The sequence below is a fragment of the Bos grunniens genome, chromosome 15, assembly GCF_055505025.1.
Source record: "Bos grunniens cultivar Pamir isolate PY7600 chromosome 15, Bosgru_T2T1.0, whole genome shotgun sequence".
NCBI classification, from domain to species: Eukaryota; Metazoa; Chordata; class Mammalia; order Artiodactyla; family Bovidae; genus Bos; species Bos grunniens.
In genome coordinates this window covers 49,793,421-49,855,376 of record NC_141179.1, presented here as the reverse complement: position 1 = coordinate 49,855,376, position 61,956 = coordinate 49,793,421, and the positions used below count along the sequence as shown (strand labels likewise).

Here is a 61,956-nt window from a genome sequence, read left to right as displayed (position 1 = left end):
AAGAATACTGGAGTGGGTTGCCATTCCCTTTTCTAGGGGATCTTCCCAACCCAGGGATCAAACCTGGATCTCCTGCATTGAAGGCAGATTCTTTACCATCTGAGCTACAAGGGAAGCCCCGTTTATGAATATAAAGTACCTCTAATAATATATCTTAAGAAATATATAGAAGATAACAATTTGTAAACTCAAAAGTTGGCCTGTATATTTACATACTCATTTGTATATTTTTGTATTTGCATGCAATGCAAAATCTAAGATTCAATGGTTTAAATATATTTGTTAGCTAAAAATATGATAAAACTTTTCATTTTTAGGAGTAGAAGCATTATGATAGATGTATTCAGCAAGCAGAAACTAAAAATATATTTTGAATTTGAAGGTTTTATAGAATGGCTATAGTTAATTGAAGTTGCTCAGTCATGTCTGACTCTTTGCGACCCTGTGGACTGTAGCCTATTGGGCTCCTCTGTCCATGGGATTCTCCAGGCAAGAATACTGGAGTGGGTTGCCATTTCCTTCTCCAGGGATCTTCCGGACCCAGGGATCGAACCCTGGTCTCCCGCATTGCAGGCAGATGCTTTAACCACTGAGCCACCAGGGAAGCCCAATATACTTATATGGTATACAGCAAATGATAATGTTCACATTGTCTTCCAATATTTATTTCTATTAATTTTATTTTATTTATTTAATGTAGGAAATATTATCTAAATTTGATGTTCATATATCTTGCTTTATTTTTACTTGATATCTGAAAGTGCTGAAGGAGAAGAGTATTTAGAAGTAGAGTCAAGAAATAGGATAAGAGGGATGGGAACAGATATAACTGAATTAAAACTAGGGAACAGAAATAAGTCATGGAAAGTCTTAGATGTCCTTCACAGGTTTGACATTTGAAATGGTAATTTCAAGTTAATAATACCTTTTTTGTCATGTGAAATGTGGGCTTATGACAGGTGAAATCTCTTTCTCCAAGATTTTTTTTTAATCCAATAAAACTAGTCATTCTTTATCCAATGATTGAATCATTTCTTTTCACTTATGCACTCAATAATTATTAAGTGCGTAATTTAAATAAAGTTAGTGTTGCTTCTCACAGGTAGCAAGCTGCATGAGACACAGTTCCTAGTGTAGATAGAATAAGATTTGTGAAAACTTATTATGTATTATTAAGATCAACATACATAAAGTTATAAAGCATCCTTAAAGGATTTTTTCTTCTTCATTTATTTGTCTTTGAACAAGTGTTGACATGTGAATTAAGAAATTTCAACTAGAATTTCAAGTTTCTTATACAACTCTATGCATAGCCATGCACTAGATCCTTTGAATAATATGAAAAGACAGTTTATATGCCAAAAGAATTGTAGAAAAAGTAAGATTTATATTTTATGATTCTTACGGTCACAAACATAAGTAGCTACACTTCAGTCAGTTAGATTTTTTAGGTTTGAATACTATATCCTAAATTATTGTTAGATACACTTAATCCAGTGGATTATAATTACTGGCTTCATAAAACATCTCAGGGATTTCAAAAACTACTAAGTTTTAGCTTTCTGTAAGATTAAAATTATTTCAGAAAATTAAGTAAAAAATGATGGTTGCCCATTTCTATACCTCGAGAAATTCAATTTCCTGAGAAAATACAGAGCATGTGTATAAAATTTTAAAAGATGCTTCTGATGCACCATGAAGATAGATAAAATGCTGTGAGTTCTAATATAATTTATATCAAGATATGATCATTACTATCTTTAATAAAAGTAACTTCAGCAGACTTACACACTTATAACAAGAAAGGTAATGTAAGATTCCCAGACAAAGGCAGTATGTCAAGAAGCACAGAAATATGGGTTTATAATGATCAAGGAAAACTTTATGGACAGGAAACCATGAATCAGGGTTAGGATTAGAAAAGAGAGACAATAGATTTAAATGGTATCTAACACATTATATTCCAACATATTCATGCCTAGAGGAGATTTAGGAAACACGTGTTAAGTCAGTCTGTATAATCCCAGTGGACACCAACTCTCTAATTTAGGACATCTGCAGGATGTAGTGTCAATTTTGTTTGTGTCCTTTTCGGTAATATTTTATTGGCAATTCTGGTGCCAACAGAGCATGTAGAAAAATCACTATATATTTACAAACTTAATATTTATGCCATCATTGTCTTGAGGACCAACCTACATCACAGAATAACTGACTTTTAGGGGGAAAAGAAGGCAGAGACTCCTTGGCAGATCTGCTTTGTCTTCACACTATAGATGACTGGGTTGAGTACAGGTGGAACTAGCAGGTAGATATGAGCCATGAAGATGTGGATGAGAGGGGATGAGTGTTTGGCAAAACAATGGGCAATAGAGAGCCCAGTCATAGGCACATAAAGAATAAGTATAGTACAGATGTGGGATGCACATGTGTTGAGGACTTTAAATCTCCCCTCCTGAGATGAAATTTTTAATACTGAGTGAAGGATGAAAACATAAGACACAAAAATACCCAGAGAGTCCATTCCCCACAGCAAAGTGATCAGAACTAACCCATAAATAACATTAAATGTGGTGTCAGCAAAAGCAAGGCGGATCACGTCCTAGTGCAGACAGTAAGAATGAGAAAGGATGTGAGAATGGCAGAAGGGAAAGAAGGCCAGCCGGGTGAGAAGTGGAATCACAGGAAGGGCACTTCTAAGCAGGGCTGCAATTCCAGTTTTAGTGATAAGTGTAGGAGTGAGAATGGTGGCATATCTTAGTGGGTGGCAGATGGCCACATATCAGTCAAGGGCCATGGCCAAGAGCACAGATGATTCAGTGAAGGAGAAAGTGTGAATGAAAAACGTTTGGACTACACAAGTGTTGAACTGGATCTCCCTGGATATGGACCACAGCACCCTGAAGAGCGATATCATTGTGGGCAAGGACATGCCCATGTCAGTGAGAGAAAGCATGGCCAAGAAGTAGTACATGGGCTCATGGAGCCTGGGGTCTGTCCGGACAATATGTAGGATAGTGCAGTTGCCCATGATTCCAACAAGGTAGAGGAGACAGAATGGGATGGAAATCCAGTGGTGAAATTCCTCATATCCAGGGATACCTGTGAGATAGAAGGTGGAGGCCAGGATATTGCTGGAGTTTGCAGTTGCCATAGGGCTTACTGTTAAACCACAATCCAGATTCACAATCACACTTCAGAGGGGGAACAAATGAGAAGATCAGCACCTGTGTCACAAAAGCAAAACAAAACTTCAGTCTGTCCTATAATCACTCCTAGATTCACCCTCACAGTTTTGCTTTGTTTTTCTTCATTTCATTGCTCAATGTCGTCAGTTAAGAAAAACATCCACTTTTATAACCATAACAACTTTCCCTTCTCCTCAGATGCAGAACTATTAACATGCTGTTTGAACATGCACAAACTCCTTCTAAAAACACTACTCCCCAGAGCAGCACACACAAAACCACTGTAGATTACATTATTAATTAATACTTTTCTTTAGAACAGTCTTGACCAGAGTTACTGGCCTTATATTAGTCTGCTTTGAAAAAAAGAAAAAAGACTCCTGCAATGACTTACATGAATGTCTTTGAGCTTGATAGCTTTTTCAGCAATACTAGAATATCATGCAAGGCATCTCAACAGTATTCATGCAAGATTTGGTCAGGATGTTTTTTATTCTTACTAAACTTATCTCCGACTATATAACTGATACCACAGTGATGGCATCCACATATGTGTGCTAAGTTGTTTCAGGCATGTCCTACTTTTTGTGACCCTATGGACTGGGACCTGCCAGTCTCATCTGTCCAGGTGATATTCCAGGCAAGAATACTTTAGTGGGTTGTCATATCCTCCTCCAGAAGATCTTCTTGACTTAGAGATTGAACCCACGACTCTTAGGTCTCCTAATTTGGCAGGCAGGTTCTGTAACACTAGCGCCACCTTGGTGATTGATAACAAGGGAATGGTAGCCACATAGAATCAACTCTGATATCAATATGTTCCTGGATTAGCATCTCCTTGAGACAAATATAGCTTAAGATGATTTAGTAGAATGTGTAGAATTTAAAATTTATAATTATATAATATATAATTTTTATATGTGATGTTAAGCAAACTATAATTGATTTTGAATCTGATTTAAAAGATTCAGAACATTCTTCCTATTATGTTTCAGAACTAATTAATCATTTAGAGACTGATCCTTTCTACCAAAACTACAAAACAAAAGATATAGGGGTTTTTGAGAGAGTAGAAATTTATCCTTCAAAGCAAAAACAAGAAAGAAAGCAACAACAAAAAAAGTAAAATGCACAAAAAACGTCTACTGGCATCTGACCTCCACACTAAAGCTCTTCTGCTCAGATGAGAAAATATATCTTCCCCCTCTAGATTCCAGGATTTCTTCTGTGGTCAAGAAAGACATTATTAAGAAAGGTGAGCCATTTCTTAAACTCCACTTGCTCATCAACTGCCCAGCCTCCATGCTCACCAAAATATTGGTTTAGGAATTTAAACTCTATGGGACAAATTACCTTCCACTGTAAACTAATAAATCAGCATCTTTTGTCTTGGAAAGTCTTTGACATTTTGTGACATGAAATCCCCTAAGTCTCCTCTGCTGCTGCTGCTGATGCTAAGTTGCTTCAGTCGTGTCCGACTCTGTGCGACCCCATAGACGGCAGCCCACCAGGCTCCCCCGTCCCTGGGATTCTCCAGGCAAGAACACTGGAGTGGGTTGCCATTTCCTTCTCCAATGCATGAAAATGAAAAGTGAAAGTCAAGTCGCTCAGTCGTGTCCGACTCTTTGCGACCCCATGGACTGTGGCCCACCAGGCTCCTCCATCCATGGGATTTTCCAGGCAAGAGTACTGGAGTGGGGTCTCCTCTAGTTCCATGTAATATCCTTGATTACAGAAGATATTTCCCCCCAATTTTTTAATAATTTTCTAAAAAATACAAGATCCATAATCAAGACATCAAATAAGTAAATTCTAGAAACAAATTCAGTCTTCCTGACTATTCATATTACACTTAGTTCTATTGACATACTATATGAACTGATACTTCTTATGGCCCTGCTATTTAACTTCTCAAATTCCTGTCTATCTCCTCACCTTTCTGTCCAAAATTTCACTGATTATTACTTTCAATGCTCAGAGTGCCCAATATTATTCTTTCTTTTTGATGATTCTTTTCTAATTTCTAATCTATAATCAAAATTTAAAAATCTGGTTCTTTTTATCTTACTGCTTAGTCAATTCAAACCATTTTTCCAATTTTATAAATGTTCTCTCCCATGGCCAAGAAGAAGTAAACATGAAGTTTCATTGAAAACTGTAAGATACCTGAACTAAAGGTCATTTTTCATCATATCACTGACCTTCTTCTGAAGTTGAAGGAGACTAATATCTAACATCTCTCTTATGTAGAATATATTTCTCTGGCTCTGCAATCACATTAACTTGTTATATTCTGGTTTCAGAGCTTACTCACTTTGCTGCTACTGCTAAGTTGCTTCAGTCGTGTCCAACTCTGTGTGACCCCATAGACGGCAGCCCACCAGGCTCCCCCGTCCCTGGGATTCTCCAGGCAAGAACACTGGAGTGGGTTGCCATTTCCTTCTCCAATGCATGAAAGTGAAAAGTGAAAGTGAAGTCGTTCAGTCGTGTCTGACTCCCAGCGACCCCATGTACTGCAGCCTACCAGGCTCCTCTGTCCGTGGGATTTTCCAGGCAAGATTACTGGAGTGGGGTGCCATTGCCTTACTCACTTTAATTTAGACCAAATGACTTCTTTTTCTCTCTCTCTTCTGTAGAGGAGTTGTCTCCTCTATAAACTGAAGATAATTATAATTTGATGGAATGTGCTAAGGTGAAGGAGATAATGTGTGTAAACTTGTTGGCATAGAGCCTTTTCTATGATGCTGATAGTGATGAAAACGAGAACAATGATGATGACAACAATAATAATAACACCAACGACTGTTCTGATGAGAGGAGGAAGACAAGAGGAGACTATGGCGTATCCTCTTCTCTAGAGGAAACACCATGAATGGCTATGTTAAAAGTGACCTAGATGGCCTGAGAAGTAGAAAGTGAACTATATCAGTTTTATTTCCTTTTTATCAACTAAATATTTAGTATAGCCAGAGATATGAATTGCTCCTTAATATTTTTCTACCCAGAAATTCCTCTGATCAATATGATGACACTACATATATACTTTCCATTTTATTCAGTGCCAATTTTGGGGGATAAAAACATCCAAAATAGAATGAGAAATCTCACCAAGAGTTAAAATGAGATCTTTGGGACGTCAGTGAAATAGGAATCTGAGCAATCACATTAGCATTCTGATGTTACTGCAACATATATATTCGTTATTCTCCATATTCACTAGTATCTAGTCCATCTATTTTTTTCACAGCCGGCATGTTGCAGCACCTGTTTGATTACACAATCCAATATCTACTGGTCCTGATGCTCTAGTTTCAAATTCTTTCACATTGCCTTTTGATATTTTCTACATCCCCAGAGTAGGAGGGTGGAGTCTGGAATTAGTTAATAAATTCAACAATATGAATGTCTTAAGGTTTAGAACATAATTAATATCATGTTAAAAATCACTGATACATGGGACTAGAAGGGACCTGAAATCTTATCTGCTGTAATCCCACTCTTATTCTGGATTCCTCTTCTGTTATGTCTGATAATATTCCTTTATGCTGTGTAAACAGTCATGTGCACGGACAGACAGGGGACTACTTGCCATGAAAGTCTAGGGTATATTAGGCAAGTTCTATCTGAAAAACCCATGTCTGGCTTGAATCCTCTGTCTATGGGTATGGACAATAAAGATTTGGAGAAAGTATGCACTCTAATCACCTGAGAACCTCTTCCTTCTCAATCCATTCCCCTGGTCCTTCTTCTCACACTTTGGGTGTCTGCCCTGATCTCTTCAATCTCTCAAGCCCCCTCTGTATTTCCCTATTACCTCCCAGTTTTACTTCTCCCAATCCTCACCGAATGATAGAATAGTTGCTCTTGTCATGAGTGACTGCTCTAATTCTCAAGGAAAGAAGGATGAGTTCATAAGTGTTCCTCCAGTCCTTAGAGATGTGAGTCCCCATGAGAAATGCAGGGCCATGCCTGTAACCCTGTCTGCACCACTATTTTACTTTAGGGCCTTTCCCCAAATTCTCTGTTTTCCATTTCCTATAATGCAGTTTGGGAATGCAAAGGCAGGAGGTTATAGAAAGTTCCAAATATTTATCACCTCAATGTCTGGAACAAATGTGGTAGTGTGACATGTAATGAAATACTATCTTGCATCCAGAATATGGCAAGGTAATAAAGATGCTGGGCTTCCCAAGTGGCTCAGTGATAAGGAATCTGCCTGCTAATGCAGGAGGCACAGGAAATGTAGGTTTGTTGCTGGGTCAGGGAGATCCCCTAGTTAGGAAATGGCAACCCACTTGTCATTCTTGCCTAGAAAATTCCATGGACAGAGGAAACTGGTGGGCTACAGCCTATTTAGTTACAAAGAATTGAGAGAATCAATTTCTAGGTAGGTTGATAAGAAGTCCAGGGTCCCTGAGGAGGAGAAAGGGGTCTGGGGCTTTCAAAGAGGAGACAGGGGTCTGGAGTTCTCAAGTAGAAAAAAAGGACAAACATTTTTTCATTGTTTAGTTTTAGTCAATAGAACAATGTAGCTTGCTCGAGGACATGTTTTTCCTTCTTAAGACCCTTCTGATTAAGTCTGTCATTTAAAAAATGTATACTGTGGGATTGGGTCTGGTAAGATCTTTCCTAATTCAGTTATGTTAAAGTGCAAATTGTGGAATTGGGTCTGGTAAGACCTTTACAACCTTGAGACATTCTTTTGATTTACTGTAATAATCAATTGAAAAAGTATATAACTCCCTTGTTAAGACTATCAAGGGGGGCACTCTATGTCCCCTTTCTGATATCTATGTCAGAAGCTTTCTCTGTCCCCTTTTATAATTTAATAAAACTCTGCTACACAAAAGCTCTTGAATGATCAAACCTAGTCCCTGGTCCCGAAGCTAAATCTTCTTTGGAGATCAGGAACCCTTCACCATGAGCTATCAGAGTCAGATAAGCCTGAGTGACTGACAGGCATGCTTGCACTCAATAAAGAATGTTAGCTATGGAGTAGCCAATCAGAGGGACTTATTAAGGACTTAAACTGTTGAGGAACATAGAGTCTACAACCTAAGGGCTGGGAATGACTCAAGTTCAGTTCTGTTACTGTGCTTACTCACTTGTGTCCAACTCTTTGTGACTGTAGCCCACCAGGCTCCTCTGCCACGGGGATTTTCCAGGCAAGAATACCGGACTGGGTTGCCATGCCCTCCTCCAGGGAATCTTCCCAACCGAGGGATCAAATCCAGGTATCCTGCATTGCAGGTGGATTCTTTACTGTCTGAGTCACGAGGGAAGCATGCCACATGGCTAGCCTATCCAACCCCCGCAAAGCAGGACACTTCATTGAAATATTCTGCAAATGTCATGACAGCCAAAGGTAATCTTAATGTCTACAACTTAGGTAGGAAAAGGAGCCAGGCTGCCATAGGACCTCAACAGCAGGAAAGGATGAATTTTTTTAGATTTGTTGACCCTATCTGGTCTCAGCTACAATGATTGTTGGACAAGGAGTTTAACTGCTCTATATTGGGTCAGATTGCTAATTTGAATCAATGTATTTTATTCCTTCTTCTGATTTAATGAGGGTGAAATTATGTCAGGACAAATTCCAAAGAAAAGGAAATTTGTGGTAATGATCAGGATTATGTTCACTGGATTCATCTGGCACTTTTATGTAAGCACATGCATTTTCCTAACTCAACTTTTCTTATGCCATTCTTGCAAATTGCATTCTATGGTTCATGGGACAAGATTTATCATTTATAAACTTATTTGTCATAATTCTTATAATGTACTTTCTTATCTCCACTATAAAACATTTACCTCTTCTTCATTTATAAAAGAGCTAAAATATTTCTCTGGCATTAGACAGTAAAAAAGTACATGATGAATATAATAGAAACCTATATATGGTCAAGTTGTTGAATTAAATGAATTGGGTGTCTTAAAAATATCTGTACTATTATTCTCTTTATAAATGCACATGGCTTTTTCTAGACTTTCTGGGTAATGAGGTGGTTATCCACACTGAACTTTTTTAAAGGATAATGCTTTTATGGTTTAAGTTATTCAAATGACTGAATGACTAAGTGTGCTAATGATGTATTTTGGAACAATGCATGTATAAAAGAAAACACTAAACACTTAAATGGTGAAGGGTGTTATTCTCTATTCTGATTTTGTGCTTTTTTAATTTTTTTGTGTTTTGCCACAAAGGGCTTTCTGCAAATAAAGATGATCAATGCATAATCCAAAGAATAACATTTGACATCATGAAAATAATTGTATTGCATTTTTCCTAGTGATAGGAGACTGGAAAAAATGAATTATTATTTGGTCTTCTGGATATCTTACAGATTTTTCAGATAGGCAGACAATACTTTTAGAGGACAAGCAAATACTCATGGCTTAATGAAGCAAAACAATATGCGTAAGAGTGTCTCAGCTTATAAGTCTATATAAAATTGGGTTAGATGCTTATACCATATTATCATAATTCTAGGCAAGAGTAGGAGGGCTTTCACTTTAAGAGAGATAGCTATTTGCTGGAAGGCTGGACTGGACAAAATAATGCTTCCCTTTTCAGTTCATAATATAACTGTGTCATCTATTCATTCGTTCAGTCTTTCATTCATTTGTATAGTCAAAACTCATCTCTGATTCAACAATTCTACTCCTGGGCAAACATCTGGAGAAAACATGGTTAGAAAGGATACATGAACCCCAATCTTCAGTGCAGCACTATTAACAATTGCCACAACATGAAAGCAACATAAATGTCCATAGGCAGATGAATGGATAAAGATGTTGTACATACATAAAATGGAATATTATTCAGCCATTAAAATAACAAAATAATGCCTTTTGCAGCAACTTAGATGGACCTGGAGATTATCATTCTAAATGAGGTAAATCAGACAAAGGCAAATATATGATACTGCTTACATGCAGAATAAAAAAAATACAAATGAACTTATTTACAAAACAGAAACAGACACACAGACTTAGAGAACAAACTCATTGTTACAAATTGGGGGAGAGTGGGAGTTTGGGATTGACATGTACACATGGCTATTTTTAAAATATATAACACAGTATAATACAGGGACCTCTGGTCAATATTCAATAGAAATCTAATAGAAAAAGAATTTAAAAAAGAATAGATACATGTGTCTGTATAACTGAATTACTTTGCTGCAACATTATTAATCAAATATACTCCAATAAAAATACAAATTAAAAAAATGAAAATAATAAAATACTTAGGAATAAATTTACTTAAACAAAAGACATATATAGGAAAAACTATAAAACACTGATGAAAGAAATCAAAGATGACACAAATAGATGAAGAAATATACCATGTTTATGGATTGGAAGAATCAATATAGTGAAAATGAGTATACTACCCAAAGCAATCTATAGATTCAATGCAATCCCTATCAAGCTACTAAAGGTGTTTTTCACAGAACTAGAACAAATAATTTCACAATTTGTTTGGAAACATAAAATACCTCAAATAGCCAAAGCAATTTTGAGAAAGAAGAATGGAACTGGAGGAATCAACCTTCCTGACTTCAGACTATATACTAAAAAGCTACAGTCATTAAGACAATATGGTACTGGCACAAAGAGACAAATATAGATCAGTGGAACAAAATAGAAAGACCAGAGATAAATCCACACAGCTATGGACAAAGAAGGCAAAAATATACAATAGAGAAACAATAATCTCTTTAACAAGTGGTGCTAGGAAAACTGGTCAACCACCTGTAAAAGAATCATACACAAAAATAAACTCAAAATGGATTAAAGATCTAAATGTAAGACCAGAAACTATAAAACTCCTAGAGGAAAACATAGGCAGAACACTCTCTAACATAAGTCACAGAAAGATCCTTTATGATCCACCTCCCAGAATATTGGAAATAAAAGCAAAAATAAACAAATGGGACCTAATTAAAATTAAAATCTTATGCATAACAAAGGGAAATATAAGCAAAGTGAAAAGGCAGCCTTCAGAATGGGAGAAAATAATAGCAAATTAAGCAACTGACAAAGAATTAATTTCCAAAATATATAAGCAACTCATGCAGCTCAAAACAAGAAAAATAAATGACTCAATCAAAAAATGGGCCAAAAATCTAAACAGACTTTTCTCCAAAGGAGACATACAGATGGCTAAGAAACACATGAAAAGATGTTCAACATCACTCATTATCAGAGAAATGCAAATCAAAACCACTATGAGGGACTGTCTCACCCTGGTCAGAATGACAGCCATCAGAATGTCTACAAGCAATAAATGCTGGAGAGGGTGTGGAGAAAAGGGAACCCACTTACACTGTTGGTGGAAATGCAAACTAATACAGCCAATTATGGAGAACAGTGTGGATATTCCTTAAAGAACTGGAAATAGAACTGCCGTATGACCCAGCAATCCTACTGCTGGGCATACACACCAAGGAAACCAGAACTGAAAGAGACACATGCACCCCAATGTTCAACACAGCACTGTTTACAATAGCTAAGACATGGAAGCAACCAAATGTCTATCCACAGATGAATGGATAAGGAAGCTGTGGTACATATACACAATGGAATAGTACTCAGCTATAAAAATGAACAAATTTGAGTCAGTTCTAATGTGGACCCTATTATAGAGTGTCGTGTCCGACTCTTTGTGACTCCATGGATTGTATAGTCCATGGAATTCTCCAGGCCAGAACACTGGAGTGGGTAACACTTTTCCCTTCTCCAGGGGGTCTCCCCAACCCAGGGATCGAACCCACGTCTCCCACATTGCAGGTGGATTCTTTACCAGCTGAACCATAAGGGAAGCCCATACAGAGTGAAGTAAGCCAGAAAGAGAAACACCAATACAGTATATTAACACATATATATGGAATTTAGAAAGACAGTAATGGAGACCCTATATGCAAGACAGCAAAAGAGACACAGATGTAAAGACAGGCTTTTGGACTGTGTGGGAGAAGGTAAGGGTGGGACGACATGAGAGAATAGCATTGAAACATTTATATCAACCATGAGTAAAATAGATGACCAGTGTAAGTTCAATGCATGAAGCAGGTCACTCAAAGCTGGTGCTCCTCTGTGACAACCCAAGGGATAGGGTGGGAGGGAGTGGGAGGGGGATTCAGGATGTGCGGACACATGTAAACCCATGGCTGATTCATGTCAATGTATGGCAAAAACCACAATATTATAAAGTAATTGTCCTCCAGTTAAAATAAATTAATTAATTTAAAAATAAAAAATAAAATAACACCTCTACACCAACTACATTCTTCTAGGAAGAATTATCTTAATTTTGAGAATAGGTATTTCTAAATTTTTTTGTAAAATATATTTCGTGAAAATCATGTAACTAGTGATACACGGTAAGAGTTAGAATGTGCTCAGTCACTCATTCATACCTGACTCTTTGCAACCCCATGAACTGTAGCCCACCATGCTCTTCTGTCCATGGGATTTTCCAGGCAAGAATATCGGAGTGGGTTGCCATTTCCTTCTCCAAGAGTTAGTATAGAGGGTGATATTTTGTAAATTAAAAACTTAGATTATCTATGTAGATGTTCATTTAAAATAATTTTACTGGCATGCAAAATTTAAGATGCAATGGTTTGAATATATGTTAAGGAAAAGCTTTAAAATGTTTCATTTTTTGGAGTAGAAGCATTAGGAAAGATATGATCGGCATATCTTTTTTAAAAATGTAAAATTAAAAATAAATTAAAAATATTAAAATATTATAAATACATTTTGTATTTGAAGGTACCATATGAAGGATGAATATAAATATTTAAATGTTGCTTGTACATCTGAAATTAATGTTCACATTTCTCATTTTTTATTTTTCATATTAATTTTATTTTACTTATTTACTATAGGGAATATTATCTAAGTCTGATGTTCACATATCTTTATTTTTATTTGTTGATGTTTCAGACAAGGTGAATGTGCTAAAGGAGAGGGGTAATTAGAATTAAGAAATAGAATAAACAGGGATAGGAACAGACATAACTGAATTAAAACCAGGGAAAAGATATAAGCTAATGGAAATTCTAGGTGTATTCAATATGCCTGACATCTGAAATCATAATTTAAAGTAAGATATGTTTTATTATAGGAAATATGGGTTCATGAGATGTCAAATTTTTCACTCCAAGTTTTTTAAAAATCCAATCCAAATGAGTCAGTCTTTATTCAATAATTGATTCACTTCTATATAACTTATGCATTAAATAATTATTAAGTGACTCTTTTACACTAAACATAATGTTGATTTTCACAGGTAGCAAAGTCCTTGAGACACAGTTCCTACAGTAACAGAATACGATTTGTGAAAATATACTACCCATCATTAAGATCAATATAAAAACTGGGAGTTACAAAGCATTCTTAAAGTTTTATTTTCTGCTTCATTCCTTTCTTCTCTTTCAGTAAGGACAGACATTTGAACTAAGGCATTTCAATTAAACTTGCAAGTTTGTTAATACTACTCTGTGCACAGCTATGCATTCAATAATTTCAGAGAAATGTGAAGACAGTTTATACATTGAAAAGAGTTCTAGATAAAAATTGAGATCGGTATTACCTGTTTCCTACTACTATAAACTTATAAGTATCTACACCTCAGTGAGTTAGATTTTTTTATGTTTAAATACTATATCCTAAATTATTATTAGATACATCTAATCCAGTAGATTATATAATCACTGGCTTCACATGACATTACCTCAGGGACATAAAAAATCACTGAGTTTGGCTTTCTGAAAGAGTAAGAGTAATTCTAAAAATTAAATAAAACTATGAAAGTTGCCCCTTTCTATTCCTGATGAAAATAAGTGTCCTCAGAAAGAACAGAACATGTGAGTAAAATTTTAAAAGATGATGCTGATGGACCATAAAAGTTCAAAAATTTCCTTTTTGAAACCTAATATGCTCTTACATCAAGGTAAGGTTTTTTTCCATTTTAAGAAAGTTAGCATAAGTAGATTTACAAGCACATTTACATAATGAGAAAGGTAATATAACATTCCCTGACAAATATACTGTATCAAGACACAAAGACGTATGGGTTTAGAATAAACAAGGAAAACTTCATGGGCAATCAGCAATGAATCAGGATAGGATTACAAATGAGAAACCACAGATGGAAGTGATTTCCAACACACTCTGCTCCAACACGTTCATACTTGGAATTTAGGAAGTTTGTGTTAAGTCAGTCTATTATAAATCCAGTAGACACCAACTCTCTCCTTTAGGATTTTTCACAATGTACTGTCAGAACTATTTCAGCTTTTTTTTTTTAATTAATCTTTTATTGGTAACTCTGGTGCCAACATAGAGAGCAGACAAATCACTATATATTTACAAACTTAATATTCATGTCATCACTGTGTTGAGGACAAACCTACATCAGAGAAGAACTGAGTTTTAGGGGGAAAAGCAGGTGGAGAATTCCTTGGCGGATCTGCTTTGTCCTCACACTATAGATAATTGGGTTGAGCACAGGTGGAACTAGCAGGCAGATATGAGCCATGAAGATGTGGATGAGAGGGGATGAGTGTTTGGCAAAACGATGGACAATAGAGAGCCCCATCATAGGCACATAAAGAATAAGTACAGCACAGATATGGGATGCACATGTGTTGAGGGCCTTAAATCTCCCCTCCTGAGATGAAATTTTTAATACTGAGTGAAGGATGAAAACATAAGACACAAAAATACCCAGAGAGTCCATTCCCCACAGCAAAGTGATCAGAACTAACCCATAAATAACATTAAATGTGGTGTCAGCAAAAGCAAGGCGGATCACGTCCTAGTGCAGACAGTAAGAATGAGAAAGGATGTGAGAATGGCAGAAGGGAAAGAAGGCCAGCCGGGCCACATTTGGAATCACAGGAAGGGCACTTCTAAGCAGGGCTGCAATTCCAATTTTAGTGATAAGTGTAGGAGTGAGAATGGTGGCATATCTTAGTGGGTGGCAGATGGCCACATACCGGTCAAGGGCCATGGCCAAGAGCACAGATGATTCAGTGAAGGAGAAAGTGTGAATGAAAAACATTTGGACTACACAAGTGTTGAACTGGATCTCCCTGGATATGGACCACAGCACCCTGAAGAGCGATATCATTGTGGGCAAGGACATGCCCATGTCAGTGAGAGAAAGCATGGCCAAGAAGTAGTACATGGGCTCATGGAGCCTGGGGTCTGTCCGGACAATATGTAGGATAGTGCAGTTACCCATGATTCCAACAAGGTAGAGGAGACAGAATGGGATGGAAATCCAGTGGTGAAATTCCTCATATCCAGGGATACCTGTGAGATAGAAGGTGGAGGCCAGGATATTGCTGGAGTTTGCAGTTTCCATAGGGCTTACTGTTAAACCACAATCCAGATTCACAATCACACTCCAGAGGGGCAACAAATGAGAAGATCAGCACCTGTGTCACAAAAACAAAACAAAACTTCAGTCTGTCCTATAATCACTCCTAGATTTACCCTCACAATTTTGCTTTGTCATTCTTAATTTCTTTGCTGAGTGTTGTCCGTTAAGTAAAACATCCAGTTTTATAACCACAAGGATCTTCCCTTCTTCCTCTCAAATGCAAATGTATTATCATGTTCTATGAATATGGGTAGTCTCCTTCTAAAGACACTACCCAGAACAGTACACACAAAACCCATTCTAGACTACATCTTTAATTTCATACTTTTCTTCAGGAAGATCCTCAACCAGAGTCACTGGCCATACGTTAGAACTTTTTCTTAAAAAAAAAATAACTTGGGCAGTGACTTACATGAAATGGATTTTCTGTCTTAGCTTGATAGATTTTTCAGTAATACTAGAACACCATGCAAAGCATATTACAGAATTCAGGTAAGTATTGATCAGCATGGTTTTTGCTCTTACTAACCTATCTCTGGCTATATAAGTGATGCCACAGGGTTAGTACCCAGTGAAAATCAACTCTAATATCAATTTAGTATCAGGCTAGTATCTGCAAGAGCTAAACATAAGTTAGGATAGACAGAAGAATGCATGATTTTTAAAAAGTATAAATATATAATTTTTATGTAATATAAGCAAAGAAGAATTGACTGACTCTGCATTTAAAGAGTCCAAACCTTCTTCCTACTATGTTTACGAACTGATTTATTATTTAGAGAGAGGCTCTATCTGCAAAAAAAAAAAAAAAAAAAAAGGCAAAATAATAGGTATATAGGGATTGGGGAAAGATTGAGTAGAAACTCATGATTCATAGCAAAATCAAGAGAAAACAAAATAACAAAAAGAGTGAATGACAAAAAAAAAGCCTACTGTGCCTAATCTTGACACTAAATATTATATGCTTGGATGAATGAGTTAATATATTTTCACCTATTAGATTCCAGTACTTCTTCTGTAGTCAATAACAATGCCTCTGAAGTAAGAAGATGAGCCATCACTTGCCCTTCTCTTGACAAGCATCCATGCTTACCAAAATTCTAATCCATGGGACAGATTGCCTCTAACAGTAAATTAATAAATTGTCATCATGCTATCTTGGAAAGTCTACTTTGGCTTTTGGGAGATCAAATCCTCTCAGTCTCCTCTTGCTGTTGTTATTTTAGTTGCTAAGTCAGGTCCGACTCTTTTGTGACCTCATGGACTGTAGCATACCAGGCTCTGTCCATGGGATATTCCAGGCAAGAATACTGGAGTGGGTTGCTGTGTTCCACTTCAGGGGAATTTCCTGACCTAGGGATCGAACCCACGTCTCCTGCATTGGTAGGAGGATGCTTTACCACTGAGTCACCTAGAAAGACTGCAGTCTCCTCCAGTTACATGTAAAGAAACACTGACTGCAAAAGATTATTGCCTTGGATGTTTAATAACTTTCCAGGAAATGAAAGATTCATAAGCAAGACACGAAATATGTATACTACAGAAACAATTTCAGGCTTTTTAACTCTTATTACAATTAAGTTCTACACACACACATAGTATGAACTGATACCTCTTACAGCCCTGCAGTTTAAGTCCCCAAATTCCTATCTACTTCATCTTCCTGTCTACACCTGCACTAATTATTACCTTTAATGCCCAGATTTTCCAATATTATCCCTTCTTTTGTTGATTATTTTCCAATTTCTACACCATAATCCAAATTTAGAAATCTGGTTTTCATTTCATTGCTCACTCGATTCAGAAACTTTTAATGATTTCACAAGGTTTCTTTGAATCATCAAAAAGGAGTAAACATGAAGTTTCTTTGAAAACTGGGAAGATACCTGATCTAGAGTACATCTTTTGTCGTCTTACTGACTCTTCACTGAGATTTTAAGGAGACAGTTATTCAACATCTTCCTTATTTAGAATTTGTTTCTCTCCTTCTGCAGTCACTTTAACCTAAGCTGTATTCTGGTTTCAATGTTGTGCTCCGTTTAATTTTGACCAAATCACCTTTTCTTCTCTCTGTACCAAAACTGCCTCCTCTCTGAACTGAAGAAAGTAATAATTTGAAAGGATGTGCTAAGGTAAAAGATATATTGTGTGTAAAATACTTAGCAAAGAGCCTTCTGGATGATGATGATAATGACAACAATGATGATGACAACAGTAATACCAACAAGAATTGTTTAAAGCATAATGGGATTAGGAATATATGGGGAGACTATGAAGTATCCTCCTTTAGAGGAAACCATCATGAACAACCATCTCACAAGTTACTTAGGTGGCCTGAGAAGTAGAAAGTGAATTGTATCAGTTTCATTTCCTTTTCATCCAGTAAATTTCAGTATAGCCAGAGATATGAATTGCTTCTTAATCATTTTTTTTTCTATCCAGAAACTCCTCTGATCATTATGACACCACATATTTACTTCTCATTTTATTCAGTGCCAGATTTGAAAAAAGCAACAACAAAAACTGAGTCCAGGATAGAATGAGAAGTCTCATCAAGAGTAAGCATGAGATCTTTGGAACTTTAGTGAATTAGGAATTGAGATATTAGCATTCTGAAATTACCACAACATAAATATCCATTATATTCCATATTCACTATAATCTGGTCTGTTATTTCACAAAACCCTTCAGGTAGCACCTGTTCATTTTGATAATCCAATTCCTATTGTTCCTGATCTTACAATTTTAAATGCATTCACATTGCCTTGTGCTTTCTTCCACATCTCCAGAGGAGGATGGATTTTGTGGAGTTAGTTTATAAACTCAGAAATCTGAAAGTCTTCATTTGAATTTAGACCATAATTAATTTCATTAAAAATAACTGGTAATTAGGATTATAAGGAACCTCAAAGGTTATCTGGTGTAATCCCACTCATATTCTGGAATTCCTCTTTGTTATGTCTGATAATAGTCCTTCACCCTGTGTAAGCAATCATGTCCACCAACAGAAAGCAGACCACATGTCATGCATGCTAGGGTATATTAGGCAAGTCCTATCTGAAAACTCTGAGTCTGGCTTGAATGTTTTGCACAGGGTATGAATAATAAGGATATTTGGAGAAAGGATATCCTCTAATAAACTAAGAATCTTTTCCTTCTTGAACCATTCCCTTGGTGTTTCTTCTCACACTTTGGGTGTCTGCCCTTCTCTCTCTTGTCTCTCAAGCCCCACTTTGTGTTTTTCTATTACTTCCCACTCTTACTTACCAGTCCTTACCTACTTGGTAGAATAGTTCCTCTTTGCATGAGAGATTGTTTTAATTCTCAAAGCAAGATGCATGAGTTAATAAGTCTTCCTCTAATCCTTAGAGATATGAGTCTCCCTGAGAAATGCAAGACTGTGCTATAACCCTGTCACTGTCACTATCTTAGTTTATAGCCCTTCCCCCAATCCTCCCTTTACCATTCCAGATATTGCAGTTTGGAAATTCAAAGGCAAGAAGGCTACAGAGAGTCTCAAGTATTTATCACTTCAATGTCTAGAACAAAGCAGGTAGTACAACATGAGATGAAATACTAACTTGTATCCAGAATACGGTAGAGTAGTAAAAGGTTGTTAGCTATGGTGTAGCCAATGAGAACAACTTATTCAGGACATAGAGGTGGGAATGGCTCTAAGCTGGTACTGTTACCACATACTAGATAAAAATGAAATTTACTTATGTGATTTGCTTCCTTCAAAACTATTGTAATAAAGAGTATATGGGAAATCTCTGTAGCTTTCACTCAAATTTGCTGTAACCTTAAAATCACAATGAAAAAAGAAACCCATTTTAAAGATCATAAACAATAATGCTAAGTGTGATTCTCTGTGCCATAGCTTTTACTGATGAAAGGGATTGTATAAATTTGATTTGATTATGTATAGATGGTTTCATTCAATGAATGAAGGGCCATATGTCTGTCAACAATTTTGATTTCTAAGCGTCTACTGGTGATTAAGCTATGTAGCAGAGTTGGCATGTGGACTACTGAATGATAAGAAATCTCCTCTCAGGGTGAATAAAACTGTCTTAAAAATATTGATTTCTAACTGTTTAGTACAGGAATTTCTTTTAAAAATGTGTTTTATTGTTAATCTTTTTTGACTCTGGTTTTGAACCTTGTAATACCAATTTATTTATTTTTTTTTTATTTTATTTTTAAACTTTACAATATTGTATTAGTTTTGCCAAATATCGAAATGAATCCGCCACAGGTATACTGTGTTCCCCATCCTGAACCCTCCTCCCTCCTCCCTCCCCATACCCTCCCTCTGGGTTGTCCCAGTGCACCAGCCCCAAGCATCCAGTATCTTGCATCGAACCTGGACTGGCGACTCGTTTCATACATGATATTATACATGTTTCAGTGCTATTCTCTCAAATCTCCCCACCCTTTCCCTCTCCCATAGAGTCCATAAGACTGATCTATACATCAGTCTCTTTTGCTGTCTTGTACACAGGGTTATTGTTCCCATCTTTCTAAATTCAATATATATGCATTAGTATACTGTAGTGGTGTTTTTCTTTCTGGCTTACTTCACTCTGTATAATAGGTTCCAGTTTCATCCATCTCATTAGAACTGATTCAAATGTATCCTTTTTAATGGCTGAGTAATACTCCATTGTGTATATGTACCACAGCTTTCTTATCCATTCATCTGCTGATGGGCATCTAGGTTGCTTCCATGTCCTGGCTATTATAAACAGTGCTGCGATGAACATTGGGGTACATGTGTCTCTTTCCCTTCTGGTTTCCTCAGTGTGTATGCCCAGCAGTGGGATTGTTGGATCATAAGGCAGATACTAATTTAAATCTTAACAAATCTATCATCTCACTCAAGTAAGATATTGGTGATTACACATGTCATAGCTTGCTAATCTTCCTGTACTCTTATATTTAAGATACTAATTGACAATTAGCTCTTTCAGGAGTTAAAAAATATAAGTAATTACTACAACAGAAGTAATAGTTCTCATAAATAATATTTACTCAGTTATTAAAATAAATTCACCATCCAATAACAGTCCACGAAAATAAGAGGCTATTTCTATCCCACCACTAGAAAAATCTTCACACTTCCATCTTCCAATATCTTGTTGTGAAATTACCACAGAAATGATTTGAACTTACTTCCTTCACTGACATGGGATGCCTCAGAAATATCCTTACACTTAGCTTTTTGTAATATTAACTTAAATCATTGGAGAAGGAAATGGCAACCCACTACAGTATTATTGTCCAGAAAATCCCATGGACAGAGGAGCCTGGGTGGGCTAAAGTTCATGGAGTCGCAAACAGTCAGACACAACTGAACAACTGAGCACAATTTAAATCACTTTGACATCATCCAAATTGGATATGTTCAAAGATCTCAGATTTAGAGGATTGTTATTAGTCAGTGAAACCATACTCCTTTATATATGGTCTGTATATTTCTCATGTAAAAAACATAGGAACAAAAATTTAAAAAAAAGCAATTTTATCTCTCACTGCTAAATTTTTTGACAACCAAGATCATAAGCTCAATTTTGAATGACTCACTCTAATGGCAAGAAAATGATTTACAAATATTCACATTTACAGCTACAAGATAAAGCACTACAGAGACCACAAAGCCTGAACTATACGTGCGTAGTTGAGAGCAGATACAAATATGAAAGGCAGACTGCTTGCCAAAGGGCATCCTTAGGCTGTTTTCCAGATTTGCTCTGCTCTGTCTTGACCACAGTGAGCTGAATCAACAGGTCCCTTTGCTCTCTGACTTCTGGTTTGACTTGATCGCTAACGGAAATGCAGGAAGCAAGATACAGTTGGAACGTTTACCCCTTTGACTCCCCAACAACCCTCACCGTGGCTTCCTCATGGTGGCTGCATCTTTCTACAGAAAGGGAAAGCTCATGCTGGGTGTCCTTCTCCACATGCTGTCCTTCCCATGTTCTGGTAAAAAGTTTTGTTCCCTTGCCACTTCAGGACTAACGTTGGCATCAAATTCCCTTCTGTAGTACTATCTATGTTAATGATATATTTATAAAATATATATAAAAATATTTCTCGGTTTTACCAAATATTGTCCACATATTTTCAACGACCCCTAATGCCTGTATCAAAGTCTTCATATTATCCAGTTTGAGAACAATTTTGTTTTTTCCTGACAGAACCTTAATTAAGACAAAGGAGAGGTATCTACCTCATATACATATGTGTACCTCTGTCACTTTCTATCTCTGTCTTTGTGTTTATCACCATCACTATCATTATTGGCCGACTTAATACATGTTGAAGTTCTAATATGTGTAATTTTTTTCCCATTTTTTACAGGAAGCCTGATGTTCATTTTTTGGTAAATCAAATGAAAAAGTCTTTTTTCTCCTAGAATGGGGGATTCATCTCAGAAATGTCAGTTGCTCAAGTGTAAGAGAAAAAGCATCAGGTAAATCTTTGCATATTTAGTTTTTCAACACAGTTGACACAGTTCAGTGGATCCCTTTGCTATAAAATCTACATTCATATCTGATTTAATTTTAACATAATTTTCACAGATTTTTTTTTTTTTCTGTTTTCAATTCACTTGGAACTGCAGAGTTTGTTCTCTATTTTTATTTTTATTCTATTCCCTGAGCTGGTTTACTTTCTAAACGAATTGTTAAACCTATGATTCCTAATAGTTTTAATTTTTTTAATTATCTTATGTATTCTTTTCAGAGTATCTAGAAATAATCCTGAAAAAATGTGTTTATTATGTTTTTCAGCTTCCCTTTACTTAACCAAGGGATGTCTTTGAGGATGATTTAAAATAGTATTTGTACAAAACAAATGTATTCTCTTTGAGTCCTCTTTCTAACTACCTTACATCCATTTCTATTCTCCCACTAGAATATGTACTTTAATCTTGGGTGTTGAAAACTTGTTTCCTCTTGTATCCTAGGGAATTGTGTAAGACAGCAAGATCCTCAGACGATTACAGTTTATGGTGATGGGGGGAAGGGTTCTCTCTTGCTCTATTTTTGTTTAAAGTTCTGTACATGAGATATTACACCTAATAGGAGTGTACACTGATCAAGGGATTTTGATATTTTCACTACATTTCATGAATACAGATTCCCTCTATTGTGAAGTTTGGATTTCTCTTCTAGTTTTCTCCATTGAAGAACAACAACAACAAAAAAAACTAACTTTATTCATCACCCAGATTTTTTTCTGACAATCATTTCAATAGAAGTAAAGGAAATAAAGAAATGCAATAGTTTCATTTATGCCATCTCTAAATTTAAACATCCACTTGCTTACAATTTGACTCAAAATATGGAGTGTGAAGTCTACTTTGACATAATAGAAAGAAAATGTAATGAATTATCAACATAAATTCTGCTGTGTATTACGTCTTTTACCATTGAGTTGTTCAGGGAATTTCTCTATTTTAGTTATTACATAGAAAATTGTACTTCCCTTCAAACTTGAGTGGAAAATATCTCTGTAAAATATTTGAATGAAGTTATTCCCTCTTGCTACTTATCCTGAGAAAAGGGTTTTGAGATGATTTAAAGCTAGGAAATAATGATAGAAACTGAAATGTTTTTCTTGAAGGGACATGTGGAATTTGTGAACTATCATGGAATTATTATATACCAAATGTGTCCAAGAATTTCTAACAGGTTAATCTTTAGGATGAAGGTGATGGATGCAAAAGTTGAAATATCAAAGAATCTAAGTGTGAGCAAGCCCTATCCTTTTGGATAATAATATCCCTAGGAAGCCTTGGCGAATCTGCTTTGTCTTGATGCTATAAATAATTGGGTTGAGAACTGGTGGAACTAACAGGTAAATATCTGCCATGGTAATATGAATAATGGGAGAGAAATGTTTTGCAAAACGATGCACTAAGGACAACCCTATCATTGGCACATACAGAATGAGCACAGCACAAATATGGGAGATACATGTACTGAGGGCTTTGAGTTTCCCTCCCCGGGATGCAATGTGCAACACAGAGCAGAGGATGAAAGCATAAGATAAAAAGATTCCTAGAGAATCTATACCCCAATAAAATGCAACAACAAACAAGCCATACAAAACATTGAATGAGATGTCAGAACAGGCCAGTTGGATGACATCTTGATGTAAGCAGAAGGAGTGGGAGAGAACATGGGAGTGACAGAAAGAAAATGTGGGGATACGAACAAGAACAACAGGGAGGACAGTGGAGCATCTGATTACGATGAAGACCCCTATGTAGACAATGCGTTGTGGGGTAAGTTTGCTGGAATACCTCAAAGGATCGCAGATGGCAACATAGCGGTCAAAAGCCATGGCTAGGAGCACAGCTGATTCCATTAGAGAAAAAGTGTGAATAAAATACATCTGGGCTATACAAGTATTCATCTCAATCTCCCTAGCATCAAACCAGAAGGTTCTCAGTACTGTGGGCAGGGTGGAGATGCACATTCCCATGTCCGTGAGGGACAGCATGGCCAGGAAGTAGTACATGGGCTCATGGAGACTCTTGTCAGTGTGGATGATGTGAAGAACTGTACAGTTGCCCACTATTCCAATCAGATAGAACACACAAAAGGGGATGGAAATAAAGTGTTGAACATCCTTGCAGCCAGGAATCCCAGAAAGGTAGAATGAAGGTGCCTGTCCAATACTGGAATTAGTGCCTGTCATTACATTGTTCCAAGAAGCCATTTTTCTACAATTAGAATATGAACTCCTAAAAGGAAGAAAAACATACAACATTGAGAAGATAGCAGGTCATGTTTTTACATTAGGTTTTTTTTCTTAATGCTTGCTTTGTATGGGCATTATTCATACAGATTTGGAAATTACTTTGAAACATGTTAATATATTACTGTTTAATCCTTAAAATGATTTGTGGTTATTATACTATTATCTGTCAATCTTTTAGGCTGCTGATTCTGGATTTTGAATGTTTCACAGAATGCCCTTTCCTCTCCTAAGTGTATAATATAGTCTCTTCCATTTTTCACTATTATTTTCATAGGTTAGTTTATTTTTATTCACTTTCAGTTGTATCATTTACCTTTATTTTTGATTGTGATGTAAAGTAAGAATATTTTCCCAGACCCTGACCTCTGTATGTTAAGCATTCATTTAGCATTCATTTCACTCTGACAATGACACTTGGTGGAGGCATTTTAGAATGAATGTCAGAAAAAGCTTAGGCAAAAAATGAATAAAGTTTGTTTTATCCAATGGAAAAAATCACACAAGACTAATCAAGTCATATAGGATATAAAATTGATATTTCAAAAAAAAAAAAAACAAAACCACTGCATATGCAGCAAGTATGGTTATCAATTAGAGAGGTACATAAATCAGCCTTCAAACTGATTTAAATGTGAACCAGAAGTCCCCAAGTATCAAGGGTAAATAAGTGCCTACCTAATTGACACAGTCTCAGGGATTTGGAGTTCAGTTTCTCTTTCATATTCTCCACCGAGGCTTATTTATGTGTACCTACCCTGCAATAAGGCAAGAGTTTTAAGTAAATTTTTATCATTTGTTCCATGGTTGTAATTGATTTGTGAACTATGTCAGTTTTGTTAATCCTGGAGACTCCCTTCAATTGTCAGTGGAGTCCCAACTAGTTTGCTCCTGTTGCCATCTGTGAACACAGTCTTCAGACATCTCTGACAGCAAGGAAAACATCAGCCATCACAGCCTCATGATCCCTAAGATATTAGAATGAAGTTAACCCACCCTCAGGCTGTGATCCCATGGTCCACTATAATGGCAATAATCTAGTGTCCTGCTTTTTTTTTTTTTTTCCTGCTCCTTTGCTCATTTTCCCTCATGATTCAATCTTTCTTTCATAAGAGTAAGTTGGCTATTAATGGAGATCTCCTCATAGAAAAGGTAAAACAGATGTTATTATCCAATTCCTTAAAAGTATTCATTAGTCACAATCACATCCTAATAAATAAGAGTACTTTTAGACTCATAATTATTTATATATTTATTATCATATTTGAACCTTGGAATATGAGATCAACAGAGACTTGGTTATATATGAGTAACCTGAGGTTCAGAAATACCATTGATCAAACTAAAGACCAATTTTGTTTAGAATCCAAATCCCTGATTCTAAAACGTTACTAAAATATTTTAACTCTAAGTTCAGAAAGTAGCCCCAGTTCTGTCCTATAATGACCTTCCATAGCACACTAGGAAGTGTGTATTCTTGCCACCTTTTAAAAGGCCCTTCCTCCTTAGACTGCAGGATATTTTTACCAGGTTTCCCTGAGTAATCCTGGGAATTACTTATGTTTTTCTGCAATTGCTTCCAAGTTTTACTTGAAAATGTGCAGTCTTCTCACTTTCCTTTAGAGTTTTAACAAAACAGTGGCTTAGAAGAAAACTGCGAGAGAAAAGCCTTAAAACAAAGAACTTTTACTGGACAGAGAATGGCAAAACAGAAATCAGATTGATTACATTCTTTGCAGCCAAAGATGGAGAAGCTCTATAGTCAGCACAAGACTGGGAGCTGACTGTGGCTCAGATCATGAACTCCTTATTGCCAAATTCAGACTTAAATTGAAGAAAGTAGGGAAAACCACTAGATCATTCAGGTATGATCTAAATAAAATATCCTACAGTTATACAGTGGAAGTGAGAAAGAGATTCAAAGGATTAGATCTGAAGAACTATGATGGAGGTTTGTGACACTTGTACATGGAGGCAGTAATCAAGACCATCCCCAAGAAAAATAAATGCAAAAAGGCTAAATGGTTGTCTGAGGAGGCCTTACAAATAGCTGAGAAAAGAAGATATGCTAAAAGCAAAGGAGAAAAGGAAAGACATAAGCATCTGAATGCAAAGTTCCAAAGAATAGCAAGGAGGGATAAAAAAAGCCTTCCTCAATGATCAATGCAAAGAAATAGAGGAAAACAATAGAATGGGAAAGACTAGAGATCTCTTCAAGAAAATGAGAGATACCAAGAGAATATTTCACGCAAAGATGGACAAAATAAAGGACAGAAAGGGTATGGACCTAACAGAAGCAGAAGATATTAAGAAGAGGTGGCAAGAATACACAGAAGAACTATACAAAAAAGATCCTCATGACCCAGATAACCACGATGGTGTGATCACTCACCTAAAGCCAGACATCCTAGAATGTGAAGTCAGGTGGGCCTTAGGAAGCATCACTACAAACAAAGCTAGTGGAGGTGATGGAATTCCAGTTGAGCTATTTCAAGTCCTGAAAGATGATGCTTTGAAAGTGCCGCACTCAATATGCCAGCAAATTTGGAAAACTCAGCAGTGGCCACAGGACTGGAAAAGGTCAGTTTTCATTCCAATCCCAAAGAAAGTCAATGCCAAAGAATGCTCAAATTACCGCACTATTGCACTCATCTCACACGCTAGCAAAATAATGCTCAAAATTCTCCAAGCCAGGCTTCAACAGTATATGAACCATGAACTTCCAGATGTTCAAGGTGGTTATAAAAGGCAGAGGAACCAGAGATCAAATTGCCAACATTCGTTGGATCATCAAGAAAGCAAGAGAGTTCCAGAAAAACATCTACTTCTGCTTTGTTGACTATGCCAAAGCCTTTGACTGTGTGTACCACAACAAACTGTGGAAAATTCTTAAAGAGATAGGAATACCAGACCACCTTACCTGCATCCTGAGAAATCTGTATGCAGGTCAAGAAGCAACAGTTAGAACTGAACATGGAACAACAGACTCGTTCCAAATCGGGAAAGGAGTATGTCAAGGCTGGATACTGTCACCCTTCTTATTTAACTTATATTCAGAGTACATCATGCGAAATGCCAGGCTGGGTGAAGCACAAGCTGGAATCAAGATTGCCAGGAGAAATATCAATAACCTCAGATAGGAAGATGACACCATCCCTATGGCATAAATTTAAGAACTAAAGAGCCTCTTGATGAAAGTGAAAGAGAAGACTGAAAAGTTGGCTTAAAACTCAAAATTCAGAAAACTAAGATCATGGCATCCAGTCCCATCACTTCATGGCAAATAGATGGGGAAACAGTGGAAACAGTATCAGACTTTATTTCTGGGGGCTCCAAAATCACTGTAGATGGTGACTGCAGCCATGAAATTAAAAGACACTTGCTCCTTGGAAGAAAAACTATGACCAACCTAGATTGCATACTTAAAAACAGAGGCATTAATTTGCCAACAAAAATGTCTGTCTAGTCAAAGCTATGGTTTTTCCAGTAGTCATGTATGGCTGTGAGAGTTGGACTATAAAGAATGCTGAGTGCCAAAGAATTGATGCTTTTGAACTGTGGTATTGGAGAAGACTCTTGAGAGTCCTTTGAACTGCAAGGAGGTTTAACCAGTCTATCCTAAAGGAAACAGTCATGAATATTCATTGGATGGGACTGAAGCCAAAGTTGAAACTCCAATACTTTGGCCACCTGATGTAAAGAACAGACTCACTGGATCAGACGCTGTGCTGGGAAAGCCTGAAGGTGGCAGGAGAAGTTGACAGCAGAGGATGAGATGGTTGGATGGCATCTTCAACTCAATGGACATGAGTTTGAGCAAGCTCTGGGAGTTCTTGTTGGACAGGGAAGCCTGGCGTGCTGCAGTCCATGGGGTCGCAAGAGTCAGACAAGAATGAGTGACTGAAATGTACTGAACTGAACTGCAACAAGAATGCTACCTTATGAAGTTGTGGTCTACAAAATATACACTCTCATTACTCTAGCATCCTGCCCAAAATCCTCTCCAAATGCAACAGTTCCAGTCAAATTAATCAATAATCCCTAGTCACCAAATCCAAAAAATGTTCCTGTTCTCATTATAACTCTCAGCAGTATGCAAAACTGTTGACCATGTTCTCCTCTGAAAATATTTTAAATCTATATTATTTTTGAAAACATGCTTGCTTTATTTCCTCTTACCCTACAAAAAGTCCTGGGTGTTCTTCGGAAGGAATGATGGTAAAGCTGAAACTCCAGTACTTTGGCCACCTCATGTGAAGAGTTTACTCTTGGAAAAGACTCTGATGCTGGGAGGGATTGGGGGCAGGAGGAGAAGGGGACGACAGAGGATGAGACGGCTGAATGGGCATCACTGACTGGATGGATGTTAGTCTGAGTGAACTCTGGGAGTTGGTGATGGACAGGGAGGCCTGGTGTGCTGCGCTTCATGGGGTCACTGAGTCGGACATGACTGAGCGACTGAACTGACCTGAACTGAACTGAACCCTACTAATTGATCTATTTTATTTCTTTAAAACTTCATTGGTTCCTACTCCAGTGCCAGATTTCTAAATACTAAAAGTACCCCAGGTGTTTCTTCTGTTTTTATTTCTAATATATAGCTACACTTTTTCCTAAAATATTCTATTCAGTAATTGCTTTTAAAAACTACCCACTGGTAACTTCACCACACATCTCTATCCTTAACTCTCTACTGATCTTCAGAGTGATATCAAATAGTCTATCAGATGTCTCTGTTTTATGTCTAAAAGACACAAGAAAGATCACATGGCCAAGAAGGAACTCTTGGCAATAGCCTTAATATTTCCATCGTAGTAAATGTAACTCATGCTACACAATTGATCAAATGTAAAAACTAGGCTTTGTCCTTGGTTATTAAAATTCATGTCCTCTCTCCTCTCATTTCAAGGTCCAGAGTACTTTAACCTATTCACTTCTGTTGCTTACCTCAGCATTCCTCTTCTATTTTATTGGTCACTTAGCTAATCTCATTTCTTTCATTCTTATGTCATTCCCTCAAATCAATTTTCCTTAGAGCCATAATTCTTAAAGACACAGGCAAGTCAGTTCATTTCTGTATTTAAAATGTGTTCATTGCTGTGTACTTATCTCTGAAGAAAAGGGAAGCCATTGTCATTATTTATAAGATCCTTCTTCCTTGTGTATAGAAAAAGGGAGGTGGATTATACATGTGATTTTGGCCAGGTTCTCCTTTCAGCTCATTATGTGCTCTCATGCTCAAATCCCCTAGATTGCCTCTTACACCGTTTACTAGTTATGACCTCATTTCCACTCTCATTTTCAAATTACATGCTTTCCTTCTTTCTTTTTGTATAAAATAACCCAAAGCCCTTTCTCAGAACTGTATTCAAATGCGCTTTTCTGCTTATCTAAAATACCCAAACACATTTCATCTCACATTACTGCATCACGTTAAACAATTTTTTTCCTACAAAATTCATTACTTTTTCACCTCACTCAAATTCCCTGTCTCCAACTACCCATTACCAACCTCTTTCCCTGAGCCACAGTTATCCGCTTCTTTCCATCAGCAAAGTGATAGCTGTTTTGCCTTCCACCTTTGCCCTTCTGCCCCATAACAGACTTACTCCTGTCTGTTGGCCACTTCTGTTTATTCTTCATTTAAACAACTTTCACTGCTTTGGTTTTTTGCCCATATTTAAAGTGCTCAAGTTGAAGATAGTATTTTCTAAGGGGTATAGAACGTTTCCAGCTTATACATCTGTGATGAAAGAAGCTTTTCATTTTTCCTGGTTATATGGGGTCCCTGAAAGCCTGAGGGAATCAGAGCCACTAATGGTACATTAAAGAGTAAGGGCCTGTGAGCCTAAGGGATGGATGTTGTTCAGGATGAGACAGCGGGAATTTCCACAGGAACAGAGAAAGCCTAAGGGAGGCACAAATGGACAAATGCAAGGAAACTCTGACTCTACCTCTGATGGCTGCTGAATTTAGATACACAATGGGAGGTTGAAGGGTTCCAGCTGAAAACTCCTTAGTGGAATAAAATAACTAAGAATAGTAAGGCTACACAATAAAATAAAGGGACTACAGAACTAAAATAGATATTACAGCTGGGCAGCTTCTAACACTCGGCCTATTTGGGGTCTTCCCTAGATGGACGGGTGAATCACAAATAGATATGTTCTTAGAGGGACTAAAATAGGTGTCAGTAACCTCAAAATCTGATTTTGTTAAAGAGATATGAGATTATTAGTGCCAAAAACCATCTGCCAGAAGTGCATACAAATCCTGTAAACTTGTGTAATATTGCATGTCATTATCCTAAGCTTTAATTATTTCTAGTTTAATTTTACAGAAAATATTTGGCTGTAGCATAACCAAGCAGAAAAGGAAACACAGATGTGTAACATAAGACTAATATTAAAAAATAATAATACTAGAATAAACATAGAGGATTCAAAAATATAATTTTTAGATAGGCTTTAAAATAACTGTGAAAAAACATATTCAAGAAAATAGAAAGTAAGATTTAAATATTCAGGGGGAAACTGGAATATTGCTTAAATTTAAAATGAAAATTGTATAATTGAAGAAAGATAATTATAATTGAAGACAAAATGTTCTTTTTTATATGCATTAGGTATCATTACTTAACTCTTAACTTCTTAAACATTTTAGTGGTATAAATATATGTTTACAATTAATTTTCTGTCGAATGGATACTAAAATAAACATATATTTGAATCTTTTTGAAACAAAACAAATATACATAAATTAATTAGTTATAATTATATATATATATATAATTAGCTGTTGGAGAAGGCAATAGCAACCCACTCCAGTACTCTCGCCTGGAAAATCCCATGGACGGAGGAACCTGGTAGGCTGCAGTCCATGGGGTCACAGATTCAGACACGACTGAGCGACTTCACTTACACTTTTCACTTTCATGCATTGGAGAAGGAAATGGCAACCCACTCCAGTGTTCTTGCCTGGAGAATCCCATGGATGGAGGAGCCTGGTGGGTTACAGTCCATGGGGTCGCTAAGAGTCGGACACGACTGAACAACTTCACTTTCATTTTTCACTCTCATGCATTGGAGAAGGAAATGGCAACCCACTCCAGTGTTCTTGCCTGGAGAATCCCAGGGACAGAGGGGGTTAGTGGGCTGCTGTCTATGGGGTCGCACAGAGTTGGACTGCTGCTAAGTCACTTCAGTCTTGTCCGACTCTGTGCGACCCCATAGACAGCAGCCCACCAGGTTCCCCCGTCCCTGGGTTCTCTATATACTATAATTATTAATCAATACATATATGGACTATAGTCCACCAGGCTCCTCTGTCCATGGGATTCGCCAGGCAAGAATACTGGAGAGGGTTGCCATGCCCTCCTCCAGGGCATTGTCCCCACTCAGGGATCGAACCCAGATCTCCTAAGTCTCCTACTTTGGCAGGCAAGTTCTTTACCACTAGCACCACCTGGGAAGCCCATAACTAGTTACAATTATACAATATATTGTATAATTACTTACATATATATATAAGTAATATACATATTTATATAATATACAAGTAACATTATATATTACATATAATATACTGCTGAGTCACTTCAGTCATGTCCGACTCTGTGTGACCCCATAGACATCAGCCCACCAGGCTCTCCTGCCCCTGGGATTCTCCAGGAAAGAACACTGAAGTGGGTTGCCATTTCCTTCTCCAAAGCATGAAAATGAAAAAATAAAAGTGAAGTCGCTCAGTCCTGTCTGACTCTTAGTGACCCCATGGACTGCAGCCTACCAGACTCCTCCATCCATGGGATTTTCCAGGCAAGAGTACTGGAGTGAAAAAAAAAAAAAAAAAGAGTACTGGACTGGGGTACCATTGCCTTCTCTGACATATAATATACTATATATACTATATATATTATACTATATATATATCAATTATTAATACATAATCACTGCAGATGGTGACTGCAGCCATGAAATTAAAAGACGCTTACTCCTTGGAAGAAAAGTTATGACCAACCTATATAGCATATTCAAAAGCAGAGACATTATTTTGCCAACAAAGGTCCGTCTAGTCAAGGCTATGGTTTTTCCAGTAGTCATGTATGGATGTGAGAGTTGGACTGTGAAGAAAGCTGAGCACCAAAGAATTGATGCTTTTGAACTGTGGTGTTGGAGAAGACTCTTGAGAGTCCCTTGGACTGCAAGGAGATCCAACCAGTCCATTCTGAAGGAGATCAGCCCTGGGATTTCTTTGGAAGGAACGATGCTAAAGCTGAAACTCCAGTACTTTGGCCATCTCATGCGAAGAGTTGACTCATTGGAAGAGACTCTGATGCTGGGAGGGATTGGGGGCAGGAGGAGAAGGGGACAACAGAGGATGAGATGGCTGGAAGGCATCACTGACTGGATGGACGTGAATCTGAGTGAACTCCGGGAGTTGGTGATGGACAGAGAGGCCTGGCGTGCTGCGATTCATGGGGTCGCAGAGTCGAACATGACTGAGCAGCTGAACTGAACTGAACTGATACATATATATTTGAAATCTATACTTGAGACAAAACAGAAACACACTTTTAAAAAATAATAAAAGCAACCCCTTTAGCAGGGAGAATAGTGGCTTATAATAGTGGATAATAGAATATATCCACATCCAAGTCCTAGGAACTTAATATTACTTCACATGGTAAAGGGGTATTTAAGTTATTGATGTCTAATGATCACCTGATCTTAAAATATGGAGAATGCTCTAGCTTATCTAGGCAGGTCCCATGTAATCATAAGGGTCCTTAAAAGTGGAAGTGGGAAGCAGCAGAGAAATCAGTGTTTTAGTGATACATGGTGATAAAAACTTAATTATCCATTGTCAGCCTTGAAGATGCAAGGAGACTCTGAGCCAAGGATTAGGAGCATTCTCTAAAAGCTGGAAAGTCAATAAAATTGATTCTATCCTAAAACCTCTGGGAAAGAATGAAACCTTTAGTGCAGTGACACATGTGTTGAATTTCTAACATACAGAATTAAATTAAAAGTTTATGTTGTTTTAAGCCATTAAATCTGTGGTAACTTACTATGGCGGCCATAGGAAACTTAATTCTGATAGGATTCTAAAGAGTATTTGGGAAGAAAAAAGACAATTAGTAGAACTGATCTAGTCACTATTTATGAAACTGCACATAAAATTATACAATTTTACTTTCAAACACACACCCCTAAAAACTGGCAGGTAACAGATCATAAAATAATTATGATATTACTAATTAATAATCATCAGAAAATGGAAAAATTTGAATAGTTGGAGGAATGAACTAGAATAGCCAAAAACACATATATCAATAAATGTAGAAGAAGGTAAATAATAAATGAGAGGAGAAAATACTTTAAAAATGAATAATAATTACTAGAATTAAGGAAACACAAAAAATCCAAATTTATAGGACACATGGTATAGAAAATAGATTTTTTAAAAAGTTCAATGTTAAAGAAATTAACTGCTATCAAACTCAAGATAAAAATTCTAAGCTTTCTATATTGCAAATTCATGTTGGAAAAGAACTTTTTATTTCCTTAAATATTATGTTCCCTTATTTGTTTATTATTGATTTTAACCACTACACCAAATATTCCTAAAATGAAGGACCTTGTCTGCTTTATTACATTCCTAGTCTCTAGACTATTACTATGTCTTAGTACATATAAAAGAGTTGATTTGATGACTAAAATAGTTATTTTTATGAATAAATTCAGGAATGTGAAAAATTTCCATATGTATGATAATGGAGCTAGAGCTCATAGTTTCTTTGCACAGCAATGTTCAAAGCAGTAGATGCACATGGTTTTGTGATTTTTTTATTATTTCTATCATACTACATGAAGAATTAATCTTGATAATTTTTCCTAGTTAGTAAAACAATAAAATAATACATATATTCAGGAACTGGAGAATGGTTAAGTAAACTATGCAACAAAATTCAATGACATATTTTGTGACCATTATAATTACAATTATGAAAACTCTACATTTCTTTAAAGAAAGATCTCTGCTCCATTATATTTTCTCAGAAGAAATTAAGAATTACATGTATTCAGATAAGTCATAAATTATTACCTAAAGCCAATGTTGCCAAAAATTTGAAAGAATTTTGTGAAACAAGCATATCTTTAAGTATTTGTGACCAGTCAATATATCCCTAATGAAATTACTTATACAGTGAGACATAATCCACTGAAAAAATTATCTGTTTATTCCTATTTTCCTGTCTCTTGTGAAAGTGGTGTGAGAATAACCCGATCCCCTGCTCAAGAAGCTCAACTCTTGTATATCTTAGGCTCCACAGGGAATCCATGCACATGTGGGCCACTTTCTTGGCTCCTGGGAGCCTGTGATCCTAGAACTATTAATATAATTGAGGTTAGTTGAGAAGAAGTAGATTTGAATTATGACAGACCTGTTCTGATGATATAGGACAGATGGGGTGAAGGATAATACAACCACCTCAGCATGTTTTTTCATTATTAGAGTTGTAGAGCAAGAGGCCCTGGGTTTTTCATCAAGGCCAAAGGGATCAGAAAACAGAGTGATATTAAAATTCAATGACAGTCATATTAAAATTAATTTAAAATTAATGGTTTAGAGTAGTAGGTGGTGAGAAGATGATTGAGCGATGATTAGTATCTTCTATAAATGAACATCCTCACTGAATTGACAAGATGTTATAAAATATTTTCATTGCATCTCTCTCCTTATTTCTGTCAATTCATGGTTTGAATCAAAGCTGATATTCCTTCACCACTAGATCTTACTCCTCTAGGATTTTCCTTTTCTCCAAGAGTTTAGTCTTCCTATCTGATCATATCTCTAAGAAAGGCATGGCATTCAGTTGAGGTTCTCTAAGGATAAGTAATGCCACTGAAAAGAGGAGACATAACAGTAACTGCTCCTTGACCTGTTCAATCAAACTCCAGGGCGAAGTACCCACATCAGCATTTGGTATGTACAGCAAACTCAAGAATAAGCCATGTTGTCAAATCTATTTATCTGGGAGATAAGACTGAAGAAATTTAGGCTGTGCTGCAGAGAGCGGTACCTGGGAGGACAGAAATTGTGTAAGTATTACTTTCTTCTCAGATTCTGCAACAGGGATGCTACTTGCACATGAAGTCTAAGTATATATTATTATTGCTGAAGTGGAAGCAGGAGCTTTGTGATCCACTGAAGAAAAGTCAGTTCCTACAGTGGCAATGTGACAAAGGAAAAAAAAAAAAAAATTCTAAGCAAGTATGTATGGGCCTGCTCTTACTTTTTTTTTTTTTTTTCCTTTTCTCACTTTTTTGCTATATCCCACTTTTTATATTTTTCTCTTTCTTCTCATCATTTATTTTCTCCTGTTTACTTGAAATTATTACTGGTGTTATTTTAAAATTCTTAATTCAAAGTTTTGTTATTTGATTTTATCACTTATATAACAAAAACAATGCAGTCCAGGAATTTATTACAAATTTTAGAATTGAAATTATGCCATGCCGATGGCATGTTTTCATATTTTATAATTACATAAGGGGGTGTTGCTCTGAACTTGATTTACTCTTTAAATGAAGAGCTATTCTGAGAGGGAACTTAACTGCACAATAATGTATGTGTTTTGCCTACCCTTTACATGCTAATATCTACTTTCTAAACTTTTATTTGCTGAAGTAAAGCTATTATTCAAAGTAAATCTTAAACCATATGTATTAAGACAATTTACAGCTTCGTTAGCAAGTAATTTTAGATTTCCCTTATTGTCTTTTCTCTTATTCAATTTCAAATGAGAAAGCTCCTCAGTGGTTGCCAACTCCAAAACTGAGAGATATGTTTATTTCTGCCCCCGTGCCATCTTCTAGATGTTAGGACTTCTAGTCCTTTTTAGCTCCCTGGCCTACATTTGAATTAGGCAAACAGCATAGTTATGAGAAGTTATACATCTATATATTTCCTAACAGAAGCGTACTTATCTGCTTAATTATCTCTCTAGTCATCTTGGAATATGAGTGATACAATATGCACTTGTTATTTTGCAGGCTCTACTCCCTGTATTTTCAGCTGGTTTTCCTTGTTTTGACTTGTATCTCTCCATGGGCAAATGTGCTGCCACTGTTGCTCTTACATAGCTGGTGTCCTCAGAATTAACAGTGGTACTTGTCAGCACGACACAATTTAGCTATATATTGCTAAATTACAATACCTCCAGAACTCTGAAGTTTAAACTTATCAGATGGAAAGGATGGAGAAAAGAGGTGATGTTTGAAGGAGAAATGAGATATTGGTTGAAAGAGGATGATTATTACCTGGTTCAAAATAGTTACCTTCCATATGAGGAAGGTGGCTCTTAATTTTAACATAATCTGAGGAGACAAATGCAGAATGTGTCCTCATTTAGAACCTTCTGCTATCACTTTTATAGTTCTCATTCTGTGGAAAAAGAGTCTAGACTATGTGCAATTAAAATTATTCATCAAAGCATGCTAATTGATGTGGTACAGTAGACAGTCAAGTGAAATTTAGGACAGAGTCTTGTGTTCTCTTCATTCTGCAATATCACTGCCATTTCAAAGGACAATTGACACTTGAATATGAGTTTAAACTGCACAAGTCCACTTGCACACTGATTCTTTTAAATAAATACATGTAATACTACTACATGATCCAGGGTTGGTTTCAGGTACAGACGTGGAACTGAGGATACAGATGACTGACTAAGGGATTTGAGCATCTGAGGATTTTAGTATCCATGGTGGGTCCTGGCACCAATCCTCCATGCATACCGAGGGAACACTGTATTTCACAAATGAAAATATTAGTCACTCAGTCGTGTCCAGCTCTTTGTGACCCCATGGACTAGAGCCCAGCAGGCTCCTCTGGCCATGGGGTTTCCCAGGCAAGAATACCGGAGTCGGTTGCCATTTCCTTTTGCAGGAGATCTCCCTGACCCAGGGATCAAACCCAGGTCTCCTGCATTGTAAGAGGATCTTTACCATCTAAGCCACCAAAGAAGCCCCATTTCACAAACAGTCTTGAACAAATTAATTTTCAAGAGGGCTAATACAGTTAAGGTTAGATTCATCTGATTGTGAATTTACTTACGTTACAATTTTTCTTTATCTTACAGGTCCAGAGTGCTTCAGAACCAAGACTAAACATCTTATCTGTGAATCCTCTGACTCACAGAAATAGAATAAATGTCTCTACCTTTTTGTTCATAAAATGGTTTGTTCATAAACCTTTTACTGCATTGATCACATGGGAAATTAATCATTGGTTTATATCAGTTTCTCCCCTATTAGAATGTTAATCTGAAATTAGGAATTAGGTCCTATTTATCATTTTATTTTTAGAGTATAAAACATTCTCAAGATTTATATTAATAAATGAAGTCATCAGTAAATAGATGGTCATATGAATATGAAAATATACACATATTCTGCAACTGAACACAACCCGTATTTTTCATCATGTCACTACCAAACAACACCAGTTTTCATCTCAGTACCTTTCTTCTCCTTGGCATTCCAGGGATGGAGGCCATTCACACTTGGATATCAATGCCCTTCTGCCTTGGAAATTTCTCCATTCTATTTATTATCAGAACAGACTCCAACCTGCATGAGCCCATGTACTTCTTCCTCTGTATGCTCTCTGTGGCCGACTTGATCCTTTCCACTACTGCTATGCCCAAAATCCTCAGCATTTTTTGGTTCCATGACAGGGAGATCTATTTTGAAGTCTGCCTTGTCCAAGTATTTCTCATTCACTCACTATGCAGCATGGCCTCAGGGTTTATCTTGGCCATGGCCTTTGACAGGTATGTGGCAATCTGCAATCCTCTGAGACATCCCATTATCCTGGCACACAGAGTCATCCAGAACTTGGGGCTGGTTACTATCTTCTGTGGAGTTGTGCTTTATACTCCTCAACCCTTCATGCTTTGGTGGCTTTCCTACTGCAGAGCTAATGTCATCCCTCACAACTACTGTGAATTTATGCCGCTGATCAAGCTGGCTTGTGCAGAGACCAGGATCTGCAGAACATACAGCCTAACTGCTGCCTTCTTCACTGGAGGTTTAGATCTCATATTAATCCTCTGTTCCTATGTTGTCATCCTTTTCACTGTCTTCCATCTTCCATCTGAGGCTGCTCAGCTCAAGACCATGGGCACTTGTGGATCCCATGTGTGTCTCATTTTGGTAGCCTATACTCCAGTATTTTTATCCTTCCTTACTCACAGGTTTGGGCACCACATGGCTCCTCATATTCACATCTTTGTGGCTAAAATCTTTGTCCTCATCCCACCCATGGTGAACCCAATGACCTATGGCATAAGAACCAAAAGGATCAGAGAATGTCCTCTCCAACTTTTGACTTCTCACAAACTCTAAAACAATCAGCTTTTATGGAACAAGTTTCTATGACTTATGGGAAAAAAAAAGATATTAACCTTCTTTCTAGAAGCCTGAATCTCTACATATTCTATTTGTAATATAAAGTATTAATTAGCATTGATTTAATGTCATTCTCAGGAAACTTGCTTAGAAGATGACTGACTTAGGTGATTTATTCTTAATGTATTTGCTTGATAATTCAATTTCTCCACTTTTCCGTGATCTTTTTCATTGTGTTTGCTTCCACAATACTATTCTATTGTTCCATATTATGAGCTTCAAGAGACACTGGTATGATTCATTATTTTGACTTTCACTAAGCTTAATTAATTGTCTATTTCTCCTAGACAATAAAACTGAAAATACTTTAAATCTAAAACCTCAGAAACTGGGATAGTTTTAGCTAAATATCTTTTGAGAAGACAGATGAAGAAACTATTCTCTCCAGATTACTTCCTGGAATTTTGTGTGGCATATTACTATTTCCTCAATCTACCTAGAATTCTTATAAGTTTTCTAAATAATATCTAGTCCAACAAAAACTTCTCCAGAAGACTTCATGAATCCAATACTGTCCTACCATTTTCCCTTTTGTTTCCTCAATTGGTTCAAACTGATTAAACTGATTCACTGAAAATATACATAGTTCTTTCTACCATTATTTTGTGATCTTGCATACTCTATTTACTCACAATATGTATTATAAAACAGAGACATTGTATTCTGGCATTTCTTTATAAGTCATTTTTCTAGTTACTCTTGACTGTGATATTGTTCATTCCTCTTTCTTTCCGAAGTTTAGTTGCAGACTAAACTTTTGTATGGAATATCATGCATTTATCATAGGTATATAACTCATTTGGGGCATACCAAATCATTACGGGTACCTAATACAGTATAATGCTTTTCTTTAAGATATACACTATTCCTGATAATGACCTAAGCAGTTTTGTCATGAGGCCATAGTAGCATATATTACCAAATTATTCAGTAACCCGAGTACCTCTCTGTTAGTAGTTCTTCAGAATCATGTTACTTATTCTCTTTAAATTTTGTTTTCTTCTTTCTGAGCTAGTGGGTTATCAGATATCAGGTCTACATGACCCCTTTCTGTTGACTGCCCTATGATTTCATATCTCTTCCCTCAATAGTAAAGTGTTAACTCTGTGCTCATATTTCTGGTTGTATAAACTTATTTTATTGTCATCCATTTCATATTATCTTGGTTAGTACAAAAATTACCTGAATATTCTAAATTCTAAGAGAAGCAAAAAATGTATCATTTAAGACAACTGGCTCTCAAATGATACTGCTCAGTTTTGAATCCAAAAACAATTACTTCCTAGCTACGTTGATTCTCATCAAGTTATATTATCTGGCTTTCTCCGTTCTGAATGGTAAAATGGAGATATCAATAGCAGTTACTTCAGAAAGTAATTCTAACATTTAAGAATATGCCTATAAGTTAAAGCCTGGACTTAAGAAACATTATCCAGCAAGAGTGCTTACTTTGGAATCCCAATGTTGTAAACTGGAAATAATTGGAACATTTGAGGTCTATTTTCACTAATTCTGATGATGTATGATAAAAACTTGCCAGTGAATAGAAAAGAGGGAGATTCAGGAAATAGGAAGAGTCCAGTCAGAAAAGCTGATGAGTTCTTAGAATCATTATCATAGTTATGTTTGTACTGAGTTCAGGCAAGTCTTCTTAAGAAGAAACTAATGCTTTGGCTTATGGATCAACCCTCAGAGGCAAAGCTTTTTATGTGTGAGAATTATAATTAATATTGAAAAAATATATTTGATTATTTCTAGAGGGATGCCAGCACACATCCTGGAGTAGTGAGGAGCCCAGGCTACTAATCACACTGTGGTTCAGCCAGCTGCCTAATTAAAGAAGATTGAGTGAGTGAATGTACACAAAAAATCTACTACGGCCCAGATATGACCTCATGTGTTTAGGATGCAGAAACATACAAGACTGATATGAAACATACAGATTCCTTATATAACGTGTGTTTAGAGAGGAAGGGACATTTGGGAAGCTGTATGAACTATTTAATACACACAGTGAGCAAATACTTTTGTATTGTGAAAATCTGATATAAAAATATATGAGACATTCCAAGGGAACAGAAGTTAGGCTACTCTAGATGGAGTGATCACACTGTCTCTGAGAAGTAATCTGAAATATAATGAAAATATTTTCTGAAAATTTAGGGAAAGAAATTCATGCAAAGGGAAAGAGTAAGCAATATAAATAAACATTGGCACCCCACTCCAGAACTCTTGCCGGGAAAATCCCACGGATGGAGGAGCCTGGTGGGCTACAGTCCATGGGGTCGCTAAGAGTCGGACACGACTGAGCAACTTCACTTTCATTTTTCACTCTCATGCATTGGAGAAGGAAATGGCAACCCACTCCAGTGTTCTTGCCTGGAGAATCCCAGGGATGGGGGAGCCTGGTGGGCTGTTGTCTATAGGGTCACACAAAGTCGGACACGACTGAAGTGACTTAGCAGCAGCAGCAATCAACATGCTGGACAACTTGAAATTACACAACATATGTCAATTATAACTGAATAAATATAATCAAGAGCAAGAGAATAAGGCAATTTGTACATAGTTGTGATGCTGTGCTTTATAGTAAGAAACAAGCATTTATTTCTAGCCCCTGTTTCTGGCACAGAGCTTTTATTTATTTATTTATTTATTTATTTTGGGGGTTGGCAAAAGAGTTTGTTCACTTTTATTTTTTTAATTAAATTTATTTAAATTAGAGGCTAATTACTTTACAAAATTGTATTGGTTTTGCCATACATCAACATGAATCTGCCACGGGTGTACACGTGTTCCAAATCTCTTAAAATTTCTTGAGAGGTGAGAGCAAGGAATGAGTCTTTTGTTACCTTAATGAGGTGACTTTTGGACCCAGCCTAAGGAGGGGGCTAGTTGCTAGTGAAGCCAACAATGTTATTAAAGAGATGTGACTTTCACTCCCTCTCCCTGCTACCCCCAGGGAGGGGAGACTGAAGTCTCATAAAGACATTAAAAAAAAAAAAAGGTTCAGAGAGCTTCTGGGTTGGTGAACATGCCTGCAAAGGATGTGGAAGATCCCTACCCTTTCTGGATACCTTGTCCTAGGACTCTCTTCTATCTGACTGTTCTTGAGCCATTCTTATTATCTTTTAATAATAAACTGGTAACCGAGTTAAGTAAAATAATTCTCTGAATTCTATGAGCTGCTCTAGAAAATTAATCCATCCCAAGGAGTGGGTCATTGGAACTGCCAATGTACAGCTGATCAGCCAGAAGCCCAGATGATACCTTGGTTTGCAGGGGGGCATGGTGGTAAGTCTTATAGGACTGAACCCGTGACTTGTGGGATTTGAAACTATCTCCAGGTAGATAGTGTCCAAATTTAGTTACTTTATAGGACACCCAGCTGGTGGTGTGTGGGGAAAACCTCTCTTCCCTCATCGTGGAATGGGATGCAAAACCGTGGAATGGGATGCAAAACCATAAGTCATGGTTTCATATAAGTAGTTAGTGGGAGAGTGATGACAATGTGACAAGATTCTCTCTGGATTTTCACCCCTGTTTTCCATTACTGACAGGAAACATCTATTTGAATCCATCATAGACTTCATGGACTGTAGCGTTCCAGGCACCTCTGTTCATGGAATTCTCCAGGCAAGAACACTGGAGCAGGTAGACATTCCCTTCTCCAGGGGATCCTCCCAACCGAGGGATGGAGCCAAGGTCTCCTGCATTGCAGGAGGATTCTTCATCATCTGAACTACCAGGGAAGATCATAGACTTCAGTATGATGGAAAACTGCATGCATTTCTTTACTTTGATGCTGCTGTTGCTGCTAAGTCGCTCCGGTCATATCCAACTCTATGCAACCCCATAGACCGCAGCCCACCAGGCTCCCCCATCCCTGGGATTCTCCAGGCAAGAAAACTGGAGTGGGTTGCCATTTCCTTCTCCAATGCATGAAAGTGAAAACTGAAAGTGAAGTCGCTCAGTCGTGTCTGACTTTCAGGGACCCCATGGACTGCAGCACACCAGGCTCCTCTGTCCATGGGACTCTCCAGGCAAGAGTACTTTCAGTTCAGTTCAGTTCCGTTGCTCAGTCGTGTCCAACTCAGTGACCCCATGAATCGCAGCACGCCAGGCCTCCCTGTCCATCACCAACTCCCAGAGTTCACTCAGACTCACGTCCATCGAGTCAGTGATGCCATCCAGCCATCTCATCCTCCGTGGTCCCCTTCTCCTCCTGCTCCCAATCCCTCCCAGCATCAGAGTCTTTTCCAATGAGTCAACTCTTCACATGAGGTGGCCAAAGTACTGGAGTTTCAGCTTTAGCATCATTCCTTCCAAAGAAATCCCAGGGCTGATCTCCTTCAGAATGGACTGGTTGGATCTCCTTGCAGTCCAAGGGACTCTCAAGAGTCTTCTCCAACACCACAGTTCAAAAGCATCAATTCTTCGGCGCTCAGCCTTCCTCACAGTCCAACTCTCACATCCATACATGACCACAGGAAAAACCATAGCCTTGACTAGACGGACCTTTGTTGGCAAAGTAATATCTCTGCTTTTGAACATACTATCTAGGTTGGTCATAACTTTCCTTCCAAGGAGTAAGCGTCTTTTAATTTCATGGCTGCAGTCACCATCTGCAGTGATTGTGGAGCCCAGAAAAATAAAGTCTGACACTGTTTGTACTGTTTCCCCATCTATTTCCGATGAAGTGGTGGGATTGGATGCCATGATCTTCATTTTCTGACTGTTGAGCTTTAAGCCAACTTTTTCACTCTCCACTTTCACTTTCATCAAGAGGCTTTTGAGTTCCTCTTCACTTTCTGCCATAAGAGTGGTGTCATCTGCATATCTGAGGTTATTGACAGTTCTCCCAGCAATCTTCATTCCAGCTTGTGTTTCTTCCAGTTCAGCGTTTCTCATGATGTACTCTGCATATAAGTTAAATAAGCAGGGTGACAATATACAGCCTTGACAAACTCCTTTTCCTATTTGGAACCAGTCTGTTGTTCCATGTCCAGTTCTAACTGTTGCTTCCTGACCTGCATACAGATTTCTCAAGAGGCAAGTCAGGTGGTCTGGTATTCCCATCTCTTTCAGGATTTTCCATATTTTATTGTGATCCACACAGTCAAAGGGTTTGGCATAGTCAATAAAGCAGAAATAGATGTTTTTCTGGAACTCTCTTGCTTTTCTCATGATCCAGCAGATGTTGGCAATTTGATCTCTGGTTCCTCTGCCTTTTCTAAGACCAGCTTGAACATCAGGAAGTTGACGGTTCACATATTGCTGAAGCCTGGCTTGGAGAATTTTGAGCATTACTTTACTAGCATGTGAGATGAGTGCAATTGTGTGGTAGCTTGAGCATTCTTTGCCATTGCCTTTCTTTGGAATTGGAATGAAAACTGACCTTTTCCAGTCCTGTGGCCACTGCTGAGTTTTCCAAGTTTGCTGGCATATTGAGTGCAGCATTTTCACAGCATCATCTTTCAGGATTTGAAATAGCTCACCTGGAATTCCATCACCTCCACTAGCTTTGTTCGTAGTGATGCTTTCTAAGGCCCACTTGACTTCACATTCCAGGATGTCTGGCTCTAGATGATTAATCACACCATTGTGATTATCTGGGTCATGAAGATCTGTTTTGTACAATTCTGTGTATTCTTGCCACTTCTTAATATCTTCTGCTTCTGTTAGGTCCATACCATTTCTGTACTTTATCGAGCCCATCTCTAATTTTCTTGAAGCGACTCTGTGAGACCCCATAGACGGCAGCCCACCAGGCTCCCCCATCCCTGGGATTCTCCAGGCAAGAACACTGGAGTGGGTTGCCATTTCCTTCTCCAATGCATGAGAGTGAAAAATGAAAGTGAAGTTGCTCAGTCGTGTCCGACTCTTAGCGACCCCATGGACTGTAACCCACCAGGCTCCTCCATCCATGGGATTCTCCAGGCAAGAACACTGGAGTGGGTTGCCATTTCCTTCTCCAATGCATGAGAGTGAAAAATGAAAGTGAAGTTGCTCAGTCGTGTCCGACTCTTAGCGACCCCATGGACTGTAACCCACCAGGCTCCTCCATCCATGGGATTCTCCAGGCAAGAACACTGGAGTGGGTTGCCATTTTCTTCTCCAATGCATGAAAGTGGAAAATGAAAGTGAAGTCGCTCAGTCGTGTCCGACTCTTAGCGACCCCATGGACTGTAACCCACCAGGCTCCTCCATCCATGGGATTTTCCAGGCAAGAGTACTGGAGTGGGGTGCCATTGCCTTCTCCGCTAGTCTCTTTAGGACAGTGCAATTAAACTAGATATTGAGTCTCTGTGATGAAATTATAGTGTACTTTTTTTTTTTCTTTTTAGCTCTTCAGTTTACTAAATATTGAGCTAATATGCTGGCTGTGTAACAGTAAGAAATATACCAAATTTAATATAGCCATTAGTGTGTGTGTGTATATATATATATATATATATATATATATATATATTATGATAACTGGAACAGCACCACCCACCTTGAGGAGTTGAGGATTAAAAGCCTAGAACCAATCCCAGGAAATTTGGTGAGGAAAAAAAAAAATATTTAAAGATTTTATAAAGCTAACAATAATAATAATTCCCTCCCTGGAAATAAGCTAATTGTAAATTTGAAAGTTTGAGTCTTGGATGGACTATTTATGTTTGGGGACATTCTACATTATTTCACTGAACAAGGAGTTGATTCGATCTCAGTTTTGTTGTTTCTCTGTCCCCTATCCTTCAGAGTATTCCAGTACAACAAAGTCTCAATCTGGAGACTGTGTCCACGGTACCAAAAACCCTTCCGCCAAATCAACTGGAGTTCAGAAGGATGTTAGGAGAGATTTACTAACTTGTTCAAGAGTCCCTGCTGGCTAAATTGGGTTTTAGAAGTGCAGATACTTTTTGTTGCCAGCTGAGAAGGAGGAAAAACCAGTGGAAGTTGGTAGGATAGGGATAAGAAAGGAAAACTTTGTGACTGAGGGAAGGGGATAGGGAACTGACTGTAAGAATGTGTTGGCATAAACTTTTAAATACAGTTGAGCAACTGCTGCCTTCATTCTTTCTAACATATTCTGATATAATCTGTGTGCAGTTCATATATCTGTTGACACTTTTGCTATTCTTTCTGTGCACCTGAACTCTTTACTGTCTTATATCCTGTCTATTTACTGATTTATCAAGCTTTATTTTCTTCATGTTTTCTTTCTCTTTCTCACTTTTACCTCTTCTTCAGTCCTTTCTAATCAAATTTAAAGGCTGGATAAATGCCCCATCCTAAGCCTATTTTTGGCACAGAGAGAGAAAGGTAGCTGAACTTACCTTAAACTATTCAGAAATTATCCTCACCAATTACGACCTAGTAAACACAAGCATATCACTTGTTTTCTTCCTTTAAGCAGAAGGTAGTCCTAATCATTCTAGAAAGGAGTAATCTCTAAATATGTAATGTATATGTCTGTGAAAATCTCTAAGGATAAGGGTAACAGATGCACTTCATTATGAATATTAAACACTCATCCAAACATTCATATGCAGTGAGGATCAGGATATAAAGCCTGTTGATTCCTGATGTAAGAATTAGCCAACAAGCTGAGATATGTCAGAACCAAGTTCGCTACAGCTTTCTGATTTATCATTCTCTTATCAACAGGTTCAGTTCAGTTCAGTTCAGTTTCATCGCTCAGTCGTGTCTGACTCTTTGCGACCCCATGAATTACAGCACGCCAGGCCTCCCTGTCCATCACCAACTCCCGGCGTTTACCCAAACTCATGTCCATCGAGTTAGTGATGCCATCCAGCCATCTCATCCTCTGTCGTCCCCTTCTCCTCCTGCTCCCAATCCCTCCCAGCATCAGGGTCTTTTCCAATGAGTCAACTCTTCACATGAGGTGGCCAAATAATTGGAGTTTCAGCTTCAGCATCATTCTTTCCAATGAACATCCAGAACTGATCTCCTTTAGGATGGACTGGTTGGATCTCTTTGCAGCCGAGGGACTCTCAAGAGTCTTCTCCAACACCACAGTTCAAAAGCATCAGTTCTTCAGTGCTCAGCCTTCTTCACAGTCCAACTCTCACATTCATACATGACCACAGGAAAAACCATAGCCTTGACTAGATGGACCTTTGTTGGCAAAGTAAGGTCTCTGCTTTTGAACATGCTGTCTAGGTTGGTCATAACTTTCCTTCCAAGGAGTAAGCATCTTTAAATTTCATGGCTGCAGTCACCATCTGCAGTGATTTTGGAGCCCAGGAAAATAAAGTCTGACACTGTTTCCACTGTTTCCCCATCTATTTCCCATGAAGTGATGGGGCCAGATGCCATGATCTTCGTTTTCTGAATGTTGAGCTTTAAGCCAACTTTTTCACTCTCCTCTTTCACCTTCGTCAAGAGGCTTTTGAGTTCCTCTTCACTTTCTGCATAAGGGTGGTGTCATCTGCATATCTGAGGTTATTGATAGTTCTCCCAGCAATCTTCATTCCAGCTTGTGCTTCTTCCAGCCCAGTGTTTTGCATGATGTACTCTGCATAGAAGTTAAATAAGCCAGGTGACAATATACAGCCTTGATGTATGTGTACTCCTTTTCCTATTTGGAACAGTCTGTTGTTCCATGTTCAGTTCTAACTGTTGCTTCCTGACCTGCATATAGGTTTCTCAAGAGGCAGGTCAGGTGGTCTGGTATTCCCATCTCTTTCAGGATTTTCCACAGTTTATTGTTATCTACACAGTCAAAGGCTTTGGCATAGTCAATAAAGCAGAGATAGGTGTTTTCCTGGAACTCTCTTCCTTCTTCCATGATCCCACAGATGTTGGCATTTGATGTCTGGTTCCTTTGCCTTTTCTGAAACCAGCTTGAACATCTGGAATTTGATGGTTCACGTATTGCTGAAGCCTGGCTTGGAGAATTTTAAGCATTACTTTTCTAGCATGTGAGATGAGTGCAGCTGTGCAGTAGCCTGAGCTTTCTTTGGCATTGCCTCTCTTCGGGATTGGAATGAAAACTGAACTTTTCCAGTCCTGTGGCCACTGCTGAGTTTTCCAAATTTGCTGGCATATTGAGTGTAGCACTTTCACAGCATCATGTTTCAGGATATGAACAGGTTAACCAGTAACTAACTGTTTTTTTGCTGATCCATCTTAAGTTATGTAAATCTTGCAACCGCCAGCATGTAGGCATTTTAGCTTCATTTAATAGGTGAGAAATCTCAGACTTACAGAAGGGAAATTATTTAATCAAATTTACATGGCAATGACCAGCAGAACTTGACACTTCTTTCTAGTGCCTGCATCTAAATACTATGAGGTTTCCCACACACTAAACTCTCAATTAGCTGAATCTAAGTCATAGAAAAGAAATATGATTATAATATTCTTGTTCATCTCCTTCCCAAATTCCTTCAATTTAAAAGCCACTCCTTGCATACAGTCATCCATATTCAAATTAGGGATAGTTTTCTAGATAATTCTTGTTTGTTTCTTGAAATACTTCTTTTTTCCTCAATTGAGTAATTACTGTTATCATTATTTTTACCTTTGACTAAATATCTTAACTCACATCTATTATCTTCTCTCTTAGGTGTAGGATTAAATTCTCCTTTCTAGAATGTTTTTTTAAAGTTATGTGTCAAAACTCAAGCTGCAATGAACCATTTTCCTTTTGTTTTTTGACCAGGCCCATGTGGGATCTTAGTTCCCCACCAGTGATCAAATTCACACCCCCTGCAGTGGAAGCTGGGACTCAACACTGGACCACTAGGAAACTCCTACCATATACCTTTTCAAAACACACATACACATGCATCCCCAGAAATACTGTTCTAATACATTTTATCTGTCTAATGTAGCTGTTCTGTACAGTGATTTGAAGTCTCATACAATTTTGAGGAAAGGGACAAAAATAAGTTCTAATTTTATAAGTGAGTGGACTACATCAAAGGAAAGCTACAATAGTAACACATGCCACTGTAGCTTTCCATATGAGCTCTTCCAGTCTTTTCATGTCATTAAGATGATAGCCTCCAGTGTAGAGTAAATCCACTTTCACAATGGTGATAATTCTCCTAATGTTGGTAATTCTTATTTCTACTGAGTATTTCAATGTACCAGACTATTTTTTATGTATAGATATAGAGACAGATATGGATATATAAATATACACTTTACCTACCTACTTTAGGTGTGTTGAAGAGAGAGAACAAGCTCTTGATTATAGTGTGTTTAGACTTGGAAATGGCAACCCACTCCAGGATCCTTGCCTGGAGAATTCCATGGACAAAAGAGCCTGGCAAGCTATAGGCCATAGGGTCACAAAGAGTCAAACATGACTGAGCAACTATTACTCAGTCATTAGACTTATTAAGGTGATATAGCATGGTGACAACTTAGTATAGTAAAAGATGACAGATTTTGTTCTAAGGAGTGATGTGTATAAATCAATTCATTTTACCTGACAATTCTCTGTTGTTTTATAAACCTGAAAATAAATATTTATGTGTATGTGTATAAATTTGTGTTTTTCTTGACAGTCATTCACAGGAAGACAGTTAAATGGCAATGCTCTATTTGCCTATAATCAGAACAAAAATGAGGAGGATATGTACATTCCATTCAAAAAGATACAGATTAAGAGAATAACCCTAAGAAGTTTTCTGTGACTTCATTAAGAAAACCCCAAATGCAAGGTTATTATTTTCTGTTACTGGAACCAGCAAGAAGAGAGAACAGGAGATGACTATGGCATTAGAAATGGTTTTGGGAGACAAACAGTAGTAAGAATACAGAGATCCAAAGTTGTCTACACTCTTACACTTTTCACATTCATGACATGTAAGTGTGCCCAGAATATACCACCCATTGTCAGAGAAGAAAATGGGATAATCTTAGGAACTGAGATGACTGAATATAGAACTGTTTAACTCAAACTGGACACTACTACCCCTTACACACACACACACACACACACACACTGACTTGACCTAATCCATGGTGAACTTTATTTAACTATCTACTTGATAATCTCTGGAACTATTTTCTGACTTTCTAAACTCCTTAGCCTTGGCTAATTAACTATTTCCTACTCCTATCATAGCACTTGTCACATTGATTTCAGTGTGTAATATAATTCAATATAGTGTAATTGTTAAGAATGCAAATGCGGTACCAAACTTCCTACATTCAAATCCTGGTTCAACTTGTAACCATCTCTGTGATCACGGGAAAATGATATAACTTCTCTATTACTCAGTTTCCTTATTTGTAAAATGAGGATATTAAGGTGACAAACCATGTTTAGTTTACATGATAATTTAATGGGTTAACATATATAAAGAATTTAGGAAGGGCAATGAAAATGCAATTTCTATACAAGTATAATTAGATGTTATTACACCAAAAACAAATCTCCCTATGTTTCAATCAACCTTATCAAACAGCTGGAGCAAAATATTTCTACCCTACTCTTGATGTTTATATATTGTAAAGCCAGCCTTCCTCTATACCCTTCTCCTCTATGTACTAGGAAGAAGCAGTAGATTGGAAAATTTAGTAAGAATAAACTGAGTAAGTTTAATTAAGACAACTTTACCCCCCACCCCTTCCTGGAAGGGAGGCTTTCTAATAAAGTCAATGTTCTTTGGTGTTCCTTCATGTGATGAGCCCTCTTATTCTGATTAGGAATACACACTTAACTCTGGGGCTTAGTTAGAGTGATTCCTGACTCACAAACCAAATTAAGTCTTCAAAATGGTCTTTATCACTCTGGACAAGAATACTGGAGTAGGCTGCCATTCCCTTCTCCAGGGAATCTTCCTAACCAAGGGATCAAACTCGGGTCTCCTACATTGAAGGCATATTCTTTTCAATCTAAGCCACTAGGGAAGCCTCTTATCACTAAGACAGAAATTTTTGAACCCACCTTTTTAAAAAAAAATCGATCTTTTCAGGAATCACATGGGAAGGAAAGAATATATTTATTCTGTACACCTCTGAGCCCCTGAAACTTATTACAAACCTTACCTTATGGATCTCTCTACCTCACAATGAATTCTGGTCAAATATAAAATACTGGCTAAATGAATCTAAACTGAGGATGACTATGATGGATGGAATGAACAGCAAAGAAACTTCAGCCTTTGAGAAGCTGTTTTACAGAGATTTCAGTGAAATTTGGCTGTATACGGAAGGAATCACTGTGAGACTGTAGGAAAATTATGGCTTCAGAGCTCCACAGACCCCAAATCCTAGCTCCTCTACTCACCGGATTATTGAATATATCTTTGTTGAGCTGTTTCATACGGGTATTTACAATAATTAACTCTACAAAAATATTGTGAGGGTTAAGTAATTATGTATACAAACCATATAGTGAAGAGCTTGGGACCAAGCAAATGCTTAAATGTTGATCTCTTTATATCCTTAGGTTGAGTCAGGGTGAAGTATTTGACTAAAACATTTTTCCAAACATTTTCCCACTGGTCAACTAACTTCTCTGTGCCTTAATCTGCATAGCTGTAGCTCAATTTTAGCTACATCTAAGAATCACCTAAGAAATTTTAAATCATGGGTACTTGAACACTAACCCCACTATAGTTTTGCCTTCTGTAGGATTTCATTTAAACAGAATCATATAGTATGTAGCCTTTTATCATTTAGCTAAGGTCTATGAGAGTTATATATGCTAAACTATAAGACATCAAAGAAAGCAATAGAATTAATTGACAAAGAGAAAGTATTAAAAATTAATGACAATTTGGTCAACAGATTTTTTCAAAGGCATAATAAGTTCCAAAAGACTGAAGGATAATGACTTCAAAGGCTAATAAAATGTAATAACTGGAGGATAGAATTGTGTAGCTAAAAAAATCATTCAAGAAGGAGGATGAGGGACTTCTCTGGTGGTCCAGTGGCTAAGACTCCACGCTCCCAATACAAAGGGCCTTGGTTCAGTCCCTGGTTGGGGAACCAGATCCCGCATGCTCCAACTAAGACCCAGTAAGGCCAAACAAAAATAATAAATTAAAAAAAAAAAAAAAAGATTGAGGATGAAATAAATAAATCTTCAAATGAACAGATAACAGAAAAGCTAGCACCAAAATAATCTCACTAAGTACTGTCAAGTATGTAATTAAGAAAAAAGGACATTTAATCAAGAAGAAAGGACTGAAGAAAAAATAGGAAAATTTCTAAATCTGATAGTGTCTAAAATGATAAACAAATAGATATATGATATATAGCTTTTATTTTTTGCCTCATATAATTCTCCACAGATTTTGTTCGTTTTCTGGGCTATTATAGGAAATAATATTTTAATACTTTGAAAGAGAGTTCTACTTGGTAATATATCTTCCTTAATGTAATGACTGTTATAACACAGAGTATACCATTGGATGAGTTACTTCCCACAGAAAAATCTAATCCCCCTGACCATTAAGACAGGGTCTTCATGAAAAAAATAAAAACACAACTTTTAAGATAGAAAATATATTATTTGTTCATTTGTTCACATCACTCAACAACTAAGAGGATTTAGTCCAGAAATTTTGAAAACCTAAAAAATTTAAGAAACTTGTCCTGTATCTTCTTGGTCATTACCCCACAGATGATGTGGTTCAACATGTGTGAGTCTAGGAGATAAATGTCCACAGATACGTGGACATGGGGTGCCACATGATGCCCAAACCTGTGAGTTTAAAAAGAGAAGAAGGCTAGAGTATAGGACACTAAGATTACACAGACACGAGAGCCACAAGTACCCAAGGTCTTGAGTTGAGCATTCTTGGATGGGAGGTAGAAGACAGTGTAGAATATGAGGACATATGAACAAATGATCAATATGAACTCCACTCCCCCTGTAAGAAATGCAATAATGAAGCTATAGGCTCTACGGATTCTGGTCTCTGCAAAGGCAATCTTGATGAGGGCCATGAACTCACAATAGGTGTGGGAAATGATATTGGTCTCACAGTAGGGAAGACACCATAGAAGGAAAGGGTGAGGAAAGAGAAGTGCTGTGCCCCGGAATACAATTGCTAGACCCATCCCCCAAGTTACAGAATGGGTCAGAATAGCAGAGTGTCTTAATGGATTACAAATGGCTACATAGAGGTCAAAAGCCAAGGCCAGGAAGAAGCCAGACTCCATGGTGGAGCAAGAGTGAATCAGTAACACTTGGGTGAGGCAGGCTTCAAAACGAATCTCTCCATCATGGAACCAGAAGAGGCTGAGAATTTGGGCACAGCTGTAGTGCACACAGTAAGGTCAGCTACAGCCACCATGCAGAGGAAGAGGTACATTGGCTCATGGAGGCTGGAGTCTGTCTTGATGATAAACAGAAGAGAACAGTTTCCCAAGAGGGCAAAAAGGCAGCCCCAATGAAAGGGGATGGAGATCCACATGTGAGCAGCCTTCAACCCAGGAATGCCAATGAGAATGAAGGCTGATGGATGGACGTCAGTCTTATCATACACTGGCATAATCAGTGTCAGATATTTAGCTTTCTCTTCATGGATTTTCCTCTAAAGCAAACAAACAAAACCTTAAAAAACTTTGAAACTTCTGACAAACATGCCAAATATAGGGAATTGCAGGTAGTGGATTGCAGGTAATTACAACATTTGTAATTTATTTAGATAGAAAATTTTCATCATATGACTCTCGGATATTTCATAACAATCCAAACCAACTTTTTGGTCAATCCAATGTTAGACTTGGCTTGTGCCTAAGACACTGATTTCAAAGACCTCATTCTTAATATAATCAATTGCCCTAAGGATGTGATCATTTATTGCATTGCATTTGTATATGTGAGAAAGGGAAAGAGGATCCTGTGCATAACATTAGAAAATATGATCACCATTAGTTTTATTATGGATGTTGGTTGAAAATTTCCTTTTAAAAAATTCCACTAAGAAGCTGGCCCAAATATAAGTTTTTCTCTTACTAATTAACACTTTTCCGATGCACTTTCAATATATGTTATATCTCAGAGGTACAGTTATCATTGTTAGATAAAAGCTCTCTCAGTGACACCCTGTTCTATCGATAGTGTAGATATACTCTGAGCTAATGCATTTTGAGCTAATGAACTTCCCCTCTTTTTTTCCCCTACAATGAACATTTATATCCTGTTTTTAAAAACATTTTTTAAATTAATTTATTTTTTATTGAAGGATAATTGCTTTACAGAATTTTGCTGTTTTCTGTCAAACCTCAACATGAATCAGCCGTGGATATACATATATCCCTTTTCTTTTATCTGTTATGTGTGGATCCATCAAGACTTTCATATTTATCATGCACCTTAGCATTCTGTCTTTTATTGCTCTGTCTCACTGTACCATTTAAATATACCATTTAAAAATACTTTCTTAATGGAAAATAAAATCTAGTCCTCACTGGCAATTAGGAAATTGAAAATTACAATAATATGATACAAAACACATATTATATTCTTAACCAAAAAAATATCAAGATTGGTGATATATTGTAGTGACATTTGGGTTAAAGGACAACTTTTACACTCAATTGGTAGGGGTGCAAACTGACCCAATTTTAGAGGGAAATTTTTTAGTAAACATTTTTACTAAAAATAATATTTTTGGTAGAACATTTTAACTACTTGCCATCCTAGAAAATAATTTTCTATATATACACGGAGATATATACAGTGTTTCTCATTGTAAAACTGCCAATGATAGAAGAAAAAATACAAAATTCAAAATGTCTCTCAATAAAATTAAGTTAAAAGTTGTGGCAAATTTATATTATTTATTATTAAGTGGTAATCAAAATAAGGTATACTTAACTAATATAGAAGAAATTCAAAATTTTATTTTATTTTATTTATTTTTTTTTTGAGTTTTTTTTTTTCTCTAATTTTATTTTAATTTTAAACTTTACATAATTGTATTAGTTTTGCCAAATATCAAAATGAATCCGCCACAGGTATACATGTGTTCCCCATCCCGAACCCTCCTCCCTCCTCCCTCCTCCCTCCCCATACCATCCCTCTGGGCCGTCCCAGTGCACCAGCCCCAAGCATCCAGCATCATGCATCGAACCTGGACTGGCAACTCGTTTCCTACATGATATTTTACATGTTTCATTGCCATTTTAAAAATGCACTTAAATTTGTTTTCTATTCCCATATTAATATACATATATATATATATGTGTGTGTGTGTATAAATATGCATGTAATATATAGAAGATACATTCTGTAATATAAATTATTATATATATATGTACATATGTATATTCAGTTCAGTTCAGTTGCTCAGTCATGTCTGACCCTTCACGACCCCATGGACCACAGCACGCCAGGCCTCTCTGTCCATCACCAACTCCCGGGGTTTACTCAAACTTATATCCATGGAGTCAGTGATGCCGTCCAACCATCTCATCCTCTGTCATCCCCTTCTTCTCCTGCCTTCATTCTTTCCCAGCATCAGGGTCTTTTCAAATGAGTCAGCTCTTCGCATCAGCTGGCCAAATATTAGAGTTTCGGCTTCAACATATGTATTTAAGATAAACAAATGTATACTGAAAATTTATGCTGAAAACAATCCGAAAGGATACACACTCAAATTAGGAGTCATCTAAAATGAATGATGGATGGAAAAGAGTGGAGAAAGAATACAATTGAGCTGTAACACTATGATTTGACTTTGTAAATAGTTTCCGTGGACTCAGTGTATACATGTGTTACCAGAATAGTTTAAGGTTAAGGTAAATTAATCAGTAATGAAGAGTTAAATTGTAATCTTCATAAAAAAATAGAAACAGAATTACAAATGAGAAGTGGCCTTCTGTGTCTTGCAAAATATCATGAAATTTTTCTAACCTCTTTAATTAGAAACTTTTCTCACATCTCTCTGCATAAGGAATTGGTCACTTATTCAATTCATGAAGGTGGTGACCCTGTGTTTTGTTCATGTTTCTTTACACATCCAACCTTCAGTAATTTTTGGTTAAAACTGAAGACTCTACTCACCTGTCAACTACCCTGAGATTACCTTTCTAGCTGCTCTGATCATCATTGACATCCCTCCTCAGTGTCCTTATGGTATGTGCACTTACCTGCCTTCTATCTCTTGTCATACTGTATTTTACATTTCTGCATATTTTTCTCCTTTATTATATTACACATTGTTACTTGGCAGAGACAATATCTTTTCTGATGTTTGCTGTTTTTTCAATTAATGAATAAAGAAAAAAAGAAACAAGATGTAAGGGAATGCTATTATTTTTGTTAGTAATTTAAATAAAGGATAACCAGTAAGTTGTTATAAATTTATGACACCAGACACTATCCCCAACTTCATTTGTCAACCATTTCCTGATTTTGATATTAACTCTTTCACACATACCAAGGGATCAGTCTTCAGAAAAATTGAATTTCGTCAATATTTTGTTTCTTATTTGATAACAGGATGGAGAGGAAGAGGAAATAGCATGAAACTCACACTTGCTGATGGAAGAATTAAATATATGGCCTATAATGTCTTCTGGCTAAATCCTACTTCCTCTATCATTCTTTACAATAAACAAGGAAACAATCTAACAGGAACTGAGTATCTACTAGAACTATGTAAGTTGCATTGCAGGTGTTACCCCATTAAGTCCTTAAGGAAACTGTGACATGTCTCATCATGTCTGACTCTTTGTGATACAAAGAACTGTAGCCCACCAGGCTCCTCTGTCCATGGAATTCTCCAGGCAAGAATACGCGAGTGGGTTGCCATTTCCTTCTCCAGGGGAACTTCCTGTCTCAGGGATAGAACACGGCTCCTGCACTGAAGGCAGATTCTTTACCATCTGAGCCACCAGATGGTTTTCTTATCATGACACAAATAAGAAAACAAGTTAAGAATGTTCATTTGCCAAAACCTATACTATACGAATTCGTGGACTATAACTTGAAACCAAGCATAATCACAAAATTTTTAATCTTTGTATTAGCCATTAGAATATATATTCTACAGGGTTTTGTAAATGTAAACTGACACAGTGCAGTTAAGATGGCTTTGAATATCATGGACCGTTGATTACATATCATCTATTTCTAAGGTCTGTTTAGAATATAGGGCTGATAGCTCCACACTCATATCCTTTGCTTCATCAGCCTTCCTCTGAAGGAATGAACTAAGTAGGGAAGTTCACACAGAAATTTACTTTTAGGAAAGTTGCATCCTGGTCACAACCTTTAACAGAGTAGAGATGTTGTTGCTTCTAGGCCAGAGGAAGTCTTTTCAGGGGCCACAATTCCAAATAGGTTCAATTGCCTCAAGAATTCATACACCAGCCTGTTTTACAAAGCCGGTCTACTCAAACTGGAGACCTGAGACCTTCCATCTGGCTACTGTCCACTCAGCCCAAGACAAATGAGAACAACTGCACACTACCTGAAGTCAGCAGCGGTTCTGGGGGATAAGCACCCACCTTACTGAGGAAGCCTTTAGTTCTCTCATGACTCACAGATTTTTCCAAATGAGCTCAGGTATAGACATGTAGACATGTTTCCTAATGTGTAAGACTCCCATGGGCATTGCATGTGGATGGTTTCCCTGTGGGGTCAGAGAAAGAAGCCATTGGGAATTGGAGATCTTAGTTCACAATTCATGTTTGAAGACTTTAAAGGCAATATCTTAATAACAACAGAATCCAGGATGGACTATGGAGGGAAGTGAGTCTTCCTTGTCTCTGGAACCTGCCCCTCATCAGGATTGCTTGAGTCTCAGAATTTTTTTCCCCCAATATTCTGTGTATTAATTGGAAAAGGAAAGATTATGTCTAGTTCTTGTTTTACATAATACCTTTGTATTTTTAACAAGATAACGCATATTAACATGCATCTCCCTCCAGAATCTTAAGAGTTAATACAGAGCAGTTGGATCAGTCACCAAAATTGTCCAGATGGTCTTGTGTTGTGCTAATCACTTCAGTCATATCTGACTCTTTGTGACCTCATGGACTGTACCCCATGAGGTTCTTTTGTCCATGGGATTTTCTAGACAAGAATACTGGAGTGGGTTGCCATTTCCTTCTCCAACATATGGTCTTAAATGTACATTATTCTCTCAAGGATATGTCCTCGGTTACTCCTGGAATGAGAATAATGGGTGGATTTTACATTCCAAGAGCAGCAGAGAGGGTAAGGAAACTCTGACTCCCTTAGTCTAGCTTCACAGTCAGTTAGCAGTGAAATCTTTTCAAAGACCTCTTCCAACAATGTATACCTTGAGATGAGCTCTTACAATTTTATATGCCTACTCTATTCTGCACTGTGCTCTTAGTGCTCAGCGAGGGGTTTCACTAGCATGGAGATGGCCTGTTGGGTGACTATCTGGATACACTAAAGGCACATGCAACAACAGTATAGCCATATGCAAAAGAAAACACAGGTCAAGATAATAACAAAATAACTTTTTTTTTTCATGAAGAGCCACATAAACTGATCATGACTTGTTAAGTTTCCCTAGGCTAGAAGTCAGATCAATCACAGTGCTTGCATAGCACATTGATCCAAGATGAGAGTTGGGGCGGTGGCTGTCTCTGTAACATCCATATCTTTATGGAGTTTGATCTCTCTGCAAGGTCCCTATTCTGCCGTATGGATCAACAGATCCTACTGATTGATCATTCTTTTTTTTTTTTTAATTTTATTTTATTTTTAAACTTTACAATATTGTATTAGTTTTGCCAAATATAAAAATGAATCCGCCACAGGTATACATGTGTTCCCCATCCTGAACCCTCCTCCCTCCTCCCTCCCCATACCCGCCTTCTCTATTCAAGTCTAGGATAGTACTTTAGCTGACCAAGATGGTTTTACACTTAGTATTTTAATCTAGCTGTTTAATATTTTACTCTTTCTATCAACTCTGCTGCCAAGTCACTTCAGTTGTGTCCAACTCTGTGCAACCACATAGATGGAAGCCCACCAGGCTCCCCTATCCCTGGGATTCTCCAGGCAAGAACACTGGAGTGGGTTGCCATTTCCTTCTCCAATGCATGAAAGTGAAAAGTGAAAGGGAAGTCGCTCAGTCATGTCCCACTCTTAGCGACCCTATGGACTGCAGCCTACCAGCTTCCTCCGTCCATGGGATTTTCCAGGCAAGAGTACTGGAGTGGGGTGCCATTGCCTTCTCCATCTATCAACTCTACTGCTAGGTAATTATAGAGGAATTGGAGCTTCAATTCAGTGCCATGTTCTTTTGTCTGCTCTTGTATGTGAATTTTAAATGTGATCTCCCAATAATTGTTTACAATGTCAATGCCTTGGACAGCCACAAGACAAGCAGATCTTCACACCCACTCTCCTGAGTCTTAAAAGTTTATATAGAGGCTTTAACTGGGTTCAGCCATATGTTCCATACAGAAGGTCTCAACAAAACATTGCTCTCTCCCAAGGCTAATATGTCCCTGGAATAGCTCTTAGTGTAGAAGTGGTGGATGGAATGAGGACAGGGGAGGGGTTGAGAAGCTTCTCACTGGCATATTTTCACACAGCTTAGTGAGAAGAAGAAGGCTAGAAGGAAACTGGATTGTGGAGATTAGAGTTCAAGAAGTATTCAATTGAAATGCATATTACATACCCAGATAGAAAAGTCAATTTGTTGGGTGGATAGAGAAGTTCTATTTCAACAAACAGGGCAGAGATGGTGATACAAACTTGGAAATCTTCAATGCACAAGCTGTTATTTGTAGCCATAGAAATAAGTGTGGCCATAGAAGGAAATATGACAAATATGCAGGAAGATAAAGGCAGAATAGGGAAAATTAGGGAGAAGGAGAAACTGGAGAAACATGTAAGGAAGCAGATGATACAAAGTATTTTCACCAATCCTATTTTTCCTCATCCTCTACATTTAGTACAACAGCGAGTTCTGTTGATTATATCTTAAGCTGGTGTCATACCTTTTAATTCACTTTATTTTGACAATCATCACATAGGATCCAAGCTGGTATTGTTTTTTTGAGGCACATACCCTGATTGTCAACCATCTATTTGCTTCTGTTCCTAAATTAGTAGTCATCCTTGATTCTTTTGTGTTTTATAATCATTCCACAAATTTAACTCCATAATCCATTTATGTTTCTACATATTTAGCTTCCTTAGAAAACCTGACATCATCTTAAACCTGCTCTTTGAAAACAGTCTTAATTTTATATCAGTAAATCTATGAAAGTGAAAGTGTTAGTCACTTAGTCACGTTCAACAATTTGCGACCCAGTGGACTGTTGTAGCCTGCCAGACTCCTCTGTCCATGGAATTCTCCAGGCAAGAATATTGGAGGGGGTCGCCATTCTCTTCTCCAGGGGATCTCCCTGATCCAGGCATAAAACCTGGGTCTCCTGAATTGCAGGCACATTCTTTTCCATCTGAGCTACCACGGAAGTAGATCTATAGAGGAGATCAGTGTACATTGCTGAAAAGGTTTCCTATTGTAATAGATTAAAGTTAAGCTTTTTTTCATTGATTTATAAAGTCCTAAATGACCTGACATGTGCCTCTTTTCAACTTTCTCAAGTACCACTCTTTCCTTACATAACTTGTTTCAGCTATCCTACTCTTTTCCTCTTCCTCAAAACTTAGTAAGAATTTCTCCCAGTGAGCAAGATACTCCTTCCATCATTTCTTTTTCTTGCAATACTTTTCTTCCTCTTTCTGAATGACTAGTATTTTCTTATCATCTGGATCTCAATTCAGTCACTATCTCCAACAGAGTTCTTTCCTGACCTTTCTTCTTACCTCTAGTCAGTCTCCAACACATTAACCTCTGATCTTTCGTAAGATAGTATTTTATTCCCAGAATATTATGTCTTTTATTTGTTTTTTGTTGATTTCTCTCATTACAACAAATATTCTAAAATAAAGGACCTTGTCCACTTTGATTATTACATTTTCAGTTCCTAGAATATTACCTATTTCTTGATGCAAAGAAAAGAATTGGTTTAATAAATAAACACAGGAATGTGAAAAAGTTCCATGTATATGGTTGTTTAGTAGGAGATTACACAGCTTCTTTGCGCAGTAATGTTTTAACAATAGATGTGGATAATTTTATGTTTTATTTTCATTTCTATTATGTTCCTATCACACTTACAAAAAAAATTGATCTTTTCTTTTCTTTTTTTTTTTCAATTAGTGTAACAATGAAAATAACACATATATCCAGGAGATGAAGACTGGTTAAGTAAATTATGGAACATAAATTAAATGATGTATTTTATGGCCATAAAATAATATATGTTTCCATAATGTAATCATGGAGACGTCTCTATCAACATAAGGTCTTTGTTGCCTTACATTTTCCCACAGGAAATTATATATACTCAACCAAGTCAAAATATATTGTGTAAAGCCACTGTGATTATACATTTGAAAGAATTTAAAGTTAAGAAGCATATTTGTAAACCATGTATTTCTAATGAATCAGCAGGCCCCAAGGAAAATAGTTTCACAGTGAGATAGATTACATTGACAAAATTATGTTTTCTTCCCCTTTTCTTGTATCTGTAATAAAAATGGAGGAGAATAATGCTGAACACTGGCTTCTATCTTTTCTCAAGAATCTCTGCTCAGGCATATATTGGGCTCCACAAGGAACCCATGCACACCTGAGCCACTTTCTTGACTCCTGGGAGGCTGTGGGGCTAGAACTATTATAATTGAGGTTAGCTGAAAAAGTGGATTATAATAAAGACAGGTCAGGAGATTCTGGTAATATAGGACAGGTAAGGTAAAGATAACACAACCACCACAATATCTCCCTTTATGCCCAAAGGTTTGGAGCAGAAGGTACTAAGTACTTCCTCAAGGAGAAAGGGATCAGAAAACAGAATGATACTGGATGATTAAAATGAATCTCCAGGGTAAGTACTTCTTGATTACCAAATACTACTTCTCTAGGATTTTCCTTTTCTCCAGGAGCTTTATAGTCTTCCCATCTGATCTTATCTCTAGGAAAGTCATGACATTCAGTTGAAATTCTCTATGGATAATTAATGCCAGTGAAGAAAGACATAAAAGTTATAGCTCATTGATCCCCTGCTTAATGAAACCCTTGGGCAAAGTACATACATCATCATTTGATATATACAACAGACTCAAGAATAA

At 37.2% G+C, this 61,956-nt stretch overlaps 2 protein-coding genes and 3 pseudogenes across 4 annotated transcripts; 1 reads left to right on the top strand and 4 right to left on the bottom strand.

Moving 5' to 3' along the window:
• Positions 1-2,195: 2,195 nt before the first annotated feature.
• Positions 2,196-3,154, bottom strand: LOC147358065 (olfactory receptor 51G1-like; annotated as a pseudogene).
• An 11,345-nt stretch (positions 3,155-14,499) lies between these two features.
• Positions 14,500-16,968, bottom strand: LOC147358064 (olfactory receptor 51L1-like; annotated as a pseudogene). Its single transcript, XR_015141548.1, has one exon. The product of XR_015141548.1 is annotated as an olfactory receptor 51L1-like (transcript).
• A 5,826-nt stretch (positions 16,969-22,794) lies between these two features.
• LOC147358063 (olfactory receptor 51G1-like) lies at positions 22,795-25,261 on the bottom strand. Its single transcript, XM_086338441.1, has one exon. The coding sequence runs from the start codon at positions 24,370-24,372 to the stop codon at positions 23,341-23,343; it is 1,032 nt and encodes a 343-aa protein (XP_086194567.1). The 5' UTR covers positions 24,373-25,261; the 3' UTR covers positions 22,795-23,340.
• A 12,586-nt stretch (positions 25,262-37,847) lies between these two features.
• LOC147358062 (olfactory receptor 52D1-like) lies at positions 37,848-38,771 on the top strand. The gene has a single exon (XM_086342036.1). It carries the CDS (start codon positions 37,848-37,850, stop codon positions 38,769-38,771), a length of 924 nt encoding a protein of 307 aa, XP_086198162.1.
• Positions 38,772-52,299: 13,528 nt separating this feature from the next.
• LOC147358061 (olfactory receptor 52D1-like) lies at positions 52,300-53,585 on the bottom strand (annotated as a pseudogene). The gene has a single exon (XR_015141547.1). The product of XR_015141547.1 is annotated as an olfactory receptor 52D1-like (transcript).
• Positions 53,586-61,956: the final 8,371 nt, after the last annotated feature.

Coding starts and splice junctions, on each gene's coding strand:
- LOC147358063 (XM_086338441.1), bottom strand. CDS start 24,372: ATGTTGTATGTTTTTCTTCCTTTTAGGAGTTCATATTCTAATTGTAGA.
- LOC147358062 (XM_086342036.1), top strand. CDS start 37,848: ATGTCACTACCAAACAACACCAGTTTTCATCTCAGTACCTTTCTTCTC.